General features: G+C 46.6%; 1 protein-coding gene across 1 annotated transcript; it reads right to left on the bottom strand.

Moving 5' to 3' along the window:
* Positions 1 to 6276: 6276 nt before the first annotated feature.
* Positions 6277 to 47393, bottom strand: LOC140410297 (SLAM family member 5-like). Its single transcript, XM_072498276.1, has 5 exons — positions 47309 to 47393; positions 26141 to 26470; positions 17387 to 17677; positions 8349 to 8495; positions 6277 to 7303 (listed from the first exon to the last, which is right to left on the bottom strand). Exons 1-5 carry the CDS (start codon positions 47364 to 47366, stop codon positions 7299 to 7301), a joined length of 831 nt encoding a protein of 276 aa, XP_072354377.1. The 5' UTR covers positions 47367 to 47393; the 3' UTR covers positions 6277 to 7298.
* Positions 47394 to 66654: the final 19261 nt, after the last annotated feature.

Here is a 66654-nt window from a genome sequence, read left to right as displayed (position 1 = left end):
GTAGTCTGGTAGATGGTTATCCTGTTATTTCCTTATATGTTCATCTTTTCTCCTTTTTATTAATAAATAGTTTGTTAATGTTTAACTTATAAATCTGGTGTCTGGAACTCATTGGAGCAGTCAGGATGTTTGGAAAATATTGGTTAATTCAGTTTTGTTGGGACTCCGGGGTCTGAGGGGCTGGAATAAACCACGCACTCGCCTAGGGTGTGGTAACATAAATTGGGGGCTCGTCCGGGATTGGGAGTATTTGACGACAAATTTGGTGATATAACGTAAATTATAAAGAGACACCAGACTTGTAGTAATGTAACAGTATGGCTATGGAAGTTGCTAAGACATTTCTCCAGGTGGATGACATATCTCTGGTATTTGTGGAGGAGCTTCGCAAAAACTCACTTATCAGATTGGTGAGGGAATTGAAACTGGTTGTACCAGCTAGAACCAAGAAAGCAGAGGAAATTGGTGCAATTTCTCAACATTTAAATTTGAAGGCAATCCAGCCCAGGCAGGAGCAACAGTTTGTAGAATTGGCTAAGATCCAGTTACAGATGAAAAAGTTATAAATGCAGCAAAAACAGAGAGAAATGGAAATGGAAATGAAGAGAGAGGAAAGAGAGAGTGAGAGAGCAAAAGGGAAAAGAAATGGAGATAGAAATGAGGAGGTTAGAATTAGATAGAAACTTCCGACTTAAGGTACTGGAAAGGGGTGGGAAGCCTCCGGAACGTGAAGGGGAGCCTAGTCCCAGAACAGAACTAAGTGGTGATATGTTTAACTTTATACAGGCTATCCCAAAATTTGAAGAGAAAAGAGTAGAAACATTCTTTGGTGCTTTTGAGAAAATAGCTACCTAAATGGATTGGCAAAAGAGAAGTTACCCCTGTGGAGTAAGTTGACAGGGAGGGCACAGGGAGTTTATGTCGCTTGTCAGAGCAGGAGTCCAGGGATTATGACTTGGTGGAAAAGGCCATTCTAGATGCATACGAGTTGGTTATAGACAAAAATTCTGGAATTTGAAGAGACTGGCGGGACAGACTTCAGCAGAATTCGAGAGGGTTAAACAGGATAGTTTTAACAGATGGGTACGAGCATTGGGAGTTGCGACTACTTATGAGACTCTGAGAGGGCTCATTCTCTTCGAGGAGTTTAAGAATTCCTTCCCTTCGATAATAAGAATCCTCGTTGAAGACCAGAGGGTACAAACTTCTCGGCAAGCAGTAATTATGGCTGACGATTCCGAGCTAATCCATTAATTTAAACCTTTGTTCCATCACCCCCATGATTTTTAAAAGGATAGGAAGGCAGCACGACGGCGCAGTGGTTAGCACTGCTGCCTCGCGGCGCCGAGGTCCCAGGTTCGATCCCGGCTCTGGGTCACTGTCCGTGTGGAGTTTGCACATTCTCCCCGTGTTTGCGTGGGTTTCGCCCCCACAACCCAAAGATGTGCAGGGCAGGTGGATTGGCCACGCTAAATTGCCCCCTAATTGGAAAAAATGAATTTGGCACTCTAAATTTATAAAAAAAAAAGGATAGGAAGTCGGAGAGTGAAAAGGACGGCAGGTAGATAAGGTACGGAAAGGATATCTGGGAATGTTCCGAGATCTCCTCCGCAGACCAGGAAGGAAGGTACTGAGGGGGGGGGAGTGAGACTTAGATGCCTAAATGTTACCATTGTAACAAGGTGGGACATGTTCGGTCAGCATGTTTGAGGTTGCAAGGAAGGCCCAAGAAAGTTGTGGGGGTTTGGAAGGAGGATTCTGAGAAGGGAGTGAAGGTGGAGACGGTAACATCAACCACACTTCGGAAACCCAAGGTGAATACTGCTGTGGGAGCAGGTGTAGAGAATGTGGATGAAAGATATACTGGTATCGAAGGGGACAGTCACCCCATTTCCCTCGACAGAGGTAGCCAAACCCGTAATGATATTAAGAGACACAGTGGCTACTCAAACCTTTGTGCTGGAGAAGGATTTGATCTTTCCTCCAGAGTTTCGTTTTATAATGTGCAGTTGAAGTGTGATTTAGTGTCAGAACATAGAACATAGAACATAGAGTGCCATTAAGCCCATCGAGTCTGCACCGACCCACTTAAGCCCCCTATTCCCGTAACCCAATAACCCCTCCTAACCTTTTTTTTTTGGACAGTAAGGGCAATTTAGCACGGCCAATCCACCTAACCTGCATGTCTTTGGACTGTGGGAGGAAACCGGAGCACCCGGAGGAAACCCACGCAGACGCGGGGAGAACGTGCAGACTCCGCACAGACAGTGACCCAGCGGGGAATCGAACCTGGGACCCTGGCGCTGTGAAGCCACAGTGCTAGCCACTTGTGCTACCGTGCTGCCCTGAAGGTCCGGTCGTTGTAATGGTTAAGGAATTCCCAGTGGAAGGAATAGACTTAGCTCTGGGGAACGATTTAGCGGGAGTGAATGTTGTACCTTCAACCATGGTTACTGAGAGTCTGAAGGAATATTGCAGTTAGCCCCCGAAATGCCGACTGAAGGGCATGTAGAAGCTAGGAAAACTCACTGGGCCGTAGAGGGCTTGGAGAAAGAGATGTTGACGACCGTTGAGCATGTTTCAAGCGACCATGGTCGTGAACCCTCCCAGCATTTTCAGACCGACGGTGTCCGTATGGCTGAGGAATTAGACTTTGGTTCTGTGTGTGAGGTGCTGATAAACAGTTGTTGCAGGAATGTTGGTCAGGAGGAGCCAGACAGAGGTTTTGACTTCGACCTAAGTCCTGGTTATGAATAGTTGTTGTAAGAGTGATAGCAGGAATAGTCAGACGACTTGACTTTGATCTTGGGTCTGTGTAGGATGCCATGATAGACGGTTGTTCCTCAGTAGACGTGTCACCAGTTGAGCTTGGACCACTGCTGAGCAATTCTTCCAGAGCTAGTCAAGGAGATAGTAACCTGGAGGAAAGATAGCTCACTGCACAGTGTCATTAAGTCAGGCCGAGGACCGCAAGGACTGGGGCATGATACCAAGTGAGCGGCTGGTCGACCTGCATCCTTTTGAAGGTTTACAGTATCCTTTCAAGGTGGCAGAGGTTGATAGCCAGGAAGATGAGGTAGTTGGTCATGAATCCTTTTTGGGAGTTAAGGGAAAGGGAGTTAAGGGAAAGGCCGTTGGCGAATCCTGCAGTGGATCTGCAATCACGGAGGCCAGGAAACCCCAAGCTGGTTGTAGAGGCAGTGGCGTCCCATACTCTGATTGTGAAAGTGCGGACGCAGGGGGTGGTTACCAAAACTCCAGTGCAGATTTCAAAGTTGCCACCCCGGGATTAGTGCCTGTTCAGTCAATTAACTTTGAGAGGTCCAGCAGCTCCTGTGGCTGGAGGTGGCCCGGTAAAGGCCAAGAGAGAATGTAAGGCCGATGGGGTTCAAAAGATTATTGGTTCCCAGTGAACCCACCACTTCATTCTGTGTTGATGTGGAGATGCCGGCGTTGGACTGGGGTGAGCACAGTACGAAGTCTTACAACACCAGGTTAAAGTCCAACATTCTGTGTTGACAACCCTACTCGTAGTGTAGTTGTAGGAAACCCTCAAAGTTTGTGCAGACGCTCATCAGACAGCCAGGAAGGCTCGTTAGTGTTACCTGAGGGTCAGCAAGAGACAGATCTCGAACAGGTGCCAAAGGAAGGCAGATGTAGGTTTAGGGACGCACTCGGCGACACTCCATTACTCACCCCTGCTGTAGATTTCAAACCCTTTTTGACCCACCCAAGCCACCTCCGTCTCGACTCCAACCATAGTGATTGGCTCAGTTAGAAACTGAGGAGCGATGCACGTTGGACAGGTTGCAGGACCACGGAACCCTGTTGCGGTCCGCGGAATGCCGAGAAGAGTCTGGGAAGTCGACGACCATGTTGGAGGATGGATCAGTGCTGGCTGGCCCGGACATCTCCGAGCTGTTGGCTATTTGCGTTTAGAGAGACATTTAAAAACCAGAATGCAAGAGTTTTTGTCAAGGGTCTTTATTGTAATTGTTTGCTGTAAAGACTGTGTACATATTTTCTAGAGGCAACACTGAGTGTAAGTTTTTTTCCCCCCATGTGTATTAAAAGTCAAATTGCCATTAATGCCGAAACCGGGCAAGGGATTGTATTAGGGTAGTTTAGACAGGTATGTGTGGGTGTTGTGTGACTTGCACACCTCATAATGAAATGTCTATGTCCTGACGTGTAATTCCTTTAGAGGGGGGGGGGAGGTATGTTAGACTATTGTCTGTCTGTCCTGCGTTTCCTTCTAATGTCTGCACTGCTGCCTGTTCTGATCTACATTCTTCAGCGTTGGCTGCTGCAAGGTTATTGTAGCCTTTGGGGTTTCTGTTTAAACTATAGTCTTTGGCTACTGGGACAAACCCCCTTTTAGATGGTCTGGTCCAAAAACATCCCCTTTCGGTTCTGTGGCAGAATCTGTGGTGTTATTTGATGGACTTGGCAAGCAGCCCATCGGTGTCGGTGGAGTTTTCAATGTCCTCCTATTGCAGCCTGTGGTTGGTGAAGCCAGTCAGGCACTTTCAGGGAAGAAGGCGGGTCTTCTGGAGAGTGCCATCATTTGTTCAGTTCTGTACAGCAGCTGGCGAAGGAAGGACCCAGAAGTCACCCTTTCTCTCTGCGGGACGATTTTAAGAAGCATTGCAGACAAATCTGTGAAGTCTTTCCTGTGTTTAAAGGAGTGTAGACACCAACAGACCTGAGACAGAGATCTTGAGTGTGAAGCTTCAAGTTGTCCCAAACGTCAGTAACCTTTGAACTGTGTGTGTCAGGGGCTGGGAAAAGCTGAAGAATTGAGGCTTAAGGTGGGTGCATTTGTGACAAAGCCACCAGAGTCTTGTACAGGAATCAGGCAACTAAAAACTACTAACTTCCAGGACCAGAGCTGTATTGTCACGGGAAGGCGAAAACTCCATCTGATGATCGAAAGGCAAAAGTAAACCGACCTGAGCATCCTGTGGACAGCACCATCCGCTAGCCGGTGACGAGAACTGCACTGAACTGGAATTCTGAGGTGAAACACTATCTGGTGGTCGAAGGACGGAATTGCGCCAACCTGAACTTCTCAAATAACCCTTTTTCCCAGAGACTGCAGCCACAGAATGAACACTCATCCCTCACCTACCCCTTTAATCCCTGTTTTATTTTATTCCTTGCCGACCTTTACCTGGTGCCTGTCTTGTGTATGTCTGGGCTGAGGGTGGGACGGGTTCTTGGGATTAGGTAGTCTGGTAGATGGTTAATTCCTTATATGTTCATCTTTTCTTCTTTTTATTAATAAATAATTTGTTAATATTTTACGTATTAATCTGGTGTCGGCAACTCATTGGAGCAATCAAGGATTAAAGATCTATGGAAAATACAAATTATTGGTTAATTCGCTTATGTTGGGACTCTGGGGTCTGTGGGACTGGAATTAACTGCGCACTCACCCAGGGTGTGGTAACTCCGGGTCGAAGTGGGTCAGTAATTCACCCGACGAGAGATGCTGCTTCACCTCTTGAAATGCCTTTTGGTGTGGGGGGGCCCCAGCCCCACTTCTGTCCCTTCTTCAGTAGTCGGTGGTGCGGAATGAGCAGCGTAGCCATCCTGGGTATGAACCTCCCATAGTAGTTCACCAGGCCTAGGAGAGAGCCATTTGATCACGAGGGATGGGGCCCTGGTGAATCGCCCGCACCGTTTCTTCCACTGGATGGAGGCCCCTGCTCGGTGGCCGAGATATGTGACCTCCGGTGGGTGGGAAGCGCACTTCTCCCTCCGGAGGCTGACCCCGGACTGAGAAAACTGGTCAAGGATCACGGTTAGATTCTCCACATGTACCTGATGCGAGGTCCCTGTGATGACAACATCGTCCAGGGAGACAGCCACCCTTGGCAACTCTCTAAAGATATTCTCCATAGCCCTCTGGAATATTGCACAATCCGAGGAGAGTCCGAACGGCAACTGCACGTACTCATATAGTCCAGTTGGGTATTGATCATCACATATTTCCGGGAATGTGCTTGAGCACCAGATACAAGTAAGCTTGTATCGATTGTTTGTCCTTTGCAAATACCGATAAGTTGAATTGAATTTAAAATACAATTATAGTTCCTGGTAATTTCTTCAACTCAAGATACACAGTACAAAACGACTGTGCAGTTTAAAATAGAATAAAATAGCGATTTTGCAAAGCAAGCAGATAGAATAGGTTTCAGAGGATAGGTTGAATTGATTCTAGACTGGCTTTCCCATCCCAACACCTGAACTTTTAAGAAGATTACCATCCTAAACATTGAGTCCTCTTTACAGCTGTGATTGGTTTTAAATAATTTACAATTCATTCAATTCGAGCAAATGTCTGCCTGTCTGTCAAATTTAAGAGATAACGGTGGCTGTATTTTTCCATAGCGGACCACATTTCGCACCAGGATGGGGTGCCTGGTCGTTACCATCAAAACAAAACTAGGATTTCATCCAAATTCTTTGTGAGACAAACGGTCTTTTCACAGCATGACCGAGCGCAGACTGTAACAGTCTGCGAAAATGTGCTTATCACATCAATTCACAAGCACTCCACTTTTCTTACTGTCATGGTTAATATATGACTTTAAATTTTATTTAACATGATTTCTCTAAATAATGCCTTCATTTAAACCTTTTTACCGATGATAAAATGTTGATTGCTATCAGGAGTTCTGTCTCTCTCTCTTCCACCATGTGGGGGAGGGGGGTGAGGGGGGGGGGGGGGGGGGAGATGGGGGCTGGTGCCACAGTGGCCTGCTCTCTTTTCCTGAGTCAAGGTCCAGCATGGAGCGGGGAGATTCCATTGGGGGTCTTTTTTGGAATACTGTTGAGCTGAGGTCAAGGCCTGGGAGCAATAGTGGGAGGGGGTAAGGGGGTGGGGAAGAGACCGGAATCTTGCTGTGCCTGTGAGGATCAGCACCCCATCAGGGTAACTCGGTACAGATCCTGGGAGGGGGGGGGGGGGGGAAAGAGGGGTGGAAACCAGCCTCCTCTGTCAGTGATGGTGGGGGGTTTGGGAGTGTCAATCGGGAGGTTTGAGGGCAGGGAGAGATGCAGCTAATGGGTGTGGGATTGGAACAGGGAGCGACAAAGGGAGATGACATGGGGAGAGGTCACCAGCGGCTAAGAGGAAATCTTCACTGGCAGATTCGTCAGATTGGGAGTCCCACTGGCGCAGATCCGTCTGTGAACGTCTTGGTCCCAGGACTGCCGATGAGGGCCCCCTTTTCCTTCCAATTTTCGGAAGATGAACTTTGACCTTGGCAGCGAAGGAGGCTGGAATGGGATCAACCTGCAAAGGAAAGGTGGAGGTGTCGGTACATCAGCAACGAATGACATTTCCTGGAAGCGCGTCAACACTGACAGAGACAACAACATTTAAACACACTGCTGACAATCAGGTCAATACCAGATACGGTCATTACAGCGGGAGGGAGCGAGTGGTTCAGGAATATCGCTCCAGCATTGCGAAGGAACCTCCCACCCGTTCACATAATCATGCTCAGTGGGATACGGAACGAACAACTTCACCAGTAAACGGGGCCTGTTGACTGGACCCCTTCCGCAAACATCCACTCCCTCCACCACCGACGCACAGCTGTCTCAAAAGACCTCCCTGTGCAGCCGTGTGTACCATCCACAAGATGCACTGCAGGAATTCGCCAAGGCTCCTTCGGCGGCACCTTCCCAACTCACAACCTCTACCATCCAGAAGGACAAGAGCAGCGTTCCCTTCCAGTCGGGAACACTTCAGCAGTCATGGACATTCCGCCTCCGATCTTTGGGGAAACATTCTCCAAGGCGGCCTTTGCGACAACGCAGAATCGTCGAGCAGAGACCCGTAGCCAAGTTCCACACGCATGAAGACGGCCTCAACTGCGATCTCGGGGTCGCGTCACGTTACATGGAACCCCCACCACTCTGCCCAGGTTGCAGAATCCTACTAACTGCCCTGGCTTGAGACGACTCACAGCTTGATTCCCTGCGATTATCCCTCACTCCACTCACACTGTTCCTATAAAGGTTTGTTCTTCACAGCCCAATCTGCAATGATCTTGCAATTGTGTCTCTCGTACATATGCTGTGATTGTGAATATGCCTCCACTTCACCTGAGGGAGGAGCAGCACTCCGAAAGCTTGTGATTCCAAATCAACGTGTTGGACTTTAACCTGGTGTTGTGAGACTTCTTACCAAGCAAGGAAAAGCTGAGTTTAATGAGCGTGGCTCCACCCACGAGCTGAATATAACACAAGATGGCCGAAGGTGACGGGTCGGATTATTACATCCTGCGACCAATCCCCCCCACGTATTGCCTGAGATGAAGATGAACTATTACCTTCTCTGTTTCCATGACCGGATTTCTGATGTGACTTCTGATATAAAGCGATTATAATGATGGTGATGATGAAGAAGATAATGAAAATGCTGATTTTGACAATGATGGGGATGATGTTGGTCGCGGCCTCTAATAAATTATTTGAATCTGCAAGACAGGAAACAAATAGACAAACGTGAGATCTATGGGCAATAAATGGGGTAGAATCATAAGAGTCATAGTGCAGGAGGAGGCCATTTGGCCCATCGAGTCTGCACCGGCCCCTGGAAAGAGCACCCGACCCAACCCCACCCCTCCACCCCATCCCCACACCTCCACCCTATCCCCGTAACCCCAACTAATCTTTTTTGGACACCAAGGGCAATTTATCACGGCCGGTCCACCTAACCTGCACATCTTTGGACTGCGGGGAGGAAACCGGAGCACCCGGAGGAAACCCACGCAGACACGGGGAGGACGTGCAGACTCCGCACAGACAGTGACCCAAGCCGGGAATCAAACCTGGCACCCTGGAGCTGTGAAGCAACTGTGCTAACCACTGTGCTACCGTGCCGCCGAGGAGCACACACTTCATTGTCTGTAGAAGGGTGATTACGGACTGGAAACGTTAACTGAGTTTCTCTCTCCACAGATGTCGCCAGAGCAGACGGGGACATCCAGCGCTTTCTGTTTTTGGTTCTGATTTCCAGCAGGCAAAGTATTTTGCTTTTATTGACAAGGGTAAATATCTTATTGAGTGAGGCGGTTTGAATACCGATGTACAGATCACTAAAGGTGTAAGTAAGCAGCAAAGCATGTCCAGGGCTCCTTTCTACAGGGGTCGAATTGAAAGGCAGACAATTAAGGTGAAACCTTGGTCACACCACACTTGGGAGCGCTGTGCGCAGTTCTGGGACGTGATTTAAACGGATAAAATCTATATCCGGTTTCGGGTACGTTTAGCGGGTGTCTCTCAGTGACTGCAGCGGCTGAGTAACAGCAGATATTTAACCATACCTTGCCATTTATTTAAGTCTCGGGAAGTTTCTCTCCGCCAAGGTCGCACTTAAGAGCCACTTCTCGCTGGTGAGCCCAACAGGAAAGGGTCCTCGCAGATCGGGGCGCCATTTTCTCTGCCTGCCCCGATCTTTCCCGCCCCCACCCACCTTTCAGCAAACCCCCCCCCCCCCCCCCACTTTGGACCTTCCCCCCCCGATCTCGAGGGAACAGAACCCCCCCCCCAGACCTGTTAAGGCCTCTCCAGGGTCCAACCCCTCGCAGTGTGAACTTGGCACCCGACTATCCTGGTACTGGCATCCTGGCAGTGGCTCTGCCAGCCTGGCAGTGCCAGGGTTCCAGAGGGAGTTCCAAGGTGCCACCCTGCTCTGTCCTCTATCACCTTGGGGTCTCCAGTGGCCTGTGGGACCCCCACCCCGAGGTACCATAAGACAGTGCAGCAGAATTAAGCCACTCGGCCCATCGAGTCTGCTCCGCCATTCAATCATGGCTGATATTTTCTCATTCCCATTCTCCTGTCTTCTCCCCATAACCCCTGATCCCCTATTAATCAAGAACCTATCTATCTCTGTCTTAAATACACTCAGTGATTTGGCCTCCACAGCCTTCTGCAGCAAAGAGTTCCACAGATTCACCACCCTCTGGCTGAAGAAATTCCTCCTCATCTCTGTTTTAAAGGATCGTCCCTTTAGTCTGAGATTGTGTCCTCTGGTTCGAGTTTTTCCTACCAGTGGAAACATGCTCTCCACATCCACTCTATCCAGGCCTCGCAGTATCCTGTAAGTTTCAAAAGATCCCTCCTCATCCTTCTAAACTCCAATGACTGCAGACCCAGAGTCCTCAACAGTTCCTCGTACGACAGGCTCTTTATTCCAGGGGTCATTCTTGTGAACCTCCTCTGGATACTTTCCAAGGCCAGCACGTCCCTCCTTAGATACGGGGCCCGAAACCGCTGACAATACTCCAAATGGGGTCTGACCAGAGCCTTGTACAGCCTCAGAAGTACATCCCTGGTCTTGTATTCCAGCCCTCTCGACAAGAATGCATTTGCCTTCCTAACTGCCGACTGAACCTGCACGTTAACCTGAAGAGAATCGTGAACAAGGACTCCCAAGTCCCTTTGTGCTTCTGATTTCCGAAGCATTTCCCCATTTAGAATATAGTCTATGGCTAAATTCCTCCTTCCAAAGTGCATAACCTCACACTTTTCCACATTGTATTCCATCTGCCTCCTCATTGCCCACTCTCCCAGCCTGTCCAAATCCTTCTGCAGCCCCCCTGCTTCCTCAATACCACCTGTCCCTCTACAGATCTTTGCATCATCTGCAAACTTAGCAACAGTGCCTTCAGTTCCTTCATCCAGATCGTTAATGTATATTGTGGAAAGTTGCAGTCCCAGCACCGACCCCTGAGGCACACCACTAGTCACCGGCTGCCATCCTGAAAAAGACCCCTTTAGCCCCACTCTGTGCCTCCTGCCATTACGACTGCTCTACGTTTGTGGAAATCAGCACCTAGCGGCTCATTTAAATTTGCCGATCTGCATCTCGCCCAATCGCAAGATCCAGATAGCGATGTCGCACGAGACTCTATTAAATGTCGCGAGGCGTTGAGAATCATAAACCTAGCGGGAATCAACAGCCTCGTCCTGACACCAAGTCGGGTGTGACACGGCAATTAATGTGCGCCCTCGTCTCCATATCCCTCAGTTCACACTTTGAGGTCTGTGCATAATGCTGGTTGTCAGCCCTCTGTTTGACCGCATTTGGAACTTGGTGCTCCAATCTGGTCTCCATATAATACATATAATTAATTAATTAGTGATGGCTGGTCAGGTGATGTGCTTGAGCTGCTTGACGTGGGAGCTGGCAGATCCCATTGCGAGCTGCAGCGACCACATCTGCAGTAAGTGTTGGCTGCTCGAAGAGCTCCGGCTCAGAGTTGATGAGCTGGAGTCTGAGCTTCAAACACTGAGGCACATCCGGGAGGGGGAGACTTACCTGGGCTCTGTGTTTCAGGAGGCAGTCACACCTGTCAGAGTAAGTAGTTTAAATTCTGCCACTGGCCAGGGACAGCAGGGTGAGACTGCAAGTCAGGCAGGTAAAGGGAACCAGCAGTCAGGAACTCAGGAGCCTCAGCCCTTGACCCTGTCCAACAGGTATGAGGCACTTGCTCCCTGTGTGGATGGCGAACAGGGCTGCAGGAAGGAGGAGTCAGCTGACCAAGGCACCATGGTTCAGCAGGCCATTCAAGGGGAGAGAGTAAATAGGCAGGTTGTAGTTGTAGGGGTTTCTATTATCAGGGGGATAGATAGTATCCTTTGTGAGCAGGATAAAGAGTCCCGCATGGTATGTTGCCTGCCCGGTGCTAGGGTGCGGGACATCTCTGACCGGCTTGAAAGGATACTGGAGAGGGAGGGGGAGGATCCAGTTGTTGTGGTCCATGTCGGTACCAACAACATAGGCAAGTCTAGGAAAGAGGACCTGTTTAGAGATTATAAAGAGCCAGGATTCAAATTAAAAAACAGGTCCTCAAGGGTCATAATCTCCGGATTACTGCCCGAGCCACGTGCAAGTTGGCATAGGGAGGCAAGAATAAGGGAAGTTAACACGTGGCTGAAAGAGTGGTGTGGGAAAGAGGGGTTCCTTTTCATGGGGCACTGGCATCAGTTTTGGGACAGGGGGGACCGCGCTGGGACCAGTGTTCTGGCGAAAAGAGTAAATAGGGTGGTCAATAGGACTTTAAACTAAAGATTGGGGGGGAAGGGAAAGTCAGGGAACCAAGAGGTGAAATAATCAGTGGGAAGCGTAGCTGCTTAGGAATACAAAAAAGCACGAAAAGACAGAACTCAGGAGAGGTTACGATAGTCCCCATCTCACAAAATATGACACAGTGTATGGAAAGGCTCAGTAAACCAAGGTCCACCACACTAAGAAAACAAAAAGGGACGGTCAATAGAGAATTAAAGGTGCTATATTTAAATGCGCGCAGTGTACGGAACAAGGTAGATGAGCTTGTGGCCCAGATTGTGACTGGCAGGTATGATGTGGTAGGCATCACAGAGACGTGGTTGCAGGGGGTTCAGGACTGGCATTAAACATCCAGGGATTCACAACCTATCGAAAAGACAGAGAGGTGGGCAGAGGGGGCGGGGTTGCCTTGTTAATTAGGAATGAAATTAAATCAATAGCACTAAACGACATAGGGTCAGATGATGTGGAGTCTGTGTGGGTAGAGTTGAGGAACCACAAAGGCAAAAAAACCATAATGGGAGTTATGTACAGGCCTCCTAACAGTGGTCAGGACCAGGGGCACAAAGTGCACCACGAAATAGAAAGTGCATGTCAGAAAGGCAAGGTCACAGTGATCATGGGGGACTTCAATATGCAGGTGGACTGGGTAAATAATGCTGCCAGTGGACCCAAGGAAAGGGAATTCATTGAATGTTTACAGGAGGGCTTTTTGGAACAGCTTGTGATGGAGCCCACGAGGGAACAGGCCATTCTGGACTTTGTGTTATGTAATGAGCCAGACTCGATAAAAGATCTTAAAGTAAGGGAACACTTAGGAGGCAGTGATCATAATATGGTAGAATTCAGTCTGCAATTTGAAAGAAAGAAGGTAGAATCAGATGGAAAGGTGTTACAGTTAAATAAAGGTAACTACAGGGGCATGAGGGAGGAACTGATGAAAATCGACTGGGAGCAGAGCCTAGTGGGAAAGACAGTAGAACAGCAATGGCAGGAGTTTCTGGGAGTAATTGAGGACACAGTACAGAGGTTCATCCCAAAGAAAAGAAAGGTTATCAGAGGGGGGATTAGGCAGCCATGGCTGACAAAGGAAGTTAGGGAATGCATCAAAGCAAAAGAGAAAGCCTATAATGTGGCAAAGAGTAGTGGGAAGTCAGAAGATTGGGAAGGCTACAAAAACAAACAGAGGATAACAAAGAGAGAAATAAGGAAAGAGAGGATCAAATATGAAGGTAGGCTAGCCAGTAACATTAGGAATGATAGTAAAAGTTTCTTTAAATACATTAAAAACAAACGGGAGGCAAAAGTAGACATTGGGCCGCTCCAAAATGACGCTGCTAATCTAGTGATGGGAGACAAGGAAATAGCTGAGGAACTAAATAAGTACTTTGCGTCAGTCTTCACAGTAGAAGACATGAGTAATATCCCAACAATTAAGGAGAGTCAGGGGGCAGAGTTGAATATGGTAGCCATCACAAAGGAGAAAGTGCTAGAGAAACTAAGAGTTCTAAAAATTGATAAATCTCCGGGCCCAGATGGGCTACATCCTAGAGTTCCAAAGGAGATAGCTGAAGAAATAGTGGAGGCGTTAGTTATGATCTTTCAAAAGTCACTGGAGTCAGGGAAAGTCCCAGAGGATTGGAAAATCGCTGTTGTAACCCTCCTGTTCAGGAAGGGAACACAAAAAAAGATGGAAAATTATAGGCCAATTAGCCTAACCTCGGTTGTTGGCAAGATTCTAGAATCCATCGTTAAGGATGAGATTTCTAAATTCTTGGAAGTGCAGGGTCGGATTAGGACAAGTCAGCATGGATTTAGTAAGGGGAGGTCGTGCCTGACAAACCTGTTAGAGTTCTTTGAAGAGATAACAAATAGGTTAGACCAAGGAGAGCAAATGGATGTTATCTATCTTGACTTCCAAAAGGCCTTTGATAAGGTGCCTCCCGGGAGACTGCTGAGTAAAATAAGGGCCCATGGTATTTGAGGCAAGGTACTAACATGGATTGACGATTGGCTGCCAGGCAGAAGGCAGAGAGTTGGGATAAAAGGTTATTTTTCGGAATGGCAACCGGTGACGAGTGGTGTCCCGCAGGGTTCAGTGTTGGGGCCACAGCTGTTCTCTTTATATGTTAATGATCTAGATGACGGGACTGGGGGCATTCTGGGTAAGTTTGCCGATGATACAAAGATTGGTGGAGGGGCAGTTAGTATGGAAGAGGTGGGGAGGCTGCAGATTTAGACAGTTTAGGAGAGTGGTCCAAGAAATGGCTGATGAAATTCAACGTGGGCAAGTGCGAGGTCTTGCACTTTGGAAAAAAGAATAGAGGCATGGACTATTTTCTAAACGGTGACAAAATTCATAATGCTGAAGTGCAAAGGGACTTGGGAGTCCTAGTCCAGGATTTTCTGAAGGTAAACTTGCAGGTTGAGTCCGTAATTAAGAAAGCAAATGCAATGTTGTCATTTATCTCAAGAGGCTTGGAATATAAAAGCAGGGATGTACTTCTGAAGCTTTATAAAGCATTAGTTAGGCCCCATTTAGAATACTGTGAGCAATTTTGGGCCCCACACCTCAGGAAGGACATACTGGCACTGGAGCGGGTCCAGCGGAGATTCACACGGATGATCCCAGGAATGGTAGGCCTAACATACGATGAACGTCTGAGGATCCTGGGATTATATTCATTGGAGTTTAGGAGGTTGAGGGGAGATCTAATAGAAACTTACAAGATAATGAATGGCTTAGATAGGGTGGATGTAGGGAAGTTGTTTCCATTAGCAGGGGAGACTAGGACCCGGGGGCACAGCCTTCGAATAAAATGAAATGAAAATCGCTTATTGTCACGAGTAGGCTTCAATGAAGTTACTGTGAAAAGCCCCTAGTCGCCACATTCCGGCGCCTGTTCGGGGAGGCTGGTAAGGGAGTCACTTTAGAACAGAGATGAGGAGAAATTTCTTCAGCCAGAGAGTGGTGGGTCTGTGGAATTCATTGCCACAGAGGGCGGTGGAGGCCGGGACGTTGAGTGTCTTTAAGACAGAAGTTGATAAATTCTTGATTTCTCGAGGAATTAAGGGCTATGGAGAGAGCGGGTAAATGGAGTTGAAATCAGCCATGATTGAATGGTGGAGTGGCCTCGATGGGCCGAATGGCCTTACTTCCGCTCCTATGTCTTATGGTCTATCTTGGTTAAATCACACTTGGAGCACTGGGCAGAGTTCTGGTCTCCGTATCTGATTGTTACTCCACACTTGGAGCACTGTCTACAGTTCAGTCCATATCCCTCGGTTAGACAACACTGGGAGCACTGTGCACAGTTCTGGTCTCCATGTCCCTCGGTTAGACAACACTGGGAGCACTGTGCACAATTCTGGTCTCCATGTCCCTCGGTTAGACAACACTGGGAGCACTGTGCACAGTTCTGGTCTCCATGTCCCTCGGTTAGACCACACTGGGAGCACTGTGCACAGTTCTGGTCTCCATGTCCCTCGGTTAGACCACACTGGGAGCACTGTGCACAGTTCTGGTCTCCATGTCCCTCGGTTAGACCACACTGGGAGCACGGTGCACAGTTCTAATCTCCACCTCCCTCGGTTGGACCACACTGGGAGCACTGTGCACTGTTCTGGTCTCCATGCCCCTCGGTTAGACCACACTTGGAGCACTGTGCACTGTTCTGGTCTCCATGCCCCTCGGTTAGACCACACTTGGAGCACTGTGCAAGCCTTGAAGCTCTGAAAAACATTATAGGAGCAGAAGTAGGCCATTTGGCCCATTGAGTCAGCTCTGCAGTCAATCATTGCTGATTTCATCCTGGCCTTAACTCCACCATCCTGCCCCATCTCCATAACCTTCAACCCATTACTAATTAAAAATCTGTCCTACTACTCCTTCAATTTACTCACTGTCCCAGCATCCACCGCACTTTGCGACAGCAGATTCCACAGATTCACAATCCTTTGGGAGAAGTAGTTCCTCCTCAACTCCGTTTTAAATTTGCTGCACCTTATCCGAAGACTATGACCTCTCATTTTAGAATGCCTCATGAGGAAGCATCCGCTCCAGGTCTACTTTATCCATACCTTTTATCATCTTGCATACCTCAATTTTATCTCTCAAAATTCTTCTAAACTCTCTAGGCCAGTGGGATCAGACCCAATCACCACCTGTTACCGAGCAGGGCGCAGCCTTTGGGCTAATTCATTGGCCAGCAGCCGATCAATCAAACCGAGTCCTCACTGATCTCTCTGACATTGGTCAAATTCCTGTTTCAACCAGCACAACCTTCCGGATACTTCTGTTTGAATTAAAGGTACAGTTTTCTTGCATTAAAGTCGCAGGTTCATTAATCATCCATGGATCAAAAGTGAAACAGTGAAATAAAAGAAAGGGGAAATAAAGGAATAAACAAGAAGGACTCTTACATGTGAGAAAATACTTTTTCACACAATGAGTGATTGGGGTCCGGAATATTCTGCCTTGAAGTGTGGTGGAGACAGGTTTGATCGAGGGCATTGGATGATTATTTGCAGAGAAACAATTAAGTCATGATGCTCGTTTGGAGAGCTGGTGCAGAGATGAAGGGCTGGATGGCCTCCTTCTATCTATGAAATCCTTTCAGCACAGAAGGAGGCCATTCAGCCCATCGAGTGTGCGCGAGCGACCCAGAGAGAAGCCCAACAAGGCCACATCCCAGTCCTATCCCGTAACCCTGCACGTTGATCGTGGCCAGTCTACCTCTCCTGCGCATCTCTGGACAGTGAATCATAGAATAGAATGACTATAGTACCAGGAGGCCATTTGGCCCATCGAGGCTGCACCGACCCTCTGAAAGTGCGCCCTATCTAGGCCCACTCCCCTGCACTATCCCCATAGCCCCAGCTAACCTTTGGACACTAAGGGGCAATTTAGCATGGCCAATCCACCTCGTCTGCAGATCGGTGGACTGTAGGAAGAAATTGGAGCATCTGGAGGAGACCCACACAGACACGGGGAGATCATGCAGACTCCACACACACACACACACAATCGAACCCGGGTCCCTGGCACTGCGGGGCAGCAGTGCTAACCACTGTGCCACCCCTCTGCACCATTGAATTCTGAGACTCTGTGATATCCTCACTGTTCCTCTTCCCATCTTGAAAACCTGGACACAATCGCCCTTTAACTTTCTCCATTCCAGGGACACCAGTCCAGTCTATTGACGCTGAACCCTTGGGGTCCCGCAGTTGTGTCTGAATCCACTCCATTCCCGACTCCAGCTTCCCCCTGGCAGATACAAGGTGGACACTGACCTGTCTGTGTGTGTTGACAAGGTTCACCTTGACTGAACGCTGCGCTCTCCTCACTGACAGGGTTCTGGACTGTGCAGCGGTAGTTGATGGAGCCGGACATTCCCACCGACACTTCCAACTGCTCCATATTCCTGGAGACTGGCTGAACGGAGTCGTCCCTGTCAAAGTCTCCGACTGGAGACCAGCTATAGGAGACACGATCTCCCCTCTCCACGGAGCAGCGCAGGGTCACGTTACAGACCTCACTAATGGTGGTGTTGATCAACTCTACTCGAGGCTTGGATACAGGCTCTGTGTGAACAAAGAGAGGCTGTGAGTATGGTTCGGAAAAGCTCCTGGGCTGGGTTCTCTGATTTTCCGGCTCAGTGCCGACGCCAGCGTGGTAACTGCCAAATTCGGCAGGGACCCCTCACCGACCCTGGGACCAATGAGGGGCTCGCAGCCACAGCGGGTAAAACCCCCGGCTCCCACGGCAGACCCAGCCGGAGAATGACCGAGTCCGTGACCGCAAAGGCGCATGGCAACGACCTGCAGTGGTCGCGACGTAAGACATGTCGGTGGTCGTGCGTGGACCCGACCTGCCAAATACTGCCGCCCTTGGTCACCCCCCACCACCCCACCACCACCAATCCCCCCAGCCCTCGCAGAAGCCCCGCCCGGCCAGCACCATGGCTTCCAGCGGACTGTTGCGGAGCCGGAGACAGTCCGCCTCCCCCACACCGGGGGCGTCATTCTCCGACCCCCCGCCGGGTCAGAGAATGGCCGTTGGCCGCCGTGAATCCCGCCCCCGCCCCCGCCGAAGTCTCCGAAGGGAGAAAAGTCGGCGGGGCGTTAATGGCGCCGCTGCCGCGGAGAATGTCACGGGTCTGCGCAAGGCAGCCGATTTTCGGCCTGCCGATATTCTCCCTTCCGGATGGGCCGAAGTCCCGTCGACGTGATGACCGTTCACGTCGACGTGAATCAAACCTCCTTTTCATCGGCGTGACCCGGTGCTCCAGGCTCACGCCGACCAGCGAGGAGGTGAGTGACGGCCTGGGGGGTTGGCTCTGGGCAGGAAATGGCGTGGCGGCAGACTGATTGCCTGAGGAGAGGTGTGTCTCGGCTTGTGTGTGTGTGCGGCGGGGGGGGGGGGGGGTGGTTAGAGTAGGCTGGGCTCCGGGGGAGTGCCGGGAGGGGGTCCGTGCCGGGGTGGAGGTTGGGGGTTGGGGAGGGGGTCCGTGCCGGGGTGGAGGTTGGGGGGGGGGTCCGTGCCGGGGTGGAGGTTGGGGAGGGGGTCCGTGCCGGGGTGGAGGTTGGGGAGCGGGTCCGTGCCGGGGTGGAGGTTGGGGAGGGGGTCCTTGCCGGGGTGGAGGTTGGGGAGGGGGTCCGTGCCGGGGTGGAGGTTGGGGGTTGGGGAGGGGGTCCGTGCCGGGGTGGAGGTTGGGGGTTGGGGAGGGGGTCCGTGCCGGGGTGGAGGTTGGGGAGGGGGTCCGTGCCGGGGTGGAGGTTGGGGAGGGGGTCCGTGCCGGGGTGGAGGTTGGGGAGGGGGTCCGTGCCGGGGTGGAGGTTGGGGAGGGGGTCCGTGCCGGGGTGGAGGTTGGGGGGGGGGGGGGTCCATGCTGGGGTGGAGGTTGGGGGTTGGGGAGGGGTTCCGTGCCGGGGTGGAGGTTGGGGGGGGGTCCGTGCTGGGGTGGAGGTTGGGGGTTGGGGAGGGGGTCCGTGCCGGGGTGGAGGTTGGGGGTTGGGGAGGGGGTCCGTGCCGGGGTGGAGGTTGGGGGGGGGGTCCGTGCCGGGGTGGAGGTTGGGGAGGGGGTCCGTGCCGGGGTGGAAGTTGGGGAGGGGGTCCGTGCCGGGGTGGAGGTTGGGGGTTGTGGAGGGGGTCCGTGCCGGGGTGGAGGTTGGGGGGGGGGGGTCCGTGCTGGGGTGGAGGTTGGGGGTTGGGGAGGGGTTCCGTGCCGGGGTGGAGGTTGGGGGGGGGTCCGTGCTGGGGTGGAGGTTGGGGGGGGGGGGGTCCGTGCCGGGGTGGGTGATGGGAGGGCAAATGAGTTGGTCCACCTGGCCAGGTGCCAGCCTCCAACAGTTGGACCCATGCGGTCCATGCCACCTGGCTGGGGGGAGGAGGGGATATGGGCAATGATGACATGTCGTCGTTCCCCTCCCCCCCCACCAGGTCGTCATGTTTTCAGACCATCCAGCGATGTTGGCCGGCGTGGTGGCAGCCGCTCATGTCTATGTTGCCCTGGATGAGGAGGAGGAGGAGGAGGAGGAGGAGCGTGCCAGAGAGGCGGCGCAGGCTGCCGCAGAGGGGCAGGCGGCAGCCACCCAGGCTGGAGGGACACCTGACCGACAGGACGAGGAGGGGGAGGAGGACGTCGCGGCCCCACGGCAACGGAGGCACCCGAGGGCGCCCCGTGTGTACCGGCCCCGGCAGTCATACCAGGACCTCACGGACCGGGAATGCAGGAGGAGACTCCGGATGAGCCGGGAAACCATGGCACACATCTGCCACCTGCTGGCACACCTGTCACCGCGTGGCACTGGCGGGGGACACCCTCTCCCCGTGTCCGTCAAGGTTACGGTGGCCCTGAACTTTTATGCAACGGGGTCATTCCAGGCACTGAGTGGGGACCTGTCCGGCATATCGCAGACATCGGTGCATCGGTGCATCCGGGCAGTGACAGATGCCCTTTATGCCATGGCGCACCGCTACATCCGCTTCCCCGTGGACCGGGCCAGCCAAGATGCCCGGGCCGTGGGCTTCTCTGCCGTTGCCGGGTTCCCCATGGTCCAGGGCGCGATCGATGGGATGCACGTCGCCGTGCGGCCACCTGCAGATAACAGGGCCGTGTTCACTAATAGGAAGGGGACCTATTCGATGAACGTACAGGTGGTCTGCGACCACCGCATGATTATCCTGCACGTCTGCGCCCGTTACCCAGGCAGTGTACACGACTCATTCGTGTTGTCGCGGTCATCCATCCCCGGCATGTACGAGGGACTCCATCCCCGGCTGAGGGGCTGGTTGCTGGGCGACAGGGGCTACCCATTGCGATCGTGGCTGATGACGCCTATACGGAGGCCACGCAATGAGGCGGAGAACCGCTACAATGATGCCCATGTAGCGACAAGGGGAGTGATCGAGAGGTGCTTTGGCGTGCTGAAGATGCGTTTCAGGTGCCTGGACCTCTCTGGGGGTGCCCTCCAGTATCGGTCAGATAGGGTCGGCCGCATCATTGTGGTGTGCTGCGTCCTGCACAACATAGCCCAGCAGAGGGGCGATGTGCCGCAGGCAGAGGAGGGCGGAGTGGAGGAGCAGCAGGAAGAGGCCCAGTCCTCCCCAGATGAGGGGGATGGGGGCAATGGTCAGGGCAGACGGGGTAGACACAGACGGGTGGCTGTCCACCGTTACCGGCTGGCCCAGCGGGCACGGGACAGACTGATAGACGCCCGCTTCACTGACTAGATGGGCGTGGGAATCGGGTAGTATGGCCACAGACCGCACACCATGGCAACAGCCGACCACCCACACCCCCCACCCATCCACCCACCCAGCACCATCACCCCCCTCCCCAACCCCACACACCCCACCCGCATGCACACCACCCCCCCACTCCCAATTGCCGATCCACCGGCGGCACAACGGGCCGGGCTCACCCAGTTGCGGGTGGACGCGTGTCTATCGCAGGCCATGGAGAATGATGACAACCCGCCTCCGATGAGCTCCTGGCTCTACATCGTTGGACTATGTCTGACCCATGGCCACAGTACCACCATCCACCCGGACCATCCCTGCATGCGGCTGTGACACTGCAGCGCACGGTCCCGTCCTCTGCCCGGGGGATGTTGATGGCGGCCCAGGGGGAAGGGGGCAGACTCACCTGGGGCTGAGGTAAGACCACCCCTCACACACACACTTGCGCTCAACGTACATGACACCCCCGCACACTTTGGACAGAGCACAAAGGCAGCTTCGGTAGGTGTAACATTGACTTTAATAACCAAAGGAGTTCATGCACGTGCCCTAGCGCCTAAAACTCATCTGTGCCCTGCACCCGTGCCAACTTACTCAGTGTCTAATTGTTTGGCCTTACGGGCCCTTTGACTACGTCTACGTGGTTCCCCAGACGGTACAGCAGAACTGGAGGTGGACTCCTGTGATTCCTGCCCTCTGACACTGGATCCCTTTGGCGGCCGTTTCCTGGGGCGTCCTGGCCTAGATGGGCCAGGCTGCGGCCCGGGCGACTGGGATGGCGAGCTGCCAGCCTGTCCTGCCCGTTGCCCACCCGATGCACCTGGGACGGAAGGGGGGGAGTCCGAGGTGTCGCGGTGTACCGGGACCTCCCCTACAGAGGGAGCCGGGACGGACCACACCACCTCCTCCTCCCTCGGGGTGCCCGATGGCCCCCAGGCCTCTACATGGGTGGGGGATGCGAACGGACTGGCCATCCGACGCGCCCCCGACATCTGGCGCTGCCAGTCCTGGAGGCCCGTGCTGGTATCGACAGGGGTCTGCAGGTTTGCAGCCATGGAGCCCAGGGGGTTGTCGAACCCTGTCTGCGACAGTGCGACGCCAGCTCGCACATGGCCACTGGCGCCGATGCCCTCAGCGATGGCCTGCTGAGACTGGGCCATGGCCTGCAGAGACTGGGCCATGGCCTGCAGAGACTGGGCTATGGCCTGCTGAGACTGGGCCATGGCCTGCTGAGACTGGGCTATGGCGTTGAGCGCCTCTGCCATCTGGCGCTGGCACTGGCTCATGGCCTCCTGTGAGAGGGCAGCCATTTCCTGGGCCACAGACGCCGCCTGCACGGAAGGCCCCAGGCCTCGCAAACCGTTCCCCATGTCTGACACCGTCGCACCCATTGCCTCCACCGCGGACGCCACCCGTGCGGTGTCAGCCTGGGTGGCACGCATGACCGGGACCACTCCCAGCTCCTGGACGCGGGTGGACTCCTCCACCTGCGACCGCAGCCGCCGCAAGCCACCCGTCACCTTATTCGCTCGTCTCCGTGTCGGTGGTTGCATCGGATCTATGTGTGGGTGTGGTAACTGCAGGAACCCGGGATCCATCTGGGCGGCAGATGTTCGCTTGGCCTGGGCTGCCCTCCGACCGCCCGGTCCCTCTGCTGCTCCTACCTCCACCTGCTGTACCGGGACGGCTATGTTGTGCGCACCAGTGAGTGTACCAGACGCCTCATCACTAAAGTGCCCAACCGTGGTGAGTGTTTCTGCGATGGTGGAGGGTGTTGGTGACAGCAGTGGCGTTGTGTCGTGCTCTTCGTCCCACTCTGAGTCCATGGCACTTTGGGGTGGGGGTTCGTCTCCACCCATCCACTCTGAGTCACTGTGCGGTATTTCGTCTTCCCGGGTAGGGGTGTCCTGGGTAGTGCTGTCCCGGGTAGTGCTGTCCCGGGTAGGGGTGTCCTGGGTAGTGGTGTCCCGGGTAGGGGTGTCCTGGATAGTGGTGTCCTGGGTAGTGGTGTCCTGGCTCGGATGTGACGGGGGCCTGTGGCTGCCCCCCTCATCGCTGGGTGGTCGCTCCCGCACGTGACGGGGGTGTCGTCTCCCTGTTGCTCCAGGTCTCTCCGTCTCCCGTGGTCTCCGAGGGGCATCCTGCGGGCGTCGCATGCTGGAGGGTTCGGGTCTCTCCGTCTCCCGTGGTCTCCGAGGGGCATCCTGCGGGCGTCGCATGCTGGAGGGTTCGGGTCTCTCCGTCTCCCGTGGTCTCCGAGGGGCATCCTGCGGGCGTCGCATGCTGGAGGGTTCGGGTCTCTCCGTCTCCCGTGGTCTCCGAGGGGCATCCTGCGGGCGTCGCATGCTGGAGGGTGCGGGTCTCTCCGTCTCCCGTGGTCTCCGAGGGGCATCCTGCGGGCGTCGCATGCTGGAGGGTGCGGGTCTCTCCGTCTCCCGTGGTCTCGGAGGGGCATCCTGCGGGCGTCGCATGCTGGAGGGTGCGGGTCTCTCCGTCTCCCGTGGTCTCCGAGGGGCATCCTGCGGGCGTCGCATGCTGGAGGGTGCGGGTCTCTCCGTCTCCCGTGGTCTCCGAGGGGCATCCTGCGGGCGGTCTGCATCTGCGGGGATGGGTGCCTGGACGTTTGGTCCTGCGATACACAATGAAGCATGCATGGTTAGACATCAGGCAGTGATCAGGTGATACGGGGGAGGGGGATATAGGGGAGGGGGGATATGGGGACGGGCTGTTGGTGGCTCACTTGCTCGTGGGGCCCCGACCTCTGCATCAGCAACAACCCAGTCCTCAGGTCCGCCAGCCAGTTCCAGGGCCCTTTCCTCGTGTACGGTCAGTGGCCTCTCATCAGCGGGCCCTCCTCCAGTCCTCACATGCTCCCTATTGTTGTGTGCGCGCTTCTCCTGGGGGGGGGGGGGGTGGTGGCAGGGGTAAAAGGCAACAGTGTTAGGCAGGTATATGAATGCACGCCATCGGTTGCGCGTGCATTGCAGAGGTTAAGGTTAGGGCTGGATTCACTTGGGGATATGGGGGATATGGGGGAGGGGGGATATGGGGGAGGGGGGATATGGGGGAGGGGGGATATGGGGGATATGGGGGAGGGGGGATATGGGGGATATGGGGGAGGGGGGATATGGGGGATATGGGGGAGGGGGGAATATGGGGGATATGGTGGAGGGGGGATATGGGGGAGGGGGGATATGGGGAATATGGGGAGGGGGGATATGGGGGATATGGGGGAGGGGGGATATGGGGGAGGGGGGATATGGGGAATATGGGGGAGGGGGGATATGGGGGAGGGGGGGATATGGGGGAGGGGGGGATATGGGGGAGGGGGGATATGGGGGATATGGGGGAGGGGGGAATATGGGGGATATGGGGGAGGGGGGATATGGGGGATATGGGGAGGGGGGATATGGGGGAGGGGGGATATGGGGGATATGGGGGAGGGGGGATATGGGGGAGGGGGGGATATGGGGAGGGGGGGATATGGGGGAGGGGGGATATGGGGGATATGGGGGATATGGGGAGGGGGGATATGGGGGAGGGGGGATATGGGGGAGGGGGGATATGGGGGATATGGGGGAGGGGGGATATGGGGGAGGGGGGATATGGGGGAGGGGGGATATTGGGGAGGGGGGATATGGGGGAGGGGGGATATGGGGGATATGGGGGAGGGGGGAATATGGGGGATATGGGGGAGGGGGGATATGGGGGATATGGGGGAGGGGGGATATGGGGGAGGGGGGATATGGGGGATATGGGGGAGGGGGGATATGGGGAGGGGGGGATATGGGGGAGGGGGGATATGGGGGAGGGGGGATATGGGGCATATGGGGATATGGGGGAGGGGGGGATATGGGGGAGGGGGGATATGGGGGAGGGGGGATATGGGGGAGGGGGGATATGGGGGAGGGGGGATATGGGGGAGGGGGGATATGGGGGATATGGGGGAGGGGGGATATGGGGGAGGGGGGATATGGGGGGGGGATATGGGGGAGGGGGGATATGGGGGAGGGGGGGATATGGGGGAGGGGGGATATGGGGGATATGGGGGAGGGGGGATATGGGGAGGGGGGATATGGGGGAGGGGGGATATGGGGGAGGGGGGATATGGGGGAGGGGGGATATGGGGGATATGGGGGAGGGGGGAATATGGGGGATATGGGGGAGGGGGGATATGGGGGATATGGGGGAGGGGGGATATGGGGGAGGGGGGATATGGGGGATATGGGGGAGGGGGGATATGGGGGAGGGGGGATATGGGGGAGGGGGGATATGGGGGATATGGGGGATATGCGGGAGGGGGGGATATGGGGGAGGGGGGATATGGGGGAGGGGGGATATGGGGGAGGGGGGATATGGGGGAGGGGGGGATATGGGGGAGGGGGGATATGGGGGAGGGGGGAATATGGGGGATATGGGGGAGGGGGGATATGGGGGATATGGGGGAGGGGGGGATATGGGGGAGGGGGGATATGGTGGATATGGGGAGGGGGGATATGGGGGAGGGGGGGATATGGGGAGGGGGGATATGGGGGATATGGGGGATATGGGGGAGGGGGGATATGGGGGAGGGGGGATATGGGGGGGGGAATATGGGGGATATGGGGGATATGGGGGACGCTCACCCTGCCTGCTCTGACGAGGTCGTTCACCTTCTTGTGGCACTGGGTGCCTGTCCGTGGTGTTAGGGCCACAGCGGTGACGGCCTCTGCCACCTCCCTCCACAGACGCCGGCTGTGGCGTGGGGCAACTCTGCGGCCGTGCCCGGGATACAGGGCGTCCCTCCTCTGCTCCACCGCATCCAGGAGCGCCTCCACATCGCGTGACTCGAACCTCGGGGCTGAGCGACGGCCAGCCATCAAGTCGGGTGTTGCGGTCGGCTGTTCCGGTCGGGTGGGGGGGAGCTGCGCGGCCTTATGAGCCGTCACGCCGTGCAGCGCGTATGACGCTGCACGGCGTGAACCACTGCGCAAGCGCAGATCCCGTTACGTCGCTGCTAGCCCATTTCGGGCCGCAGACTATCGGCCCATTTTTATGACGTGACGCAAGTGGGATTTGCGCCGTTTTTTGCGCCGATCGGCGGAGTTTCCGCCGATAACGGAGAATTTCGCCCCGGGTTCCCGACCGCCGAGACCACTCGTCCCCCGCGGGGTCGGGAATGCGGAGTATCGGGAGGGGAGCATCGGGAGAGGGGCTTCCGATGACACACCGACACCGCTCCAATAGCGTGCGGCGCAATGACACCATTTCAGAGGGGGCGGAAACCGGCGCTCCTCTCTCAAACAAAACTGAAAAATACTCACCATAAACATGGAGAGAAAGTTGATTTTGTTGATTTGTTGATGATTCCAGGGACACTGTGTAAATTCCTTCATCGTTTCTTTCGAGTCCGTTTATCTGAAGTGTAAAATTCACAAGCATTTGGACTCTTCCTGCGACTCTGCCTGGAAAGATCTTTGTTCTGTCGATGCTGGTGTCATATCGGGCGATAGTGATTTCAGTGCTTCCAATGAATTTCCAGGTGATTTCTGCATCCTTTGGGATTGGGTTAATTTCCACAGGTAACCACACAGATTGTCCCAGGCTCCCATTCACCGGATAATCTGGAGTTTTAACACTCAATTCACCCAGACCTTTAAATGGTAAACATATAAGACATTTTACTGCCTCTCTCTCACACAAAATCACCTAGTTCAGGTCTACGCCTCTGTCAGTGACACTTGTGGAACATCACAGGTAACGGAGCAGTGAATGAAAAGGCAGCAAATGGAGATAATTCTCCAGAGTGAGCAACTGAGACATAGGGTCAGTACTGAGGGAGTGCTGCACTGTCAGAGGGTCAGTACTGAGGGAGTGCTGCACTGTCAGAGGGTCAGTACTGAGGGAGAGCTGCACTGTCAGAGGGTGAGTGCTGAGGGAGTGCTGCACTGTCAGAGGGACAGTACTGAGGGAGTGCTGCACTGTCAGAGGGTCAGTACTGAGGGAGTGCTGCACTGTCAGAGGGTCAGTACTGAGGGAGTGCTGCACTGTCAGAGGGTCAGTACTGAGGGAGTGCTGCACTGTCAGAGGGTCAGTACTGAGGGAGTGCTGCACTGTCAGACGGTCAGTACTGAGGGAGTGCTGCACTGTCAGACGGTCAGTACTGAGGGAGAGCTGCACTGTCAGAGGGTCAGTATCGAGGGAGTGCTGCACTGTCAGAGGGTCAGTACTGAGGGAGTGCTGCACTGTCAGAGGGTCAGTACTGAGAGAGTGCTGCACTGTCAGAGGGTCAGTACTGAGGGAGTGCTGCACTGTCAGAGGGTCAGTACTGAGAGAGTGCTGCACTGTCAGAGGGTCAGTACTGAGAGAGTGCTGCACTGTCAGAGGGTCAGTACTGAGGGAGTGCTGCACTGTCAGACGGTCAGTACTGAGGGAGTGCTGCACTGTCGGAGGGTCAGTACTGAGGGAGTGCTGCACTGTCAGAGGGTCAGTACTGAGGGAGTGCTGCACTGTCAGAGGGTCAGTACTGAGGGAGTGCTGCACTGTCCGAGGGTCAGTACTGAGGGAGTACTGCACTGTCAGAGTGTCAGTACTGAGGGAGTGCTGCACTGTCAGAGGGTCAGTACTGAGGGAGTGCTGCACTGTCAGAGGGTCAGTACTGAGGGAGTGCTGCACTGTCAGAGGGTCAGTACTGAGGGAGTGCTGCACTGTCAGAGGGTCAGTACTGAGGGAGTGCTGCACTGTCAGAGGGTCAGTACTGAGGGAGTGCTGCACTGTCAGAGGGTCAGTACTGAGGGAGAGCTGCACTGTCAGAGGGTGAGTGCTGAGGGAGTGCTGCACTGTCAGAGGGACAGTACTGAGGGAGTGCTGCACTGTCAGAGGGTCAGTACTGAGGGAGTGCTGCACTGTCAGAGGGTCAGTACTGAGGGAGTGCTGCACTGTCAGAGGGTCAGTACTGAGGGAGTGCTGCACTGTCAGATGGTCAGTACTGAGGGAGTGCTGCACTGTCAGACGGTCAGTACTGAGGGAGAGCTGCACTGTCAGAGGGTCAGTATTGAGGGAGTGCTGCACTGTCAGAGGGTCAGTACTGAGGGAGTGCTGCACTGTCAGAGGGTCATTACTGAGAGAGTGCTGCACTCTAAGAGGGTCAGTACTGAGGGAGTGCTGCACTGTCAGAGGGTCAGTACTGAGAGAGTGCTGCACTGTCAGAGGGTCAGTACTGAGAGAGTGCTGCACTGTCAGAGGGTCAGTACTGAGGGAGTGCTGCACTGTCAGACGGTCAGTACTGAGGGAGTGCTGCACTGTCAGAGGGTCAGTACTGAGGGAGTGCTGCACTGTCAGTGGGTCAGTACTGAGGGAGTGCTGCACTGTCAGAGGGTCAGTATTGAGGGAGTGCTGCACTGTCAGAGGGTCAGTACGGAGGGAATGCTGCACTGTCAGAAGGTCAGTACTGAGGGAGTGCTGCACTGTCAGAGGGTCAGTACTGAGGGAGTGCTGCACTGTCAGAGGGTCAGTACTTAGGGAGTGCTGCACTGTCAGAGGGTCAGTACTGAGTGAGTGCTGCACTGTCAGAGCGTCAGTACTGAGGGATCGCTGCACTGTCAGAGGGTCAGTACTGAGGGAACACTGCACTGTCAGAGGGTCAGTACTGAGGGAGTTCTGCACTGTCAGAGGGTCAGTACTGAGGGAGTGCTGCACTGTCAGAGGGTCAGTGCTGAGGGAGTGCTGCACTGTCAGAGGGTCAGTACTGAGGGAGTGCTGCACTGTCAGAGCGTCAGTACTGAGGGAGCGCTGCACTGTCAGAGGGTCAGTACGGAGGGAATGCTGCACTGTCAGAGGGTCAGTACTGAGGGAGTGCTGCACTGTCAGAGGGTCAGTACTGAGGGAGTGCTGCACTGTCAGAGCGTCAGTACTGAGGGAGCACTGCACTGTCATAGGGTCAGTACTGAGGGAACACTGCACTGTAAGGGGGTCAATGCTGAGGGAGTGCTGCACTGTCAGATGTTCAGCACTGAGGGAGTGCTGGGCTGTCTGAGGGTCAGTACAGAGGGAATTCTGCAATGTCAGATGATCATTACTGAGGAGTACTGCACTGTCAGAGGGTCAGTACTGAGGGAGTGCTGCACTGTCAGAGTGTAAGTACTCAGGGAGTGCTGCACTGTCAGGGGGTCAGTACTGACGGAACGCTGCACAGTCAGAGGGTCAGTGTTGAGGGAGTGCTGCACTGTCAGAGAGTCAGTACTGAGGATGTGCTGCACTGTCAGAGGTTCAGTACTGAGGGAGTACTGCACCTTCAGAGCGTCAGGACTGAGGGAGTGCTGCACTGTCAGAGGGTCAGTACTGAGGGAGTGCTGCACTTTCAGAGGGTCAGTACTGAGGGAGTGCTGCACTGTCAGAGGGTCAGTACTGAGGGAGTGCAGCACTCTCAGAGGGTCAGTGCTGAGGGAGTGCGGCACTGTCAGAGGGTCAGTGCTGAGGGAGTGCTGCACTGTCAGATGGTCAGTACTGAGGGTGTGCTGCACTGTCAGAGCGTCAGTACTGAGGGAGTGCGGCACTGTCAGAGGGTCAGTGCTGAGGGAGTGCTGCACTGTCAGATGGTCAGTACTGAGGGTGTGCTGCACTGTCAGTGCGTCAGTACTGAGGGAGTGCTGCACTGTCAGATGGTCAGTACTGAGGGAGCGCTGCACTGTCAGAGGGTCAGTACTGAGGGAGCGCTGCACTGTCAGAGGGTCAGTACTGAGCGAGTGCTGCACTGTCAGAGGGTCAGTACTGAGGGAGTGCTGGACTGTCAGAGAGTCAGTACTGAGGGAGTGCTGCACAGCCAGAGGGTCAGTACTGAGGGAGTGCTGCACTGTCAGAGGGTCAATACTGAGGGAGTGCTTCACTGTCAGAGGCTCAGTACTGAGGGAGTGCTGCATTGTCAGAGCATCAGTACTGAGCGAGTGCTGCACTGTCAGAGGGTCAGTACTGAGGGAGTCCTGCACTGTCAGAGGGTCAGTACTGAGGGAGTGCCGCACTGTCAGAGAGTCAGTACTGAGGGGGTGCCGCACTTACAGAGGGTCAGTACTGAGGGAGTGCTGCACTGTCAGAGGGTTAGTACTGATGGAGGACTGCACTGTCAGAGGGTAGGTACTGAGGAAACGCTGCACTGTCAGAGGGTCAGTACTGAGGGAGTGCTGCACTGTCAGGAATTCAGTGTTGTAGGTGTGCCGCAGTTTCAGAGGGTCAGTATTGAGGGGGGGGGGGGGGCGCACTGTCATAGGATCAGGCTAAGTGCTGACCTGTCAGAGGGTCAGTACTGCGGGAGTACTGCACTGTTAGAGGGTCAGTACTGAGGGAGTGCTGCACTGTCAGGGGGTCAGTACTGAGGGAGTGCTGCACTGTCAGACGGTCAGTACTGAGTGAGTGCTGCACTGTCAGACGGTCAGTACTGAGGGAGTGCTGCACTGTCAGACGGTCAGTACTGAGGGAGTGCTTCACTCTCAGAGAGCCAGTATTGTGGGTGTACTGCACTGTCAGAGGGGGAGTACTGCGGGAGTACAGCACTGTCATAGGGTCAGTACTGAGGGAGCACTGCACTGTAAGAGGGTCAGTGCTGAGGGAGCGCTGCACTGTCAGAGGGTCAGGACTGAGGGAGAGCTGCACTGTCTGAGGGTCAGTACTGAGGGGGCGCTGCACTGTCAGAGGGTCAGTACTGTGGGAGTGCTGCACTTCAGAGGGTCAGTCCTGAGGGAGCGCTGCACTGTCTGAGGGTCAGTACTGAGGGGGCGCTGCACTGTCAGAGGGTCAGTACTGAGGGAGTGCTGCACTGTCAGAGGGTCAGAACTGAGGGAGTGCTGCTCTATCAGAGTTTCAGTACTGAGGGAGTGCTGCACAGCAGAGTGTCAATACTGAGGGAGTGCTGCACTATCAGGGAGTCAGTACTGAGGGAGTGCTGCACTATCAGAGGGTCAGTACTGAGGGTGCTGCACTGTCAGAGGGTCAGTACTGAGGGAGTGCTGCACTGTCAGAGGGTCAGTACTGAGGGAGTGCTGCACTGTCAGAGGGTCAGTACTGAGGGTGCTGCACTGTCAGAGGGTCAGTACTGAGGGAGTGCTGCACAACAGAGATCACTACCGAGGGAATGCTGCACTGTAAGGGGCTCAGTGCTGAGTGAGTGCTGCACTGTCAGGGGGTCAGTACTGACGGAATGCTGCACAGTCAGAGGGTCAGTGTTGAGGGAGTGCTGCACCGTCAGAGAGTCAGTACTGAGGATGTGCTGCACTGTCAGAGGGTCAGTACTGAGGGTGTGCTGCACTGTCAGAGCGTCAGAACTGAGGGAGTGCTGCACTGTCAGAGGGTCAGTACGGAGGGAGTGCTGGACTGTCAGAGCATCAGTACTGAGCGAGTGCTGCACTGTCAGAGGGTCAGTACTGAGGGAGTTCTGCACTGTCAGAGGGTCAGTACTGAGGGAGTGCCGCACTTTCAGAGGGTCAGTACTGAGGGAGTGCTACACTGTCAGAGGGTCAGTACTGAGGGAGTGCCGCACTGTCAGAGGGTCAGTACTGAGGGAACGCTGCACTGTCAGAGTGTCAATGCTGAGGGAGTGCTGCACTGTCAGATGGTCAGCACTGAGGAAGTGCTGCACTGTCAGTCGTGTCAGTACTGAGGGAGTGCTGCACTGTAAGAGAGTCAGTACTGAGGGAGCGCTGCACTGTCAGAGGGTCAGTACTGAGGGAGCGCTGCACAGTCAGAGGGTCAGAACTGAGGAAGTGCTGCACTGTCAGTTGGGTCAGTACTGAGGGAGTGCTGCACTGTCATAGGGTCAGTACTGAGGGAGCGCTGCACTGTGAGAGAGTCAGTACTGAGGGGGTGCTGCACTGTCAGACAGTCAGTACTGAGGGAGTGCTGCATTTTCAGAGCATGCGGACTGAGAGAGTACTCCACTATCAGAGGATCAGTCCTGAGGGAGCACTGCACTGTCAGAGGGTCAGTACTGAGGGAGTGCTGCACTGTCAGAGGGTCAGTACTGATGGAGGACTGCACTGTCAGAGGGTCAGTACTGAGGGAGTGCTGCACTGTCAGACAGTCAGTACTGAGGGAGTGCTGCACTGTCAGAGGGTCAGTACTGAGGGAGTGCTGCACTGTCAGACAGTCAGTACTGATGGAGGACTGCACTGTCAGAGGGTCAGTACTGAGGGAGTGCTGCACTGTCAGACAGTCAGTACTGAGGGAGTGCTGCACTGTCAGAGAGTCAGTACTGAGGGAGTGCTGCACTGTCAGACAGTCAGTACTGAGGGAGTGCTGCACTGTCAGAGGGTCACGACTGAAGGAGTGCTGCTCGATCTGAGGATCAGTACTGAGGGAACACTGCACAGTCAGAGGGTCAGTACTGAGGGAGTGCTGCACTGTCAGAGGTTCAGTACTGAGGGAGTGCTGCACTGTCAGAGGGTCACGACTGAAGGAGTGCAGCTCTATCTGAGGATCAGTACTGAAGGAACACTGCACTTTAAGAGGGTCAGTGCTGAGGGAGTGCTGCACAGTCAGAAGGTCAGTACTGAGGGAGTGCTGCACAGCAGAGATCACTACCGAGGGAACGCCGCACTGTAAGGGGGTCAGTGCTGAGGGAGTGCTGCACTGTCAGATGTTCAGCACTGAGGGAGTGCTGGTCTGTCTGAGGGTCAGTACAGAGGGAATTCGGCAATGTCAGACGATCATTACTGAGGAGTACTGCACTGTCAGAGGGTCAGTACTGAGGGAGTGCTGCACTGTCAGAGAGTCAGTACTCAGGGAGTGCTGCACTGTCAGGGGGTCAGTACTGACGGAGTGCTGCACTTTCAGAGGGTCAGTACTGAGGGAGTGCTGCACTGTCAGAGGGTCAGTACTGAGGGAGTGCAGCACTGACAGAGGGTCAGTGCTGAGCGAGTGCGCCACTGTCAGAGGGTCAGTGCTGAGGGAGTGCTGCACTGTCAGATGGTCAGTACTGAGGGTGTGCTGCACTGTCAGAGCGTCAGTACTGAGCGAGTGCTGCACTGTCAGGGGGTCAGTACTGAGGGAGTGCTGGACTGTCAGAGAGTCAGTACTGAGGGAGTGCTGCACAGTCAGAGGGTCAGTACTGAGGGAGTGCTGCACTGTCAGGGGGTCAGTACTGACGGAACGCTGCACAGTCAGAGGGTCAGTGTTGAGGGAGTGCTGCACTGTCAGAGAGTCAGTACTGAGGATGTGCTGCACTGTCAGAGGGTCAGTACTGAGGGAGTACTGCACCTTCAGAGCGTCAGAACTGAGGGAGTGCTGCACTGTCAGAGGGTCAGTACTGAGGGAGTGCTGGACTGTCAGAGCATCAGTACTGAGCGAGTGCTGCACTGTCAGAGGGTCAGTACTGAGGGAGTTCTGCACTGTCAGAGGGTCAGTACTGAGGGAGTGCCGCACTTTCAGAGGGTCAGTACTGAGGGAGTGCTACACTGTCAGAGGGTCAGTACTGAGGGAGTGCCGCACTGTCAGAGGGTCAGTACTGAGGGAACGCTGCACTGTCAGAGTGTCAATGCTGAGGGAGTGCTGCACTGTCAGATGGTCAGCACTGAGGAAGTGCTGCACTGTCAGAGGGTCACGACTGAAGGAGTGCTGCTCGATCTGAGGATCAGTACTGAGGGAACACTGCACAGTCAGAGGGTCAGTACTGAGGGAGTGCTGCACTGTCAGAGGTTCAGTACTGAGGGAGTGCTGCACTGTCAGAGGGTCACGACTGAAGGAGTGCAGCTCTATCTGAGGATCAGTACTGAAGGAACACTGCACTGTAAGAGGGTCAGTGCTGAGGGAGTGCTGCACAGTCAGAAGGTCAGTACTGAGGGAGTGCTGCACAGCAGAGATCACTACCGAGGGAACGCTGCACTGTAAGGGGGTCAGTGCTGAGGGAGTGCTGCACTGTCAGATGTTCAGCACTGAGGGAGTGCTGGTCTGTCTGAGGGTCAGTACAGAGGGAATTCGGCAATGTCAGACGATCATTACTGAGGAGTACTGCACTGTCAGAGGGTCAGTACTGAGGGAGTGCTGCACTGTCAGAGAGTCAGTACTCAGGGAGTGCTGCACTGTCAGGGGGTCAGTACTGACGGAACGCTGCACAGTCAGAGGGTAAGTGTTGAGGGAGTGCTGCACTGTCAGAGGGTCAGTACTGAGGATGTGCTGCACTGTCAGAGGGTCAGTACTGAGGGAGTACTGCACCTTCAGAGCGTCAGAACTGAGGGAGTGCTGCACTGTCAGTGGGTCAGTACTGAGGGAGTGCTGCACTTTCAGAGGGTCAGTACTGAGGGAGTGCTGCACTGTCAGAGTGTCAGTACTGAGGGAGTGCAGCACTGACAGAGGGTCAGTGCTGAGCGAGTGCGCCACTGTCAGAGGGTCAGTGCTGAGGGAGTGCTGCACTGTCAGATGGTCAGTACTCAGGGTGTGCTGCACTGTCAGAGCGTCAGTACTGAGCGAGTGCTGCACTGTCAGGGGGTCAGTACTGAGGGAGTGCTGGACTGTCAGAGAGTCAGTACTGAGGGAGTGCTGCACAGTCAGAGGGTCAGTACTGAGGGAGTGCTGCACTGTCAGGGGGTCAGTACTGACGGAACGCTGCACAGTCAGAGGGTCAGTGTTGAGGGAGTGCTGCACTGTCAGAGAGTCAGTACTGAGGATGTGCTGCACTGTCAGAGGGTCAGTACTGAGGGAGTACTGAACCTTCAGAGCGTCAGAACTGAGGGAGTGCTGCACTGTCAGAGGGTCAGTACTGAGGGAGTGCTGGACTGTCAGAGCATCAGTACTGAGCGAGTGCTGCACTGTCAGAGGGTCAGTACTGAGGGAGTTCTGCACTGTCAGAGGGTCAGTACTGAGGGAGTGCCGCACTTTCAGAGGGTCAGTACTGAGGGAGTGCTACACTGTCAGAGGGTCAGTACTGAGGGAGTGCCGCACTGTCAGAGGGTCAGTACTGAGGGAACGCTGCACTGTCAGAGTGTCAATGCTGAGGGAGTGCTGCACTGTCAGATGGTCAGCACTGAGGAAGTGCTGCACTGTCAGTCGTGTCAGTACTGAGGGAGTGCTGCACTGTAAGAGAGTCAGTACTGAGGGAGCGCTGCACTGTCAGAGGGTCAGTACTGAGGGAGCGCTGCACTGTCAGAGGGTCAGTACTGAGGGAGCGCTGCACAGTCAGAGGGTCAGAACTGAGGAAGTGCTGCACTGTCAGTTGGGTCAGTACTGAGGGAGTGCTGCTCTGTCATAGGGTCAGTACTGAGGGAGCGCTGCACTGTGAGAGAGTCAGTACTGAGAGGGTGCTGCACTGTCAGACAGCCAGTACTGAGGGAGTGCTGCATTTTCAGAGCGTGCGGACTGAGAGAGTACTCCACTATCAGAGGATCAGTCCTAAGGGAGCACTGCACTGTCAGAGGGTCAGTACTGAGGGAGTGCTGCACTGTCAGAGGGTCAGTACTGATGGAGGACTGCACTGTCAGAGGGTCAGTACTGAGGGAGTGCTGCACTGTCAGACAGTCAGTACCGTGGGGAGTGCTGCACTGTCAGAGGGTCAGTACTGAGGGAGTGCTGCACTGTCAGACAGTCAGTACTGATGGAGGACTGCACTGTCAGAGGGTCAGTACTGAGGGAGTGCTGCACTGTCAGACAGTCAGTACTGAGGGAGTGCTGCACTGTCAGAGAGTCAGTACTGAGGGAGTGCTGCACTGTCAGACAGTCAGTACTGAGGGAGTGCTGCACTGTCAGAGGGTCACGACTGAAGGAGTGCTGCTCGATCTGAGGATCAGTACTGAGGGAACACTGCACAGTCAGAGGGTCAGTACTGAGGGAGTGCTGCACTGTCAGAGAGTCAGTGCTGAGGGAGTGCTCCACTGTCAGAGGGGCAGTACTGAGGGAGCGCTGCACTGTTAGTGCGTCAGTACTGAGGGAGTGCTGCACTGTCAGAGAGTCAGTACTGAGGGAGTGCTGCACTGTCAAACAGTCAGTACTGAGGGAGTGCTGCACTGTCAGAGGGGTAGTACTGAGGGAACGCTGCACTGTCAGAGAGTCAGTACTGAGGGAGTGCTGCACTGTCAGACAGTCAGTACTGAGGGAGCGCTGCACTGTTAGTGTGTCAGTACTGAGGGAGTGCTGCACTGTCAGAGAGTCAGTACTGAGGGAGCGCTGCACTGTTAGTGTGTCAGTACTGAGGGAGTGCTGCACTGTCAGAGAGTCAGTACTGAGGGAGTGCTGCACTGTCAGAGAGTCAGTACTGAGGGAGTGCTGCACTGTCAGACAGTCAGTACTGAGGGAGCGCTGCACTGTCAGAGAGTCAGTACTGAGGGAGTGCTGCACTGTCAGAGGGTCAGTACTGAGGGAGTGCTGCACTGTCAGAGAGTCAGTACTGAGGGAGTGCTGCACTCTCAGAGATCACTACTGAGGTGTGGTAATACCAGGTATTGCGGTTCTAGAGAGAGGAATAATCATTGGCTAGACCGTTGGGTCTAACATTGGGCAATGTACATAGCCCCGCCCTGAGAGGCAGGGTATAAGAACCAGTGCCGTCCCCAGCAGCCTTCACTTCTGTAACTTCGCTGCTGGATACAGTTCTATCTGATTAAAGCTGAATCGATATGACTCCACGTGGACTCAAGCGTATTGATTGTGCATCATGAGGGAACGCTGCACGGGAAGAGGGTCAGTGCTGAGGGAGTGGTGCACTGTCAGAGAGTCGGTACTGAGGGAGCGCTGCACTGTCAGAGGGTCAGTACTGAGGGAGCGCTGCACTGTCAGAGGGTCAGTACTGAGGGAGTGCTGCACTGTCAGAGGGTCAGTACTGAGGGAGTGCTGCACTGTCAGGGTCAGTACTGAGGGAGTGCTGCACTGTCAGAGGGTCAGTACTGAGGGAGTGCTGCACTGTCAGAGGGTCAGTACTGAGGGAGCGCTGCACTGTCAGAGGGTCAGTACTGAGGGAGTGCTGCACTGTCAGAGGGTCAGTACTGAGGGAGTGCTGCACTGTCAGAGGGTCAGTACTGAGGGAGTGCTGCACTGGCAGAGGGTCAGTACTGAGGGAATACAGCATTGTCAGACGGTCAGTACTGAGGGAGTGCTGCACTGTCAGAATGTTTGTACTGAGGGAATACTGCACTGTCTGAGGGTCAGTACTAAGGGAATACTGCACTGTCAGAGGGTCAGTACTGAAGTAAAACTGCACTGTCAGAGGTCATTACTGAGGGAGTACGGCACTGTCAGAGGGTCAGTACTGAGGGAGCGCTGCACTCTCAGAGAGCCAGTATTGTGGGAGTACGGCACTGTCAGAGGGGGAGTACTGGGGGAGTACAGCACTGTCAGAGGGTCAGTACTGGGGAAGTGCTGCACTGTCACAGTGTCAGGACTGAAGGAGTGCTGCTCTATCTGAGGATCAGCACTGAGGGAGCAATGCACTGTAAGAGGGTCAGTGCTGAGGGAGTGCTGCACTGTCAGAGGGTCAGTACTGAGGGAGTGCTGCACTGTCAGAGAGTCAGTACTGAGGGAGTGCTGCACTGTCAGAGGGTCAGTACTGAGGGAGTGCTGCACTGTCAGAGGGGCAGTACTGAGGGAGTGCTGCACTCTCAGAGATCACTACTGAGGTGTGGTAATACCAGGTATTGCGGTTCTAGAGAGAGGAATAACCATTGGCTAGACAGTGGGGTCTAACATTGGGCAATGTACATAGCCCCGCCCTGAGAGGCGGGGTATAAGAACCAGTGCCGTCCCCAGCAGCCTTCACTTCTGTAACTTCGCTGCTGGATACAGTTCTATCTGATTAAAGCTGAATCGATATGACTCCACGTGGACTCAAGCGTATTGATTGTGCATCATGAGGGAACGCTGCACGGGAAGAGGGTCAGTGCTGAGGGAGTGGTGCACTGTCAGAGAGTCGGTACTGAGGGAGCGCTGCACTGTCAGAGGGTCAGTACTGAGGGTGCTGCACTGTCAGAGGGTCAGTACTGAGGGAGTGCTGCACTGTCAGAGGGTCAGTACTGAGGGAGTGCTGCACTGTCAGGGTCAGTACTGAGGGAGTGCTGCACTGTCAGAGGGTCAGTACTGAGGGAGTGCTGCACTGTCAGAGAGCCAGTATTGTGGGAGTACTGCACTGTCAGACGGGGAGTACTGGGGGAGTACAGCACTGTCATAGGGTCAGGACTGAAGGAGTGCTGCTCTATCTGAGGATCAGTACTGAGGGAGCACTGCACTGTAAGAGGGTCAGTGCTGAGGGAGCGCTGCACAGTCACAGGGTCAGTACTGAGGGAGTGCTGCACTGTCAGAGGGTCAGTACTGAGGGAATGCTGCACTGTCAGAGGGTCAGTACTGAGGGAGTGCTGCACTGTCAGACGTTCATTACTGAGGGAGTGCTGCACTGTCAGAGGGTCAGTACTGAGGGAGTGCTCCACTGTCAGAGGGTCAGTACTGAGGGAGCGCTGCACTGTCAGAGGGTCAGTACTGAGGGAGCTCTGCACTGTCAGAGGGCCAGTACTGAGGGAGCGCTGCACTGTCAGAGGGGCAGTACTGAGGGAGTGCTGTCCTGTCAGAGGGTCAGTACTGAGGGACTGCTGCACTGTCAGAGGGTCAGTACTGAGGGAGTGCTGCACTATCAGAGGGTCAGTACTGAGGGACTGCTGCACTGTCAGAGGGTCAGTACTGAGGGAGCGTTGCACTGTCAGAGAGTCAGTACTGAGGGTGCTGCACTGTCAGAGGGTCAGTACTGAGGGAGCGCTGCACTGTCAGAGGGTCAGTACTGAGGGAATACTGCGCTGTCAGAGGGTCAGTACTGGGGGAATACTGCGCTGTCAGGGGGTCAGTACTGAGGGAATACTGCACTGCCAGAGTGTCAGTACCGAGGGTGTGCTGCACTGTCAGAGGGTCAGTACTGAGGGAATACTGCACTGCCAGAGCGTCAGTACTGAGGGAGCGTTGCACTGTCAGAGGGTCAGTACTGAGGGAATACTGCACTGTCAGACGGTCATTACTGAGGGAGTACTGCAATGTCAGAGGGTCAGTACTGAGGGAGCGCTGCACTGTCAGAGGGGCAGTACTGAGGGAGCGTTGCACTGTCAGAGGGTCAGTACTGAGGGAGCGCTGCACTGTCAGAGGGTCAGTACTGAGGGAATACTGCGCTGTCAGAGGGTCAGTACTGGGGGAATACTGCGCTGTCAGAGGGTCAGTACTGGGGGAATACTGCGCTGTCAGAGGGTCAGTACTGAGGGAATACTGCACTGCCAGAGTGTCAGTACCGAGGGTGTGCTGCACTGTCAGAGGGTCAGTACTGAGGGAATACTGCACTGCCAGAGCGTCAGTACTGAGGGAGCGTTGCACTGTCAGAGGGTCAGTACTGAGGGAATACTGCACTGTCAGACGGTCATTACTGAGGGAGTACTGCAATGTCAGAGGGTCAGTACTGAGGGAGTGCTGCACTGTCGGAGGGTCAGTACTGTGGAAGTGCCGCACTTTCAGAGGAAGATTTAAAAAGAGCGTGAGCTGCGAGTCGGAGCGGAAGTTTAAAAAGAGCGGGAGCTGAGAGTCGGAGCGGGGATTCAAAAATAGTGGGAGCTGCGAGTCGGAGCAGAGATTTAAAAAGCACGGGAGCTGCGAGTCGGAGCGGAGATTTAAAAACAGTGGGAGCTGCGAGTCGGAGCGGAGATTTAAAAAGAGTGGGAGCTGCGAGTCTGAGCGGAGATTTAAAAAGCGCGGGATCTGCGAGTCGGAGCAGAGATTTAAAAAGCGCGGGAGCTGCGAGTCGGAGCGGAGATATAAAAAGAGTGGGATCTGCGAGTCGGAGCGGAGATTTAAAAAGAGTGGGAGCTGCGAGTCGGAGCGGAGATTTAAAAAGCGCGGGAGCTGCGAGTCGGAGCGGAGATTTAAAAAGCGCGGGAGCTGCGAGTCGGAGCGGAGATTTAAAAAGCGCGGGAGCTGCGAGTCGGAGCAGAGATTTAAAAAGAGCCGGAGCTGCGAGTCTGAGCGGCGATTTAAAAAGACCGCGGCCTAGTTTCGGGAGCCGTTCGGAGGAGGAGGAGCAGTCTCTGTCAGGTAGGGAACCTGAGAACATCTCAGACCCTCAGAAGGTAAGTAAGTGATTTTTACTCATTTTTACTTTTATTACCTTTTTCAAATTGTGTGTGTCGGGGGGGGGGGGGGGGATGAAACTGAATTGACATCGCAGAAAAGCTGTGACCTGAGTGGCTGGTTGGGAATCTACACTAAATTTAAACAATTAAACATTGGTAACTAATTAAACATAATTACTTAATTATAATTTAGAGGGGTATCTAAGCCAGAGATGGGAGAGTACTATATTTAGATTTCACATTTATGGTAGAAATCTAGTGCTAGGAAACAGATAGTTAACAGTAACTTTAAAAAAACATTTTTTTAAACTTTTAATTTAATTTACTAATTAATTGACGCAATGTCAGTTAGAGGGGTGCAGTGCTCTGACTGTGAGATGTGGCAGGTCCGGGAGGCTTCCAGCGTCCCGATGGCTTCATCTGCAGAAAGTGCACCCAACTGGAGCTCCTCACAGACCGCATGGTTCGGTTGGAGCAGCAATTGGATGCACTTAGGAGCATGCAGGTGGCGGAAAGCGTCATAGATCGCAGTTATATAAATGTGGTCACACCCAAGGTGCAGGCAGAGAAATGGGTGACCACCAGAAAGGGCAGGCAGTCAGTGCAGGAATCCCCTGAGGTTGTCCCCCTCTCGAACAGGTATACCCCTTTGGATACTGTCGGGGGGGATAGGCTATCAGGGGAAAACAGCAGCAACCAGAGCAGTGGCACCATGGCTGGCTCTGATGTTCAGAAGGGAGGGTCAAAGCGCAGAAGAGCAATAGTAATAGGGGACTCTATAGTCAGGGGCACAGATAGGCACTTCTGTGGACGTGAAAGAGACTCCAGGATGGTATGTTGCCTCCCTGGTGCCAGGGTCCAGGATGTCTCCGAACGGGTAGAGGGCATCCTGAAGGGGGAGGGCAAACAGGCAGAGGTCGTTGTACATATTGGTACTAACGACATAGGCAGGAAGGGGCATGAGGTCCTGCAGCAGGAGTTCAGGGAGCTAGGCAGAAAGTTAAAAGACAGGACCTGTAGGGTTGTAATCTCGGGATTACTCCCTGTGCCACATGCCAGTGAGGCTAGAAATAGGAAGATAGAGCAGCTAAACACGTGTCTAATCAGCTGGTGTAGGAGGGAGGGTTTCCGTTATCTGGACCTCTGGGAGCTCTTCCGGGGCAGGTGTGACCTATATAAGGACGGGTTGCATCTAAACTGGAGAGGCATAAATATCCTGGCTGCGAGGTTTTCTAGTGTCACACGGGAGGGTTTAAACTAGTATGGCAGGGGGGTGGGCACGGGAGCAATAGGTCAGAAGGTGAGAGCACTGTGGGAGACCTAGGGAATAGGGACAGTGGGGCTCTGAGGCAGAGCAGACAGGGAGAAGTTGCTGAACACAGCGGATCTGGTGGCCTGAAGTGCGTATGTTTTAATGCAAGAAGTATTACGGGTAAGGCAGATGAATTTAGAGCTTGGATGAGTACTTGGAACTATGATGTTGTTGCCATTACAGAGACCTGGTTGAGGGAAGGGCAGGATTGGCAGCTAAGCGTTCCAGGATTTAGATGTTTCAGGTGGGATAGAGGAGGATGTAAAAGGGGTGGCGGAGTTGCGCTAGTGGTTAGGGAGAATATCACAGCTGTACTGCGGGAGGACACCTCAGAGGGCAGTGAGGCTATATGGGTAGAGATCAGGAATAAGAAGGGTGCAGTCACAATGTTGGGGGTTTACTACAGGCCTCCCAACAGCCAGCAGGAGATAGAGGAGCAGATAGGTAGACAGATTTTGGAAAAGTGTAAAAACAGGGTTGTGGTGATGGGAGACTTCAACTTCGCCAATATTGGCTGGGACTCACTTAGTGCCAGGGGCTTAGACGGGGCAGAGTTTGTAAGGAGCATCCAGGAGGGCTTCTTAAAACAATATGTAGACAGTCCAACTAGGGAAGGGGTGATACTGGACCTGGTATTGGGGAATGAGCCCGGCCAGGTGGTAGAAGTTTCAGTAGGGGGGCATTTCGGGAACAGTGACCACAATTCAGTAATTTTAAAGTGCTGGTGGACAAGGATAAGAGTGGTCCTAGGATGAATGTGCTAAATTGGGGGAAGGCTAATTATAACAATATTAGGCGGGAACTGAAGAACCTAGATTGGGGGCGGATGTTTGAGGGCAAATCAACATCTGATATGTGGGAGGCTTTCAAGTGTCAGTTGAAAGGAATTCAGGACCGGCATGTTCCTGTGAGGAAGAAGGATAAATACGGCAATTTTCGGGAACCTTGGATAACGAGAGATATTGTAGGCCTCGTCAAAAAGAAAAAGGAGGCATTTGTCAGGGCTAAAAGGCTGGGAACAGACGAAGCCTGTGTGGAATATAAGGAAAGTAGGAACAAACATAAGCAAGGAGTCAGGAGGGCTAGAAGGGGTCACGAAAAGTCATTGGCAAATAGGGTTAAGGAAAATCCGAAGGCTTTTTACACGTACATAAAAAGCAAGAGGGTAGCCAGGGAAAGGGTTGGCCCACTGAAGGATAGGCAAGGGAATCTATGTGTGGAGCCAGAGGAAATGGGCGAGGTACTAAATGAATACTTTGCATCAGTATTCACCAAAGAGAAGGAATTGGTAGATGTTGAGTCTGGAGAAAGGTGTGTAGATAGCCTGGGTCACATTGAGATCCAAAAAGACGAGGTGTTGGGCGTCTTAAAAAATATTAAGGTAGATAAGTCCCCAGGGCCTGATGGGATCTACCCCAGACTACTGAAGGAGGCTGGAGAGGAAATTGCAGAGGCCTTGACAGAAATCTTTGGATCCTCACTGTCTTCAGGTGATGTCCCGGAGGACTTGAGAATAGCTAATGTTGTTCCTCTGTTTAAGAAGGGTAGCAAGGATAATCCAGGGAACTACAGGCAGGTGAGCCTTACTTCAGTGGTAGGGAAATTACTGGAGAGAATTCTTCGAGAGAGGATCTACTCCCATTTGGAAGCAAATGGACGTATTAGTGAGAGGCAGCATGGTTTTGTGAAGGGGAGGTCGTGTCTCACTAACTTGATAGAGTTTTTCGAGGAGGTCACTAAGATGATTGATGCAGGTAGGGCAGTGGATGTTGTCTATATGGACATCAGTAAGGCCTTTGACAAGGTCCCTCATGGTAGACTAGTACAAAAGGTGAAGTCACACGGGATCAGGGGTGAGCTGGCAAGGTGGATACAGAACTGGCTAGGTCATAGAAGGCAGAGAGTAGCAATGGAAGGATGCTTTTCTAATTGGAGGGCTGTGACCAGAGGTGTTCCACAGGGATCAGTGCTGGGACCTTTGCTGTTTGTAGTATATATAAATGATTTGGAGGAAAATGCAATTGGTCTGATGAGTAAGTTTGCAGACGACAAAAAGGTTGGTGGAATTGCGGATCGCGATGAGGACTGTCAGAGGATACAGCAGGATTTAGATTGTTTGGAGACATGGGCGGAGAGATGGCAGATGGAGTTAAATCCGGACAAATGTGAGGTAATGCATTTTGGAAGGTCTAATGCAGGTAGGGAATATACAGTGAATGGTAGAACCCTCAAGAGTATTGAAAGTCAGAGAGATCTAGGTGTACAGGTCCACAGGTCACTGAAAGGTGCAACACAGGTGGAGAAGGTAGTCAAGAAGGCATACAGCATGCTTGCCTTCATTGGCCGGGGCATTGAGTATAAGAATTGGCAAGTCATGTTGCAGCTGTATAGAACCTTAGTTAGGCCACACTTGGAGTATAGTGTTCAATTCTGGTCGCCACACTACCAGAAGGATGTGGAGGCTTTAGAGAGGGTGCAGAAGAGATTTACCAGAATGTTGCCTGGTATGGAGGGCATTAGCTATGAGGAGCGGTTGAATAAACTCGGTTTGTTCTCACTGGAACGACGGAGGTTGAGGGGCGACCTGATAGAGATCTACAAAATTATGAGGGGCATAGACAGAGTGGATAGTCAGAGGCTTTTCTCCAGGGTAGAGGGGTCAATTACTAGGGGGCATAGGTTTAAGGTGAGAGGGGCAAGGTTTAGAGTAGATGTACGAGGCAAGTTTTTTACACAGAGGGTAGTGGGTGCCTGGAACTCGCTACCGGAGGAGGTGGTGGAAGCAGGGGCGATAGTGACATTTAAGGGGCATCTTGACATATACATGAATAGGATGGAAATAGAGGGATACGGACCCAGGAAGTGTAGAAGATTGTAGTTTAGTCGGGCAGCATTGTCGGCACGGGCTTGGAGGGCTGAAGGGCCTGTTCCTGTGCTGTACATTTCTTTGTGTCAGTATTGAGGGGTGCCGCACGGTCAGAGGGTCAGTTCTGAGTGAGTGCTGTACTGTCAGAGGGCCCGTACTGAGGGAGTGCTGCACTGTCAGAGGGTCAGTACTGAGGGAGTGCTGCACTGTCAGAGGGCCCGTACTGAGGGAGTGCTGCACTGTCAGAGGGTCAGTACTGAGGGAATGCTGCACTGTCAGAGGATCAGTACTGAGGGAGCGCTGCACTGTCAGAGGGTCAGTGCTGAGGGAGTGCCGCACTGTCAGAGGGTCAGTACTGAGGGAGTGCCGCACTGTCAGAGTGTCAGTACTGAGGGAGTGCGGCACTGTCAGAGAGTCAGTACTGAGGGAGTGCTGCACTGTCAGAGGGTCAGGAATGAGGGAGCGCTGCATTGTCAGAGGGTCAGTACTGAGGGAGTGCTGCACTGTCAGAGGATCAGTACTGAGGGAGCGCTGCACTGTCAGAGGGTCAGGAATGAGGGAGCGCTGCATTGTCAGAGGGTCAGTACTGAGGGAGTGCTGCACTGTCAGAGGGTCAGTAATGAGGGAGCGCTGCATTGTCAGAGGGTCAGTACTGAGGGAGTGCTGCACTGTCAGAGGGTCAGTACTGAGGGAGTGCTGCACTGTCAGAGGGTCAGTACTGAGGGAGTGCTGCACTGTCAGACGGTCAGTACTGAGGGAGCGCTGCACTGTCAGAGGGTCAGTGCTGAGGGAGTGCCGCACTGTCAGAGGGTCAGAACTGAGGGAGTGCCGCACTGTCAGAGTGTCAGTACTGAGGGAGTGCGGCACTGTCAGAGAGTCAGTACTGAGGGAGTGCTGCACTGTCAGAGGGTCAGGAATGAGGGAGCGCTGCATTGTCAGAGGGTCAGTACTGAGGGAGTGCTGCACTATCAGAGGATCAGTACTGAGGGAGTGCCGCACTGTCAGAGGGCCAGTACTGAGGGAGCGCTGCACTGTCAGAGGGTCAGTACTGAGGGAGTGCCACACTGTCAGAGGGTCAGTACTGAGGGAGTGCTGCACTGTCAGAGGGTCAGTAATGAGGGAGCGCTGCATTGTCAGAGGGTCAGTACTGAGGGAGTGCTGCACTGTCAGAGGGTCAGTACTGAGGGAGTGCTGCACTGTCAGAGGGCCAGTACTGAGGGAGTGCCGCACTGCCAGAGGGTCAGTACTGAAGGAATGCTGCACTGTCAGAGGGTCAGTACTGAGGGAGTGCTGCACTGTCAGAGGGTCAGGAATGAGGGAGCGCTGCATTGTCAGAGGGTCAGTACTGAGGGAGTGCTGCACTATCAGAGGATCAGTACTGAGGGAGTGCCGCACTGTCAGAGGGCCAGTACTGAGGGAGTGCCGCACTGTCAGAGGGTCAGTACTGAGGGAATGCTGCACTGTCAGAGGGTAAGTACTGAGGGAATGCTGCACTATCAGAGGGTCAGTACTGAGGGAGTGCTGCTCTGTCAGAGGGTCAGTACTGAGGCAGTGCTGCACTGTCAGAGGGTCAGTACTGAGGCAGTGCTGCACTGTCAGAGGGTCAATACTGAGGGAATGCTGCACTGTCAGAGTGTCAGTACTGAGGGAGTGCTGCTCTGTCAGAGGGTCAGTACTGAGGCAGTGCTGCACTGTCAGAGGGTCAGTACTGAGGGAGTGCTGCACTGTCAGAGGGTCAGTACTGAGGGAGTACCTCACTGTCAGAGGGTCAGTACTGAGGTAGCGTCGACACTAATAAAATGTTTATTATTATTCAAAGCTGAAGATAGGAGGACATGTTTAAGGGGAGGGGTCGGGGAGTAAAATAGGTCTGTGATAGGTGGGAGCTGGGAGGGATTGCCCAATGATGTCATGCGCACAAGACAGGGGCAGTGTTAACGACAGTGTTCAGGACTAGAGAAGGTGCCAATAGTGGCAGAAAGGTAAGATGGCAGAAACGGAGGGGATGGGGTGAGGGGGGTTGTTTATTCCAGACTATATTTTGGGTAGTGAAGGAATGAGGGACAATGCAGGAAAGGAGAGTTGTGGTAGGTTAGGGATGGTCAGGGACAGAAAGATTCAAAAAGGCTGATGGATCGCTGACCGCTCGGTCTCGGGACTGGGAATTCAGGAGGGTGGGTGTTGCACAAAAGCAAAACACTGCGGATGCCGGAGGTTTCCGATCAAAGTGAAAATGCTGGACATGCTCAGCTGGCCTGGCCGTATCGGTGCAAAGAGAGCAACAGAGTTCACGGTTTAGGTTGACTTGCGTGATCAAAATAGAAGATAATAGGGAAATGGAGTTTGGTGGAATGGACACAGACTGGCTTCCTTGTATTCCTGTCTACATTCGTACGAAAAGGCACAACAGAAATGGACATCTTTCCCCCACCTTGCTGCCTCTCCAGAGATGCCGGGAAGGGGGCTGCAGACAAGGAGATTGTGATATTCCCGCCCCAAACCCCACTGACACCGTCCCCCACGACTCTCTGAGCATCTCAGACACTCCAAGGGCAGATACTTGCCGACAGCAGGAAACCTGGTGGTTTTATTCAGCTTCCTCCCAGCCTGGTTCACAAGTAAGCAAATGGAAACCGAGAGAGAGAGAGGCTGACTGAGGCAGAGAGAGAGAAACAGGAGAAAATATCGAGAACAAAATAATGGGAGAGAGAAAAGGAGAGAGTGAGAAAAGTGGGAGAGAGAGAAAAGTGGAATGGAGAGAAAAGGAAAGTGGGAGAGAGAGAAAAGTGGAATGGAGAGAAAAGGAAAGGGGGAGATGAGAAAAGTGGGAGAGAGAGAAAAGTGGGACGGAGAGGAAAAGGGGAGAGAGAAAGGGGGAGAGAAAGAGAAAAGGGAAAAGGGGGAGAGAAAAGGGGAGAGAGAAAGGGGGAAGAGAGAGAGAAAGTGGAAAAGGGGGAGAGAAAAGGGGAGAGAAAGGGGAAAAGGGGGAGAGAAAAGGGAGCAAGAGAAAGGGGAGAGGGAGGGAGCGAGAGAGGGAAGCTAAGGAATGACAGAGATGGAAAGAGCCAGAGGGAAGGGGCTGATAAACTGGGAGTTGACGAGTGGATGGACAGGGCTCGGGGTGAGGAAGACAGGGTGTTGTTCCTGTCTCGCCGCTCTGACAGCGAGCAGGCAGTGGGAGAAGCTCTGGCGAAGGCACGTTCAAGGCTGCTGACAGGATGAGTGAGACAGGAATCCAACAACAGGTTCTTACCGGCAGACAAGAGAGGCAGCAGGAGGAAAAACCGGGCACTGGGACGACAAGCTGCCATTTTACCCCCACCAGATCCGTCCCGGGACAGGACAGGCTGCAACCCAGCACCGGAGAAGGAAGTGAAAATGCGGAGATTGGAACGTCACACCTCGGAACCTTTTAATAGGCGGGGTTGGTAAAGGGGTAGGTCACTCCCACAGTCGTAGCACCGACATCCTGTGCAATCTTCCAGAAATACACCCTGGGAAGGCTGTGGCATAGTAGTGTTGTCATTGGACTGGTACAGCACAGACGCAGAGTAATGTTCTGGGGACCCAGCTTCAAATCTGTGAGATTTGAATGTGTGCTCACAATCACTGACGCTGAGGACAAAAATACTAGAAGCAAGTTAGAGTTTTATTTATCCTTATACAAGTCTGCAGAGTCGGGTGCCTCCTAGGCAGGAGCACATCAAATAGCTTGTTTCGTCTGTTTATATACACTTTATTCGTTTATCATTCTCCTGCCCTCTCCTCCTGATTGGATCAGGTTTCACTGAGGTTCACATTCTTCCTTATACGCCTTCATCATACATTATATATCAGTATTCACGCTTCATCATACATGACATATCAGTATTCACGCTTCATCATACTTTATATATCAGTATTCACGCTTCATCATACATTATATATCAGTATTCACGCTTCATCATACATTATATATCAGTATTCATGCTTCATCATACATTATATATCAGTATTCACGCTTCATCATACATTATATATCAGTATTCACGCTTCATCATACATTATATATCAGTATTCATGCTTCATCATACATTATATATCAGTATTCACGCTTCATCATACATTATATATCAGTATTCACGCTTCATCATACATTATATATCAGTATTCATGCTTCATCATACATTATATATCAGTATTCACGCTTCATCATACTTTATATATCAGTATTCACGCTTCATCATACATTATATATCAGTATTCACGCTTCATCATACATTATATATCAGTATTCACGCTTCATCATACATTACATATCAGTATTCACGCTTCATCATACATTATATATCAGTATTCACGCTTCATCATACTTTATATATCAGTATTCACGCTTCATCATACATTATATATCAGTATTCACGCTTCATCATACATTATATATCAGTATTCACGCTTCATCATACATTATATATCAGTTTTCACGCTTCATCATACTTTATATATCAGTATTCACGCTTCATCATACATTATATATCAGTATTCACGCTTCATCATACATTATATATCAGTATTCACGCTTCATCATACATTATATATCAGTATTCATGCTTCATCATACATTATATATCAGTATTCATGCTTCATCATACATTATATATCAGTATTCACGCTTCATCATATATTATATATCAGTATTCACGCTTCATCATACATTATATATCAGTATTCATGCTTCATCATACATTACATATCAGTATTCACGCTTCATCATACATTACATATCAGTATTCACGCTTCATCATACATTATATATCAGTATTCATGCTTCATCATACATTATATATCAGTATTCACGCTTCATCATACATTACATATCAGTATTCACGCTTCATCATACATTATATATCAGTATTCATGCTTCATCATACATTATATATCAGTATTCACGCTTCATCATACATTACATATCAGTATTCACGCTTCATCATACATTATATATCAGTATTCATGCTTCATCATACATTATATATCAGGATTCACGCTTCATCATACATTATATATCAGTATTCATGCTTCATCACACATTATATATCAGTATTCATGCTTCATCATACATTATATATCAGTATTCACGCTTCATCATACATTATATATCAGTGTTCATGCTTCATCATACATTATATATCAGTATTCATGCTTCATCATACATTATATATCAGTATTCATGCTTCATCATACATTACATATCAGTATTCACGCTTCATCATACATTACATATCAGTATTCATGCTTCATCATACATTATATATCAGTATTCACGCTTCATCATACATTATATATCAGTATTCATGCTTCATCATACATTATATATCAGTATTCACGCTTCATCATACATTATATATCAGTATTCACGCTTCATCATACATTATATATCAGTATTCATGCTTCATCATACATTATATATCAGTATTCACGCTTCATCATACATTATATATCAGTATTCACGCTTCATCATACATTACATATCAGTATTCATGCGTCATCATACATTATATATCAGTATTCACGCTTCATCATACATTATATATCAGTATTCACGCTTCATCATACATTACATATCAGTATTCATGCTTCATCATACATTATATATCAGTATTCATGCTTCATCATACATTACATATTAGTATTCACGCTTCATCATACATTACATATCAGTATTCATGCTTCATCATACATTATATATCAGTATTCATGCTTCATCATACATTACATATCAGTATTCACGCTTCATCATACATTACATATCAGTATTCATGCTTCATCATATATTATATATCAGTATTCATGCTTCATCATACATTATATATCAGTATTCACGCTTCATCATACATTATATATCAGTATTCACGCATCATCATACATTATATATCAGTATTCACGCTTCATCATACATTATATATCAGTATTCATGCTTCATCATACATTATATATCAGTATTCACGCTTCATCATACATTACATATCAGTATTCATGCTTCATCATACATTATATATCAGTATTCACGCTTCATCATACATGAAATATCAGTATTCATGCTTCATCATACATTATATATCAGTATTCACGCTTCATCATATATTATATATCAGTATTCACGCTTCATCATACATTATATATCAGTATTCACGCTTCATCATACATTATATATCAGTATTCACGTTTCATGATACATTACATATCAGTATTCATGCTTCATCATACATTATATATCAGTATTCATGCTTCATCATACATTATATATCAGTATTCATGCTTCATCATACATTATATATCATTATTCATGCTTCATCATACATTATATATCAGTATTCATGCTTCATCAAACATTATATATCAGTTTTCATGCTTCATCATACATTATATATCAGTATTCACGCTTCATCATACATTATATATCAGTATTCACGCTTCATCATACATTATATATCAGTATTCATGCTTCATCATACATTACATATCAGTATTCATGCTTCATCATACATTATATATCAGTATTCATGCTTCATCATACATTATATATCAGTATTCACGCTTCATCATACATTATATATCAGTATTCATGCTTCATCATACATTATATATCAGTATTCATGCTTCATCATACATTATATATCAGTATTCATGCTTGATCATACATTACATATCAGTATTCATGCTTCATCATACATTATATATCAGTATTCATGCTTCATCATACATTACATATCAGTATTCACGCTTCATCATACATTATATATCAGTATTCATGCTTCATCATACATTATATATCAGTATTCATGCTTCATCAGACATTATATATCAGTATTCATGCTTCATCATACATTACATATCAGTATTCATGCTTCATCATACATTATATATCAGTATTCATGCTTCATAATACATTACATATCAGTATTCACGCTTCATCATACATTATATATCAGTATTCACGCTTCATCATACATTATATATCAGTATTCATGCTTCATCATACATTATATATCAGTATTCACGCTTCATCATACATTATATATCAGTATTCACGCTTCATCATACATTACATATCAGTATTCATGCTTCATCATACATTATATATCAGTATTCACGCTTCATCATACATTATATATCAGTATTCACGCTTCATCATACATTATATATCAGTGTTCATGCTTCATCATACATTATATATCAGTATTCATGCTACATCATACATTATATATCAGTATTCATGCTTCATCATACATTACATATCAGTATTCACGCTTCATCATACATTACATATCAGTATTCATGCTTCATCATACATTACATATCAGTATTCACGCTTCATCATACATTATATATCAGTATTCACGCTTCATCATACATTATATATCAGTATTCACGCTTCATCATACATTATATATCAGTATTCACGCTTCATCATACATTATATATCAGTATTCATGCTTCATCATACATTATATATCAGTATTCACGCTTCATCATACATTATATATCAGTATTCACGCTTCATCATACATTACATATCAGTATTCATGCTTCATCATACATTATATATCAGTATTCACGCTTCATCATACATTATATATCAGTATTCACGCTTCATCATACATTACATATCAGTATTCATGCTTCATCATACATTATATATCAGTATTCATGCTTCATCATACATTACATATCAGTATTCACGCTTCATCATACATTACATATCAGTATTCATGCTTCATCATACATTATATATCAGTATTCATGCTTCATCATACATTACATATCAGTATTCACGCTTCATCATACATTATATATCAGTATTCACGCTTCATCATATATTATATATCAGTATTCACGCTTCATCATACATTATATATCAGTATTCACGCTTCATCATACATTATATATCAGTATTCACGTTTCATGATACATTACATATCAGTATTCATGCTTCATCATACATTATATATCAGTATTCATGCTTCATCATACATTATATATCAGTATTCATGCTTCATCATACATTATATATCATTATTCATGCTTCATCATACATTATATATCAGTATTCATGCTTCATCAAACATTATATATCAGTTTTCATGCTTCATCATACATTATATATCAGTATTCACGCTTCATCATACATTATATATCAGTATTCACGCTTCATCATACATTATATATCAGTATTCATGCTTCATCATACATTACATATCAGTATTCATGCTTCATCATACATTATATATCAGTATTCATGCTTCATCATACATTATATATCAGTATTCACGCTTCATCATACATTATATATCAGTATTCATGCTTCATCATACATTATATATCAGTATTCATGCTTCATCATACATTATATATCAGTATTCATGCTTGATCATACATTACATATCAGTATTCATGCTTCATCATACATTATATATCAGTATTCATGCTTCATCATACATTACATATCAGTATTCACGCTTCATCATACATTATATATCAGTATTCATGCTTCATCATACATTATATATCAGTATTCATGCTTCATCAGACATTATATATCAGTATTCATGCTTCATCATACATTACATATCAGTATTCATGCTTCATCATACATTATATATCAGTATTCATGCTTCATAATACATTACATATCAGTATTCACGCTTCATCATACATTATATATCAGTATTCACGCTTCATCATACATTATATATCAGTATTCATGCTTCATCATACATTATATATCAGTATTCACGCTTCATCATACATTATATATCAGTATTCACGCTTCATCATACATTACATATCAGTATTCATGCTTCATCATACATTATATATCAGTATTCACGCTTCATCATACATTATATATCAGTATTCACGCTTCATCATACATTATATATCAGTGTTCATGCTTCATCATACATTATATATCAGTATTCATGCTACATCATACATTATATATCAGTATTCATGCTTCATCATACATTACATATCAGTATTCACGCTTCATCATACATTACATATCAGTATTCATGCTTCATCATACATTACATATCAGTATTCACGCTTCATCATACATTATATATCAGTATTCACGCTTCATCATACATTATATATCAGTATTCACGCTTCATCATACATTATATATCAGTATTCACGCTTCATCATACATTATATATCAGTATTCATGCTTCATCATACATTATATATCAGTATTCACGCTTCATCATACATTATATATCAGTATTCACGCTTCATCATACATTACATATCAGTATTCATGCTTCATCATACATTATATATCAGTATTCACGCTTCATCATACATTATATATCAGTATTCACGCTTCATCATACATTACATATCAGTATTCATGCTTCATCATACATTATATATCAGTATTCATGCTTCATCATACATTACATATCAGTATTCACGCTTCATCATACATTACATATCAGTATTCATGCTTCATCATACATTATATATCAGTATTCATGCTTCATCATACATTACATATCAGTATTCACGCTTCATCATACATTATATATCAGTATTCATGCTTCATCATACATTATATATCAGTATTCACGCTTCATCATACATTATATATCAGTATTCATGCTTCATCATACATTACATATCAGTATTCATGCTTCATCATACATTATATATCAGTGTTCACGCTTCATCATACATTATATGTCAGTATTCATGCTTCATCATACATTATATATCAGTATTCACGCTTCATCATACATTACATATCAGTATTCATGCTTCATCATACATTATATATCAGTATTCACGCTTCATCATACATGAAATATCAGTATTCATGCTTCATCATACATTATATATCAGTATTCACGCTTCATCATAAATTATATATCAGTATTCACGCTTCATCATACATTATATATCAGTATTCACGCTTCATCATACATTATATATCAGTATTCACGCTTCTTCATACATTATATATCAGTATTCATGCTTCATCATACATTATATATCAGTATTCACATTTCATCATACATTACATATCAGTATTCATGCTTCATCATACATTATATATCAGTATTCATGCTTCATCATACATTATATATCAGTATTCATGCTTCATCATACATTATATATCATTATTCATGCTTCATCATACATTATATATCAGTATTCATGCTTCATCAAACATTATATATCAGTATTCATGCTTCATCATACATTATATATCAGTATTCACGCTTCATCATACATTATATATCAGTATTCACGCTTCATCATACATTATATATCAGTATTCATGCTTCTTCATGCATTACATATCAGTATTCACGCTTCATCATACATTATATATCAGTATTCATGCTTCATCATACATTATATATCAGTATTCACGCTTCATCATACATTATATATCAGTATTCATGCTTCATCATACATTATATATCAGTATTCATGCTTCATCATACATTATATATCAGTATTCATGCTTCATCATACATTACATATCAGTATTCATGCTTCATCATACATTATATATCAGTATTCATGCTTCATCATACATTACATATCAGTATTCACGCTTCATCATACATTATATATCAGTATTCACGCTTCATCATACATTATATATCAGTATTCATGCTTCATCATACATTATATATCAGTATTCACGCTTCATCATACATTATATATCAGTATTCACGCTTCATCATATATTACATATCAGTATTCATGCTTCATCATACATTATATATCAGTATTCACGCTTCATCATACATTATATATCAGTATTCACGCTTCATCATACATTATATATCAGTGTTCATGCTTCATCATACATTATATATCAGTATTCATGCTTCATCATACATTATATATCAGTATTCATGCTTCATCATACATTACATATCAGTATTCACGCTTCATCATACATTACATATCAGTATTCATGCTTCATCATACATTATATATCAGTATTCACGCTTCATCATACATTATATATCAGTATTCATGCTTCATCATACATTATATATCAGTATTCACGCTTCATCATACATTATATATCAGTATTCACGCTTCATCATACATTACATATCAGTATTCATGCTTCATCATACATTATATATCAGTATTCACGCTTCATCATACATTATATATCAGTATTCATGCTTCATCATACATTACATATCAGTATTAACGCTTCATCATACATTACATATCAGTATTCATGCTTCATCATACATTATATATCAGTATTCATGCTTCATCATACATTATATATCAGTATTCACGCTTCATCATACATTATATATCAGTATTCACGCTTCATCATACATTACATATCAGTATTCACGCTTCATCATACATTATATATCAGTATTCACGCTTCATCATACATTATATATCAGTATTCATGCTTCATCATATATTATATATCAGTATTCACGCTTCATCATACATTATATATCAGTATTCACGTTTCATCATACATTATATATCAGTATTCACGCTTCATCATACATTATATATCAGTATTCACGCTTCATCATACATTATATATCAGTATTCATGCTTCATCATACATTATATATCAGTATTCATGCTTCATCATACATTATATATCAGTATTCATGCTTCATCATACATTATATATCAGTATTCACGCTTCATCATACATTACATATCAGTATTCATGCTTCATCATACATTATATATCAGTATTCACGCTTCATCATACATTACATATCAGTATTCATTCTTCATCATTCATTATATATATGTATTCACGCTTCATCATACATTATATATCAGTATTCACGCTTCATCATACATTATATATCAGTATTCATGCTTCATCATACATTATATATCAGTATTCACGCATCATCATACATTATATATCAGTATTCACGCTTCATCATACATTATATATCAGTATTCATGCTTCATCATACATTATATATCAGTATTCACGCTTCATCATACATTATATATCAGTATTCATGCTTCATCATACATTATATATCAGTATTCACGCTTCATCATACATTATGTATCATTATTCAGGCTTCATCATACATTATATATCAGTATTCATGCTTCATCATACATTATATATCAGTATTCACGCTTCATCATACATTATATATCAGTATTCACGCTTCATCATACATTATATATCAGTATTCATGCTTCATCATATATTATATATCAGTATTCACGCTTCATCATACATTATATATCAGTATTCATGCTTCATCATACATTATATATCAGTATTCATGCTTCATCATACATTATATATCAGTATTCATGCTTCATCATACATTACATATCAGTATTCACGCTTCATCATACATTATATATCAGTATTCACGCTTCGTCATACATTACATTTCAGTATTCATGCTTCATCATACATTATATATCAGTATTCACGCTTCATCATACATTATATATCAGTATTCATGCTTCCTCATACATTATATATCAGTATTCACGCTTCATCATACATTATATATCAGTATTCATGCTTCATCATACATTACATATCAGTATTCATGCTTCATCATACATTACATATCAGTATTCACGCTTCATCATACATTATATATCAGTATTCACGCTTCATCATACATTATATATCAGTATTCACGCTTCATCATACATTATATATCAGTATTCATGCTTCATCATACATTATATATCAGTATTCATGCTTCATCATACATTATATATCAGTATTCATGCTTCATCATACATTATATATCAGTATTCATGCTTCATCATACATTACATATCAGTATTCACGCTTCATCATACATTACATATCAGTATTCATGCTGCATCATACATTACATATCAGTATTCATGCTTCATCATACATTATATATCAGTATTCATGCTTCATCATACATTATATATCAGTATTCATGCTTCATCATACATTACATATCAGTATGCCTGCTTCATCATACATTATATATCAGTATTCATGCTTCATCATACATTATATATCAGTATTCATGCTTCATCATACATTATATATCAGTATGCATGCTTCATCATACATTATATATCAGTATTCATGCTTCATCATACATTATATATCAGTATTCACGCTTCATCATACATTATATATCAGTATTCACGCTTCATCATACATTATATATCAGTATTCATGCTTCATCATACATTATATATCAGTATTCACGCTTCATTATACATTATATATCAGTATTCACGCTTCATCATATATTATATATCAGTATTCATGCTTCATCATACATTACATATCAGTATTCACGCTTCATCATACATTATATATCAGTATTCATGCTTCATCATACATTATATATCAGTATTCATGCTTCATCATACATTATATATCAGTATTCATGCTTCATCATACATTACATATCAGTATGCCTGCTTCATCATACATTACATATCAGTATTCATGCTTCATCATACATTATATATCAGTATTCATGCTTCATCATACATTATATATCAGTATTCATGCTTCATCATACATTACATATCAGTATTCATGCTTCATCATACATTATATATCAGTATTCATGCTTCATCATACATTACATATCAGTATTCACGCTTCATCATACATTATATATCAGTATTCACGCTTCATCATACATTATATATCAGTATTCATGCTTCATCATACATTATATATCAGTATTCACGCTTCATCATACATTATATATCAGTATTCACGCTTCATCATATATTACATATCAGTATTCATGCTTCATCATACATTATATATCAGTATTCACGCTTCATCATACATTATATATCAGTATTCACGCTTCATCATACATTATATATCAGTGTTCATGCTTCATCATACATTATATATCAGTATTCATGCTTCATCATACATTATATATCAGTATTCATGCTTCATCATACATTACATATCAGTATTCACGCTTCATCATACATTACATATCAGTATTCATGCTTCATCATACATTATATATCAGTATTCACGCTTCATCATACATTATATATCAGTATTCATGCTTCATCATACATTATATATCAGTATTCACGCTTCATCATACATTATATATCAGTATTCACGCTTCATCATACATTACATATCAGTATTCACGCTTCATCATACATTATATATCAGTATTCACGCTTCATCATACATTATATATCAGTATTCACGCTTCATCATACATTACATATCAGTATTCATGCTTCATCATACATTATATATCAGTATTCATGCTTCATCATACATTACATATCAGTATTAACGCTTCATCATACATTACATATCAGTATTCATGCTTCATCATACATTATATATCAGTATTCATGCTTCATCATACATTATATATCAGTATTCACGCTTCATCATACATTATATATCAGTATTCACGCTTCATCATACATTACATATCAGTATTCACGCTTCATCATACATTATATATCAGTATTCACGCTTCATCATACATTATATATCAGTATTCATGCTTCATCATATATTATATATCAGTATTCACGCTTCATCATACATTATATATCAGTATTCACATTTCATCATACATTATATATCAGTATTCACGCTTCATCATACATTATATATCAGTATTCACGCTTCATCATACATTATATATCAGTATTCATGCTTCATCATACATTATATATCAGTATTCATGCTTCATCATACATTATATATCAGTATTCATGCTTCATCATACATTATATATCAGTATTCACGCTTCATCATACATTACATATCAGTATTCATGCTTCATCATACATTATATATCAGTATTCACGCTTCATCATACATTACATATCAGTATTCATTCTTCATCATTCATTATATATATGTATTCACGCTTCATCATACATTATATATCAGTATTCACGCTTCATCATACATTATATATCAGTATTCACGCTTCATCATACATTATATATCAGTATTCACGCATCATCATACATTATATATCAGTATTCACGCTTCATCATACATTATATATGAGTATTCACGCTTCATTATACATTATATATCAGTATTCACGCTTCATCATACATTATATATCAGTATTCATGCTTCATCATACATTATATATCAGTATTCACGCTTCATCATACATTATGTATCATTATTCAGGCTTCATCATACATTATATATCAGTATTCATGCTTCATCATACATTATATATCAGTATTCACGCTTCATCATACATTATATATCAGTATTCACGCTTCATCATACATTATATATCAGTATTCATGCTTCATCATATATTATATATCAGTATTCACGCTTCATCATACATTATATATCAGTATTCATGCTTCATCATACATTATATATCAGTATTCATGCTTCATCATACATTATATATCAGTATTCATGCTTCATCATACATTATATATCAGTATTCACGCTTCATCATACATTATATATCAGTATTCACGCTTCGTCATACATTACATTTCAGTATTCATGCTTCATCATACATTATATATCAGTATTCACGCTTCATCATACATTATATATCAGTATTCATGCTTCCTCATACATTATATATCAGTATTCACGCTTCATCATACATTATATATCAGTATTCATGCTTCATCATACATTACATATCAGTATTCATGCTTCATCATACATTACATATCAGTATTCACGCTTCATCATACATTATATATCAGTATTCACGCTTCATCATACATTATATATCAGTATTCACGCTTCATCATACATTATATATCAGTATTCATGCTTCATCATACATTATATATCAGTATTCATGCTTCATCATACATTATATATCAGTATTCATGCTTCATCATACATTATATATCAGTATTCATGCTTCATCATACATTACATATCAGTATTCACGCTTCATCATACATTACATATCAGTATTCATGCTTCATCATACATTACATATCAGTATTCATGCTTCATCATACATTATATATCAGTATTCATGCTTCATCATACATTATATATCAGTATTCATGCTTCATCATACATTACATATCAGTATGCCTGCTTCATCATACATTATATATCAGTATTCATGCTTCATCATACATTATATATCAGTATTCATGCTTCATCATACATTATATATCAGTATGCATGCTTCATCATACATTATATATCAGTATTCATGCTTCATCATACATTATATATCAGTATTCACGCTTCAACATACATTATATATCAGTATTCACGCTTCATCATACATTATATATCAGTATTCATGCTTCATCATACATTATATATCAGTATTCACGCTTCATTATACATTATATATCAGTATTCACGCTTCATCATATATTATATATCAGTATTCATGCTTCATCATACATTACATATCAGTATTCACGCTTCATCATACATTATATATCAGTATTCATGCTTCATCATACATTATATATCAGTATTCATGCTTCATCATACATTATATATCAGTATTCACGCTTCATCATACATTATATATCAGTATTCACGCTTCATCATACATTATATATCAGTATTCATGCTTCATCATACATTACATATCAGTATTCACGCTTCATCATACATTATATATCAGTATTCACGCTTCATCATACATTACATATCAGTATTCACGCTTCATCATACATTATATATCAGTATTCACGCTTCATCATACATTATATATCAGTATTCATGCTTCATCATACATTATATATCAGTATTCACGCTTCATCATACATTATATATCAGTATTCATGCTTCATCATACATTATATATCAGTATTCATGCTTCATCATACATTATATATCAGTATTCACGCTTCATCATACATTATATATCAGTATTCATGCTTCATCATACATTATATATCAGTATTCACGCTTCATCATACATTATATATCAGTATTCACGCTTCATCATACATTATATATCAGTATTCACGCTTCATCATACATTATATATCAGTATTCATGCTTCATCATACATTATATATCAGTATACACGCTTCATCATACATTATATATCAGTATTCATGCTTCATCATACATTATATATCAGTATTCACGCTTCATCATACATTATATATCAGTATCCACGCTTCATCATACATTATATATCAGTATTCACGCTTCATCATACATTATATATCAGTATTCACGCTTCATCATACATTAAATATCAGTATTCATGCTTCATCATATATTATATATCAGTATTCACGCTTCATCTTACATTATATATCAGTATTCATGCTTCATCATACATTATATATCAGTATTCACGCTTCATCATACATTATATATCAGTATTCACGTTTCATCATACATTATATATCAGTATTCACGCTTCATCATACATTATATATCAGTATTCACGCTTCATCATACATTATATATCAGTATTCATGCTTCATCATACATTATATATCAGTATTCACGCTTCATCATACATTATATATCAGTATTCACGCTTCATCATACATTATATATCAGTATTCATGCTTCATCATACATTATATATCAGTATTCACGCTTCATCATACATTATATATCAGTATTCATGCTTCATCATACATTATATATCAGTATTCACGCTTCATCATACATTATATATCATTATTCAGGCTTCATCATACATTATATATCAGTATTCACGCTTCATCATACATTATATATCAGTATTCACGCTTCATCATACATTATATATCAGTATTCACGCTTCATCATACATTACATATCAGTATTCATGCTTCATCATACATTATATATCAGTATTCATGCTTCATCATACATTACATATCAGTATTCACGCTTCATCATACATTACATATCAGTATTCATGCTTCAGCATACATTATATATCAGTATTCACGCTTCATCATACATTATATATCAGTATTCACGCTTCATCATACATTATATATCAGTATTCACGCTTCATCATACATTATATATCAGTATTCACGCTTCATCATACATTACATATCAGTATTCATGCTTCATCATACATTATATATCAGTATTCACGCTTCATCATACATTATATATCAGTATTCACGCTTCATCATACATTACATATCAGTATTCTTGCTTCATCATACATTATATATCAGTATTCACGCTTCATCATACATTACATATCAGTATTCACTCTTCATCATACATTACATATCAGTATTCATGCTTCATCATACATTATATATCAGTATTCACGCTTCATCATACATTATATATCAGTATTCACGCTTCATCATACATTATATATCAGTATTCATGCTTCATCATACATTACATATCAGTATTCATGCTTCATCATACATTACATATCAGTATTCATGCTTCATCATACATTACATATCAGTATTCATGCTTCATCATACATTATATATCAGTATTCACGCTTCATCATACATTACATATCAGTATTCATGCTTCATCATACATTATATATCAGTATTCATGCTTCATCATACATTATATATCAGTATTCATGCTTCATCATACATTATATATCAGTATTCACGCTTCATCATACATTATATATCAGTATTCACGCTTCATCATACATTATATATCAGTATTCATGCTTCATCATACATTATATATCAGTATACACGCTTCATCATACATTATATATCAGTATTCATGCTTCATCATACATTATATATCAGTATTCAAGCTTCATCATACATTATATATCAGTATTCACGCTTCATCATACATTATATATCAGTATTCACGCTTCATCATACATTACATATCAGTATTCACGCTTCATCATACATTATATATCAGTATTCACGCTTCATCATACATTATATATCAGTATTCATGCTTCATCATACATTATATATCAGTATTCAAGCTTCATCATACATTATATATCAGTATTCACGTTTCCTCATACATTATATATCAGTATTCACGCTTCATCATACATTACATATCAGTATTCACGCTTAATCATACATTATATATCAGTATTCACGCTTCATCATACATTACATATCAGTATTCATGCTTCATCATACATTATATATCAGTATTCACGCTTCATCATACATTATATATCAGTATTCACGTTTCATCATACATTATATATCAGTATTCACGCTTCATCATACATTATATATCAGTATTCACGCTTCATCATACATTATATATCAGTATTCATGCTTCATCATACATTATATATCAGTATTCACGCTTCATCATACATTATATATCAGTATTCACGCTTCATCATACATTATATATCAGTATTCATGCTTCATCATACATTATATATCAGTATTCACGCTTCATCATACATTATATATCAGTATTCATGCTTCATCATACATTATATATCAGTATTCACGCTTCATCATACATTATATATCATTATTCAGGCTTCATCATACATTATATATCAGTATTCACGCTTCATCATACATTATATATCAGTATTCACGCTTCATCATACATTATATATCAGTATTCACGCTTCATCATACATTACATATCAGTATTCATGCTTCATCATACATTATATATCAGTATTCATGCTTCATCATACATTACATATCAGTATTCACGCTTCATCATACATTACATATCAGTATTCATGCTTCAGCATACATTATATATCAGTATTCACGCTTCATCATACATTATATATCAGTATTCACGCTTCATCATACATTATATATCAGTATTCACGCTTCATCATACATTATATATCAGTATTCACGCTTCATCATACATTACATATCAGTATTCATGCTTCATCATACATTATATATCAGTATTCACGCTTCATCATACATTATATATCAGTATTCACGCTTCATCATACATTACATATCAGTATTCTTGCTTCATCATACATTATATATCAGTATTCACGCTTCATCATACATTACATATCAGTATTCACTCTTCATCATACATTACATATCAGTATTCATGCTTCATCATACATTATATATCAGTATTCACGCTTCATCATACATTATATATCAGTATTCACGCTTCATCATACATTATATATCAGTATTCATGCTTCATCATACATTACATATCAGTATTCATGCTTCATCATACATTACATATCAGTATTCATGCTTCATCATACATTACATATCAGTATTCATGCTTCATCATACATTATATATCAGTATTCACGCTTCATCATACATTACATATCAGTATTCATGCTTCATCATACATTATATATCAGTATTCATGCTTCATCATACATTATATATCAGTATTCATGCTTCATCATACATTATATATCAGTATTCACGCTTCATCATACATTATATATCAGTATTCACGCTTCATCATACATTATATATCAGTATTCATGCTTCATCATACATTATATATCAGTATACACGCTTCATCATACATTATATATCAGTATTCATGCTTCATCATACATTATATATCAGTATTCAAGCTTCATCATACATTATATATCAGTATTCACGCTTCATCATACATTATATATCAGTATTCACGCTTCATCATACATTACATATCAGTATTCACGCTTCATCATACATTATATATCAGTATTCACGCTTCATCATACATTATATATCAGTATTCATGCTTCATCATACATTATATATCAGTATTCAAGCTTCATCATACATTATATATCAGTATTCACGTTTCCTCATACATTATATATCAGTATTCACGCTTCATCATACATTACATATCAGTATTCACGCTTAATCATACATTATATATCAGTATTCACGCTTCATCATACATTACATATCAGTATTCATGCTTCATCATACATTATATATCAGTATTCACGCTTCATCATACATTACATATCAGTATTCATTCTTCATCATTCATTATATATCAGTATTCACGCTTCATCATACATTATATATCAGTATTCACGCTTCATCATACATTATTTATCAGTATTCATGCTTCATCATACATTATATATCAGTATTCACGCTTCATCATACATTATATATCAGTATTCACGCTTCATCATACATTATATATCAGTATTCATGCTTCATCATACATTATATATCAGTATTCACGCTTCATCATACATTATATATCAGTATTCACGCTTCATCATACATTATATATCAGTATTCACGCTTCATCATACATTATATATCAGTATTCATGCTTCATCATACATTATATATCAGTATTCACGCTTCATCATACATTATATATCAGTATTCATGCTTCATCATACATTATATATCAGTATTCACGCTTCATCATACATTATGTATCATTATTCAGGCTTCATCATACATTATATATCAGTATTCACGCTTCATCATACATTATATATCAGTATTCATGCTTCATCATACATTACATATCAGTATTCATGCTTCATCATACATTATATATCAGTATGCATGCTTCATCATACATTATATATCAGTATTCATGCTTCATCATACATTATATATCAGTATTCACGCTTCATCATACATTATATATCAGTATTCACGCTTCATCATACATTATATATCAGTATTCATGCTTCATCATACATTATATATCAGTATACACGCTTCATTATACATTATATATCAGTATTCACGCTTCATCATATATTATATATCAGTATTCATGCTTCATCATACATTACATATCAGTATTCACGCTTCATCATACATTATATATCAGTATTCATGCTTCATCATACATTATATATCAGTATTCATGCTTCATCATACATTATATATCAGTATTCACGCTTCATCATACATTATATATCAGTATTCACGCTTCATCATACATTATATATCAGTTTTCACGCTTCATCATACATTACATATCAGTATTCACGCTTCATCATACATTATATATCAGTATTCACGCTTCATCATACATTACATATCAGTATTCACGCTTCATCATACATTATATATCAGTATTCACGCTTCATCATACATTATATATCAGTATTCATGCTTCATCATACATTATATATCAGTATTCACGCTTCATCATACATTATATATCAGTATTCATGCTTCATCATACATTATATATCAGTATTCATGCTTCATCATACATTATATATCAGTATTCACGCTTCATCATACATTATATATCAGTATTCATGCTTCATCATACATTATATATCAGTATTCACGCTTCATCATACATTATATATCAGTATTCACGCTTCATCATACATTATATATCAGTATTCACGCTTCATCATACATTATATATCAGTATTCATGCTTCATCATACATTATATATCAGTATACACGCTTCATCATACATTATATATCAGTATTCATGCTTCATCATACATTATATATCAGTATTCACGCTTCATCATACATTATATATCAGTATCCACGCTTCATCATACATTATATATCAGTATTCACGCTTCATCATACATTATATATCAGAATTCACGCTTCATCATACATTACATATCAGTATTCATGCTTCATCATACATTATATATCAGTATTCACGCTTCATCTTACATTATATATCAGTATTCATGCTTCATCATACATTATATATCAGTATTCAC

The sequence above is a fragment of the Scyliorhinus torazame genome, chromosome 4 (assembly GCF_047496885.1).
Source record: "Scyliorhinus torazame isolate Kashiwa2021f chromosome 4, sScyTor2.1, whole genome shotgun sequence".
Classification (NCBI taxonomy): domain Eukaryota; kingdom Metazoa; phylum Chordata; class Chondrichthyes; order Carcharhiniformes; family Scyliorhinidae; genus Scyliorhinus; species Scyliorhinus torazame.
This window is presented reverse-complemented; position numbering and strand designations above follow the sequence as displayed.

Excerpts from the sequence above, each read along its gene's own strand:
- LOC140410297 (XM_072498276.1), bottom strand. The coding sequence starts at position 47,366 with ATGGCAGCTTGTCGTCCCAGTGCCCGGTTTTTCCTCCTGCTGCCTCTC. Across the intron at positions 26,471-47,308 it reads GCTGCCTCTCTTGTCTGCCG|GTCTGGGTGAATTGAGTGTT; the intron begins GTAAGAACCTGT and ends TACCATTTAAAG. Across the intron at positions 17,678-26,140 it reads ACTTTCTCTCCATGTTTATG|AGCCTGTATCCAAGCCTCGA; the intron begins GTGAGTATTTTT and ends TTGTTCACACAG.